Source organism: Diabrotica virgifera, chromosome 3 (genome assembly GCF_917563875.1).
Source record: "Diabrotica virgifera virgifera chromosome 3, PGI_DIABVI_V3a".
Lineage (NCBI taxonomy): Eukaryota > Metazoa > Arthropoda > Insecta > Coleoptera > Chrysomelidae > Diabrotica > Diabrotica virgifera.
The window spans coordinates 206,717,497-206,789,585 of record NC_065445.1 but is presented as its reverse complement, the minus strand read 5'-3'; positions in this window follow the sequence as shown (position 1 = coordinate 206,789,585).

Below are 72,089 nucleotides of genomic sequence, written 5' to 3'. Positions count from 1 at the left end.
TTTAAAAACTGCAATAAAATTAAGGAAAATAAACATGTTTAGAGTGTTTTTTTAAAGAAAATTTCTATTTTCTTTTGTGTTTTTCTTTGACAACGATGTTTTACAGCTCTATCTCTCCAATACTATGTAATTTGATACAAGAAGAATACAAAAGACAATGTTATTTGTAACCGAAATTCTTGTTATCCGAAACGGCCTCCCCCTCCCCAATTTTTTCCGTTAACGGAGGTTTTACTGTATTTTCAAATCAAGGTTTATGTAACTCAATTTCATAGTCTTTGATACATTTCCCTTGAGGCCACATAACTTATTAGAGTTAAATGAGAAAAACAAGCTATGGTACAAAGGCCTTATGGCCAAGTGCCAGAGACTAACGAGTCTTGTCTGAGTTAAGAAGAAGAAAGAAAAACATTTCCCAATTTTTGAATTTAATTTTTTTTTAATTTTCACAAGCTAAATAATTTTTAATTTTCTGTATGATGTTTTATAGATGTTTTTTCAATGTTACTTAAATAATTTTTTCCAATCTTCAACCAAGTTTTTTAACTTTACAAGAAATTTTTTCAATTAAGAAAGGACCCCGCAACACTCCTTATGGAAAAGTGGTCCCGGTCAAATTTGACGAAAGTTTGGTCAGTAATACTTCTCGATGTGTAGATTAAAAAAGTCCGTGGGACCTGGGTCTGAATAACTATAGTCCAGAATACGAAGCTTTTCACCTCGCAATTTTTACAGAATGAATCGATTTGGGGGACCGGGGAATGGATCAGGGGTGGAAATGTTTCATTATATTTTTACCGCAAAAGTTAATAAAGACGTTCATTCTAAGCAAAAATTGTTCTATACATTTTTTCGATTATTTCATTCATAGGAGATTCTGACCAATAGAAAGCTACAGAAATCTAAATTAAATTGATTATTTTTTGTTGATCTTAAATTTCAATCGTATAGTAAGATATTTGATCACGTGTTTAATTCTGTCCAATCAGATTAAAATTATACTGATTATTTCATTCATAGGAGATTCTGACCCATAGAAAGCTACAGAAATCTAAATTAAATCGATAATTTTTGATAATTCCCCGTCGTCAAGTATATTACATCAGATGCCCTTCGTTGCTACGAAAAAATACATTCAGTGACATTAATGACAATTAATGTTTTAAAAATTATAAAAGTGATGACTTTCAACCGTCAAATTAATATTTATAACAACTGTTTGTTTAATTGTACTAATTTGTACTTACATGAATATATTACAATAAAATGTTGGTTTTGAACAGTTTTATTCATGAAATAATCGCAACAAATTGCACTCGATCTCTAAAATTAATATAGAATATCTGCCCTCGTGACACTTTGACATAATTTCACTCGCCTTCGGCTCGTGAAATTAAAACTGCCAAAGTGTCACTCGGGAAAAATTCAATAATTTTAGAGCTCTTGTGCAATTACTACTGAGAATTATCTACTGTAGAAAATTACTGATAGAATATTTTTACGTATATTGTTTCTGTTGCCATTAAGGCAACCAGTTCCTAGTTTTGACAACTGTCACATTTAAGAAAATATCCATATTATCGTATTAAAAAATAATCTTACAAATATCACAGGACAGTAAGAATAAAGAAGAAAATCATGCTTCATTTTTAGTTAAATTTGTTGTCACTGGGCAATAGCCACTCGAGCCCTGCGGGCTCTCGTGTCTATTGCCAGACAAAAATTTTTCGAAAAACTGTCGCATTATTTTCAATTTATTCTCACTCTCTTGTGATATTATACCCGATAATTTTTGATAATTTCCCGTCGTCAAGTATATTACGTCAGATGCCCTTCGTTGCCACGAAAAAATACATTCAGTGACATTGAGAGGAAACATTAGCGATCAACAGGTAGCGAAAACGCGTTCCAAGATTGCGGCTGTAATTTTGAATATTTTTTCGAGATGTTTGGCACACGTATTCGTAATATAATAAAGAATTTCGGTACAGAGCCCAATTTGAAAAATATAATAATATGTGGAATTTACTCCGTAATTAAATACAATATTAAAAAAACGAGCCTGTACCGCCATTAAGAAGAACTAAAAAATACACTTTCTTCAAATAAACTTTTTTATCCGATGCCTAGATTTTGTGTCATTTTGGAACTACTAATGAAATAAAAAATTTTAGTAGTTCCAAAATGACACAAAATCTAGGCATCGGATAAAAAAGTTTATTTGAAGAAAGTGTATTTTTTTGTTCTTCTTAATGGCGGTACAGGCTCGTTTTTTTAATATTGTATTTAATTACAGACTAATTTCCACATATTAATATATTTTTCAAATTGGGCTCGGTACCGCCATTCTTTATTATATTACGAGACGTGTGCCAAATATCTCGAAAAAATAATTAAAATTACAGCCGCAATCTTGGAACGCGTTTTTGCTACCTGTTGATCGCTACTGTATCACCTTAATGATCATGGCCTGGAATCTTATATGGAAAAATTGGGGAATTTCCCCCACCACTTCCACACCGATCAGCTAAATAAAGAGAAATGACAGCCTATCTGGCTCACGAAGACTTTAGCCAATCATTTATGTTAACACCATACCTGAATGTCACAAATAAAATAATCAAACGAGGCTTCTTCTTCTCCTTATTTGAATGGCCTTAGCTGCCAAGGCTATCCGGCCAGAGAACGAGGCTTAACTCGGTAAAATATCACTTCTGTCAAAAGTAATGACAGTAGAGTTAGTGCAAATAATTTTCTGTTAGTTTACAGTTTTTATTGTATTATCTTTAACGATTTATTCTTAGTAATTTCAATTTAAGTTGGTTCCTTATCCTTCGTTTATAAAGTGTAGTTTTGTTTTAGTTACGAAAGAACTTTGGTGTTGTGTTAATAAAAAAACTAAACATGGTTTATTGTTGTGTACAAATCACAGAAAAGTTAGAAAAATGCATAGGTAAATAGTAATTAGTTTATAACTGTTTTATCTGAAACAACAAATAAATACACGTACCTATATTTAGAAAAACATTTTCCAACTTTTTTATATCCCTTTTCCTTACTAAATTAGACAGCAAAAATAATATATTTTGTAACTTAAGAATTCCGAATAATTTATAAGTATTACTTAGATATTATTTAAATAAAATACTTTAAAAAGCTTAGTAAGTTCTGGTATTTTATTTTAATAATATAGGTGAGATTATTTCTTGTAAAATAAGAAGATATTTTAATTAGTAACGAAATTGCCCGCAAGAGGGGCTAAACGGATAAAATTAGTGCTTGTCCATTTGAATTTCCCCCCCAAATGGTGATTAGTTAGTAAACACATCGAACGCAAATGGCGTAAGGAACCGAATTTTTACAGTGAGTTGCCTATCTATCCGGTAATACTATATTACTTATCTATGATTAATGATACTTAATATTTTAAAATTTATAAAAGTGATGACTTTCAACCGTCAATATTTATAACAACTGTGTGTTTAATTGTACTAATTTGTACTTACATAAATAAATTACAATAAAATTTTGGTTTTGAACAGTTTTATTCATGAAATAATCGCAACAAATTGCACTCGATCTCTAAAATTAATATAGAATTTTTGCCCTCGTGACACTTTGATATAATTAAATTAAAACTGTCAAAGTGACACTCGGGAAAAATTCAATAATTTTAGAGCTCTTGTGCAATTACTACTGATAATATTAATAGTTTTCGATTTATTCGTTATCGAGAGTGTTAGTTTTATATCTAAAAAATCAATGTTTTTCGATGGTATACTCATTTACGATTCACTCAATTTTTGCCGTAGAAAAATTTTTTTTCAAACCAAGTTCTTGGGAATCAAATAACCTACAATTTCATATTTAAACATTTTTTCGTATCTCTGATGCTACTATCTTACTATTCTGAAGAGAATGGCATTTTTTACCAAATTACAAAAATTCGTTATTCGATTTAAACTCCACTTTTTTAAAACTAATTAATTTAAGCCAGTCAAACTTCTAGAATATTCATAAATAAAAAGAATAAATAAGGCCAATGACTAAAAACCCCGGCAACTTACATTATTATGCTTCCAAATGGATATCTCCATTTTTTTTTCAAAAAAACATATTGCTTTTTTAACCGTAACTTTTTTAATTTTTTATCTTAGAGAGTTTGTCAAAAAATAATTTTGTAGGTTTTTATAAGATCAATAAGGATATTAATATTAAATTATTTTAAAATCCTTAGTCACAAAAACAGATGACACTGAAAGGGTTGGTAAAGGTGGTTTTTGCATGTTATTACAAGATTAAATCTTAATTAAATTTTAATTGTCAATAGCTCACTCAAATTTTGTCGTAAAAAAATTTTTTACAAACCGATTATTTGGGATTTAAATAAGCTACAATGTCGTAGTTAAATATTTTTTCGTATCTCTGATGATAATCTTTATATTCTGAACACAAAGGCATTTTTAACCAAACTACAAACACTCGTTATTCGCTTTTAACTCCATTTCTTTAAAAACTGATCGTTCTAAGCCGTTCAAACTTCTAGAACCTATTAATAATAATCCACAAGGAAGAATTTCCTGTAGCTGGTCTATACCATTAATTACAAGTAAAGTTTAATACAAAATTTTTGGCTTGGTAAAAGGTATAATAGACTACAGATATAGACTACAGATATACCGACTTAATTACAAATATATATGATAAGGCAACAACAACTGTCAAGCTAATGAAACAAACGGAGCTTATTAAAATAAACCGAGGAGTAAAAAAAGGAGATACCATCTCGTCCAAGCTATTCAACCAAGCGCTAGAAGATGTGTTCAAACAACTGCACTGGGATGGTTTGGGTATAAACATAAACGGGCAATATCTGAATCACTTACGATATGCTGATGATATTGTATTAATAGCAGAAAGAAGTGAAAAATTACAAAGAATGATGAAAGAACTAGATAGAGAATCGACAAAGATAGGACTGAAGATGAATTACAGTAAAACAAAAACCATGACCAATCAACAAGAAGAACTAGTAATTACAGTGGCACAAACAAGAATAGAACAAGTAAAAGAATATATATCTAGGACAAATCACTAGATTAAATAAAGAAAATCAGACCGAAGAAATAAAGAGAAGAATAAGGTTGGCCTGGGCATCATTCGGAAAACTGTCTTATATTCTAAAGAACAGAAAATACCCGCAATACCTAAAAACAAAAGTCTTCAATCAATGTATACTCCCTGTTTTAATATATGGCTCTCAGACATGGACGTTTACAAAGGAGAATATGGAAAAAATAGCAAAGACAGAAAGAGCCATGGAAAGACAAATGCTGAACATTAAATTATCAGACAGGAAAAGAAACGAATGGATCCGTAACAAAACAAAAGTGAAAGACGTCTCTACCCAAGTAGCAAAGCTTAAATGGAAGTTCGCCGGACACACCCTACGGCAGAAGGATGAAAGATGGACTAAGATGGTAATACATTGGAGACCATGGAACCACAAACGAAAAAGGGGAAGGCCACAGATGCGATGGTCAAATGACCTGAAGAAACACACTGGGTCAAAATGGATGCAAATTGCCCAAGATAGAGAGGCATGGAAGAAGGAAGAGGAGGTCTATCTCCAAGGATTGATGTTTAGGGCTGATTAGATAGATAGATAGAAAAGGTATAATAGTTTAAAAGCCCCTATAGGTAAAGGCACCATACCTCCGGATTTCGTCCGGACAGTCCGGATTTGAAAGCGATGTCCGGATTGGCGTCCGGATATGAGAAATGTCCGGATTTTTTTCTTTGCTAAAAAATGGAAAAACTTGGCCCAAACGGTGGGAAATTTCATTCTGCGCTAAATCAAATGGTTAAGGCTACAAGGCTACCTCTAAAGAGATGGAAGAGAGCTCTTTAACTATAGTCAGCGTTGTACCGAATTCTGCCAATGCGGATGAATTATTTGATGAGCGCTCGTCACTTCTCCAAGTTCTAAAAAGCTGAAACCTAAATGGACTTTCTACTTAAAGAAGAAACCCCAAGCACTCATGACAAATGGCAAGAAATATTTGAAGCATTTTCTGAAACAACGTTTCCTTTACGAATATTTTTAAAATAGTAGAATTCATCTTTTGTCTTCCTGGTACTTCTGCTCCTACTGAACGTATCTTTTCGATGATGAATTTTATATGGACGGCTGAAAGAGGAAGATTATCTCTGCCTGTTGTAAAGGAGCTTCTCAATTTTAAAGCAAATTCTGTAATGCCATGTTCCGAATTCCATGACAAAATAAAAAATGACAAGCCACTTTTGAGAAAAATTATGTCTTCTGAAAAGGACGAAAGAAGAACAGATGAAGAACATCCTATCCCTGGGCCCCGTACAGACTAAGCATTTCGCATATATGTGCAATGTAGAGGTAGGAACACAGTCAAATTAACATTTTACATTTTCTACAACCCCTTGGACTACCCTTGTCCGGATTTGGCCTTAATAAATTATGGTAACCCTACCTATAAGGCTACAAACATACAAACAAAACGTTTTCACTCTGTAACAAGAGCATCATCAGTGTTACAAGAACATGGTGAGCCAACCAAAAAATACAAAGGTCAAAGCCTTTCAAAAACAGACTAAAAGTCTTATATAGATGCCAACATAGCAAAATCCAAAGGATGGATAAAATTTCTATGGCAACGGCCCTAGGGCAACATATGACTCCCACACGTGGTGAGTGGGTCAATAGGTAACAGGAATTTTATCCATCCTTTGGATTTTGCTATGTTGGCATCTGTAGAAGACTTTTAGTCTGTTTTTGAAAGGCTTTGACCTTTGTACTTTTTGGTTAGCTCACCATGTTCTTGTAACACTGATGATGCTCTTGTTACAGAGCGAAAAAGTTTTGTTTGTATGTTTGTAGTATGTTTGTACTAATTCAACTTTCACCGGTAATTTTTAAATTTATTATTTAATTGTTATCGCTTAATATTTACAACGCAAAAGTAATTAAATTGTAATCGATTTTTTAAGATTTTGCTAATCATTTTGACGTTCTAATGATAAAATATGAATTTCTTACTTCGGATACTTTCGCAATTATCGTGTAGATGGCGCTAAGATTAATATATTAATTTATAATTACCTATTACGGAAAATTAAAAAAACTTAAATTCAGTATTTAAAACGTAAGTATATTTAAGGTAAAAATATATACCACAGCTTTGACCAACTAATATTTTTTATAATTAATGTTTTTAATTTTAATTTTAAATTAATCTCTTTGACATTTATGTCAAATTTCCGGTAAACGTTTACAGACTTGCCACTACTGGCGCTTGCGCATTTGTAAATATCCCCTCTACGTACGAGCTCACAGCTTATAGGGGCTTTTATATAAAAAAACCAGGGCATAAATAAAGAAGACCAAATCAGGTCAATGACTAATTTTAATTAGGGTGGTGATTAGGAGGTTGTTTCCGACCATTTTTGCTGAAAAAAAATAGGGACTGACATTCTTTCCATTATAAGTTAGAAAATTTTTTGAGTTAGAGACTTTTTTTTATTTCTGGAGATAGATATTTTTAATTACTTTAAATTAGTTTCCACAAGTTATCCTCAAAAAATGCATAGTTTTCCCGTCTATTGGCTTTGAAACTACAATATTTTTAGCATTTGACGAAGAAGAGCTAACATATAATAAAGTATAGCTCGATTACTGTTGGTCTTAAAGAAAATTGAAAAAATTGTTTTGTTTATTTTTTCAAAAGGTAGATTTTTGTTAAGTAAAGTTGTTTTGATAAAACTAAAACTTTTTGAGTTATTAGCAGAAAACATTAAAAACGTTGATTTTTTCGATGTAAGACTAACACATTCGATAGCGAATAAATCGAAAACTATTAATTTTTTCAAAAAAATGTATAGAACGTTTTTTGCTTATAATGAATGTTTTTGCCAACGTTTTCGGTTAAAATATAATAAAAAATTTCCACCCACGAGATGGGGTGGCAATCACCCCCATGGTAAACGCGCCTTTTGGCATCATATAGATTTTGATCCTTGGACTATCCACTACTTATTCTCAAATTTTCAAGCAAATCGATCCATTCTGCCTTCTGAAGTTATTGGATTCGAATGCTAGATTTACGTTAAGTGCACTAATTCACGGCCAAGTGAACGAAAATATTTATTATTGGAAGAAGCAGGAATATTATTCGCATGTTGCATATGAATTCGTGGTCAAAAATAGATGCATCGTATTATATCTTCAGAAAACCTCCGAAAAGTCATCAGAAAAATAAAGAAGTGCGATATACAATGTGCTTAAAGCGATATAAGAATTATCATGTTTTTTTTTCAATACCAGCAAAGCTGCAACTCCGCCTCTTTTTTATAAAACTACTGAATAGTGGTGGATCTAGGGGGGATGGTGTAATTCCACCTGTAACATGCTCCAGAATTAAAGAAAAAATTGTTCTTCATTTAACGAGAATGAACGAGATGGAGCCGTCAAAACACATTTATAACCAAAGACCGGATGGTGTGAGGAAAAGATGTAGGCCCAGAGTACGATTTAAGGATCAGGTGGAAGACGGTTACGGGTGGTAAGAGTACGGAATTGGAAAAAATGGGGAAGGGTAGGAAGGAATGGAAGCTGATTCTCGAACAGGCCGAGGTCCATCAGGAGCCCAATGAAATAAGATTTGTCATTTCGTCTCTTTACTTAAATGGTTAATGGTTAGATATAATACTCATATTATACTCATTTGCAATAGGCAATGAATACGTTACATCTTCAAAATTTACTAGTAGTCCATGTGGTGAGACCGCTCCCGTCTGGAAAAATTTCTGATTTGGTTTCTTTGTGGATTCCTATTAAAAAATGTCCCCTTTAAACAAATCTGAAGGGTACCAAGCGGAATTTTTGGGCAGAAATTGTTTAAACAATTTTTTTAAACAAATACAAAAGATCACGTTTTTTTGCTCCGGAACATATATTTTTAAGTTTCGTCGGTTATTCCGAACAAGAAAGGTATCTTTTAAATTTTCTCAAAAATTGATAGTTTTCGAGTTATGGGCGATTTAAAATCTGAAAATTGCGAAAATACGCATTTTCGAGGCTTAAAAACTCATATTCAAATTAGTATTTTTGAGGTTGCCAGATACTTAAATTGAAGTCTAAATATTCAGCTTTCAGATTCTGAAGAGTGATCGCGTCTAACTTTAATTTATAGCGTCGTTTTTTAAATGTTAATTATGCGTGTTTATTCGATTTTTTTGCCGGTGCGGCGCGCTCCATTTCAAAAATCTCCTATTTTCCTCCGAAAAATATTTTTTCTAGATTTTTTGGGACATTCTAAATAAAATAAGTTTCTTGACTTTTTTTAAAAAGTTAATAGTTTTAAAGTTATAAGCGATTAAATATCCGAAAATGCGTTTTTTTGTCATTTTTCGGATATTAAATGGCTTATAACTTAAAAACTATTAACTTTTGAGAAAAATGTCAAAAAACTTATTTTATTTAGAATGTCCCAAAGAATCTAGAAAAAATATTTTTCGGAGGAAAATTGAAGATTTTTGAAATGGAGCGCGCCGCACCGGCAAAAAAATCGGATAAACACGCATATTTAACAATTAAAAAACAACGGTACAAATTAAAGTTAGACGCGATCACTATTCAGAATCTTGAAGCTGAATGTTCAGACTTCAATCTAAGTATCTGGCAACCTCAAAAATATTAATTTAAATATGAGTTTTTAAGCGTCGAAAATGCGTATTTTTGCATTTTTCAGATTTTAAATCGCCTATAACTCCAAAACTGTCAATTTCTGAGAAAAATTACAAGATACCTTTCTTGTTTAGATTGACCCAAGAAATTTAAAAATATATGTTCCAGAGCAAAAAAATGATCTTTTGTATTTGTTAAATAAAATTGTTTAAACAATTTCTGCCCAAAAATTCCGCCCGGCACCCCTCAGATTTGTTTAAAGGGGACATTTTTGAATAGGAATCCACAAAGAAACCGAATCAGAAATTTTTTTCAGACGGGAGCGGTCTCACCACATAGACTATAGTGTAGTATAACTGTACGCAAATTTGTCGCTAGATTTGTGCATTGGTTTTTTTAAATAATGAAGACTTTCAATGTTTGACTCCAGTAACTAAAAAACAATTCCAGGAACTAATTACTTATTGTGATCCTTTTTGCGAAAACTGTAAAGACAGATATATTAATAAAAGGGATTTATTAATTTATTGATTTCTATGTAAGTTAGCACAAGGTTTGAGTGACAGTTTTCTCAGGGTTTGTTTGGTTATAATGGCAGACAATATATTCCCAAGCAATACCAAGGAATCAATTCATTCAGCAACATGTAACGGCTCTTTCTAATATTTTTTACAATCCGAATCCGAATAAACAAAAGGTAATTGCATTATTAAATACATCATATGCCTACTTACATAAAAGCAACTGTTTTCAAGTACTTCGACAATCTTATTCAATGCACAAAAGTAGATATGTTTAAAACAAACATTAGTTGTAGCACCTGATGACTATATTTTATCGATTTTTGGACCATACTTTTCCGATTCGTACAATAATCATGCAAACTTTCTTCAACATGAATTTAACAGAGATGGAAATTATTTAAGGGATTGGTTCCAAAATGGAGACATACTCCTGGTAGACAGAGCATATTGAGATTTAATACCATTTTTACAATTACTAAGTACCGAACATAAAATTCCAGCACTTTTGCCACGTGGACAAAAGCAAGTTTCTACTGAAAATCCTAATAATTCACGCATTATTATGAAAAAATCGATGGATAGACTTTACGATCTTTAAATACTTTACCAGTCCTATAAACATGCAACATGCAAAAAAACACAATGATTTTTACCGTATTGCGATAAGTATCACCCACCGATCCACATAGAAGGTGCTATAACTGAAGCTGCTCAACAATATTACAGAGGTTATTAATTCCCAATGTTTTACAAGCTAGAGTTGAGACTGATAATCTGATTAGAAAAAATTGTTAATGAAAAAGGCTTGATAATCATGATTTTGTCAACTTTTCTGTTTTCGACTTAGATTACCTAAAATACCTTACGATTGGTATATATCAAACTAAACTGGCACCGTCTTACATACAAGATAAAATAATTATAGACAATGACGAAGAGTTTCAAAATGATGAGAATATCGATGAACCGGTATTCATACGAGTTCGAATATTTTCTAGGTTTCGGCAAGCTACAAAACACCAAATATTCATTTCCTACACGGTTGATGAAGATAATGATGAAGATGAGCCTGGAGAATAACCGATTAGCAGGAATTACTGTACCTGTCAATCTGGTCCGAGAACTGTGGGTACTTTTGCTCATATAAACAGTGTGTTATGGTTTTTAGGCTTTGCAAGGCATCAACCAATGTTAAGTATCCTGATAGGTCTTTAGTTAACACGACATATGATGCATCTAACCGGAATCAGCAAAATCTTAAGGTACAGATAGACGAAGATGACTACTTAAGCCCGATTTTTCATAGACAATTGTATTTAGCGTTTGTTGATTACCAGGTATCTTGTTTTTTTCATATTAAAATCAAGTACATGTGCTATACTTTTCTTATATCTGATATGCGGGACAAGTTTAATGTCAGCTAATACATTTTTTGTTTCAACAATTTTTTCTTTGCTGGTATTGCATAACTGTGAAACATTCATGAAAATATGATAATTTTTATATCGCTCTCGCAGCACATTTCATATCGCATTTCTTTAGTTTTCTGAGGACTTTTCTGAGGTTTTCTGAAGACTAAAATAAAATGCATCTATTTTTGACCACGAATTCATATACAACACGCAAGTCTACATGAAGAAAATGAGTCTCTCTTTTTCTAATAATAAACATTTTCGTTCGCTTGACCGTGAATTCAGACCCAGGTCCCACGGAATTTTTAAATCTACACATCGAAAAGTATTATTGACCAAACTTTCGTTAAATTTGACCGGGACCACTTTTCCATAAGGACTGTTGCGGGGTCTTTTCGATTAAATATGAGATTAATCTTTATAGTGGTACTTTAAACTTTTTCGTAAGTTAAACTTCCTAACATTTAAAATTAGTTACATATTTATATAAAGTTACTTGTTACTTTATTATAGCATAGCTCTGAAGATTACTTTGTAAGCCGAAACCGCTTAGCTAGGAATTTAATTAAAACACTTTTACACACTTCAAAAATACTTGTATTTTCCTAATCATTCATTTATTACTTTATTTAGAGATTTTAGAAATTAGAGATGCAATTAATGCGAAATAATAATAAATAAGTAATTTATAATAACGTTAATACATAATATTAATATAATAACATAAATACGTTAAGAATTTGGCAACTGGAAATTCATATGACAACATTCGAAAACATAATATTTATTTTACGCAACACGGCATTCAAATAATATTATGTTAAATTAAACTTAATAGTTTTTTATATAAAGTCGTATTTATAACAAAGAGAATTAAGCAAAACAAAATAAGGTGGCAAATAAAATATTATTCGATTAACACATTGGGTTTGAAATAAGTATCATAATTTCTAGAATTATCTGCCCTCTTTTAGAAGTACACTACTGGGCTAAAAAAACTATTCTCATTCCATATTTTGCACGTTAGTTACAATAATTCCCTTATAAGAAAAATGCATGTCGCCAAGAAAAACAAGAAAAAATAATGGTCAATAATAATTGTTTAAATTATTTTTTTATTTCACAAGGAAATTAAATTCCTGTAGTTGGCTGTATACTAGGGTGGTGCGAAAAAAGTCAAGTTGATAATTCCATGTCGCTATAGTGCGGAAAAATTGGGATTGGTAATTACAAGAAACACAAAAAAAGAATTATTCAAATCGGACTTTATCTTCCGATCCCGCAACAGGCCTAAAGATTATGAAAAAAAATGAAATTTTACCTTTTCTCCAAAAATTTTTATTTATCCTTGGTGTACGTTTTATTTATTGCTGTAGTAAAATTCATTTACAGTTTGTATGGTAGAGTAATAAAAAAAGAGATTTACGCATTTAACGAATATCTTCCGATCCCGCAAGGTCAATCAAAATCTATAAAAAATTGAAATTTTTGATGATTTTGATGAATTAAAAAACATTTAGTTATCTCATTTTTCTGTTACATTGTGAAGCTCTTCGCTTGTTTAGATATTGTATGACAATATTTAAACAACCCAGAACTCACAACGAGGAGGTGGTTGCAGTTCTAGCTCCACACGCAACCCTCTCTCCAACGAACCAATGAGTGTGTGGTTTTTATCATTATTTCCATATGTACATTTCTTTTTCATCTGTTTGTGTCCAGTTCTTAAACATCAACTTTGTATTGTGATTTCTTGGTAAAATCTGGCAGCATGGACCTTGATTTAAATGTTTTCCTGATGAATCCATCTGTTGATTTGGGCCCACATACATTAGCATTAGACGATGCTTTCGTGGGAAACTTTGGACACCGCTCGTCAGCTTGCATGTGACAGGGATACTTTTGTACATTCCAGTCTGGCATGTCTCCCGTTGTAATGTAAGAAGTTATATCTTCATTTGAAACTCTTCGAATAACTGGTGGAGAAGATAGTTTTGTAACATTCCAGTTTATTGTTTCAGTGTAGTTCTGTTCTTGAAAATTTAAAGTAAGAGGGATGACATTTCTAATACTTTTGCCCTTGGCTTTAGCCTGCTCGGCTTTTAACACTCTCCTTGGCCCTAGCTCTCTAATGTGTTTCCTTTATCCCTACTACTTCAAATTTTGAAGCACAGGACTAAACTAAAATAATAGACTGGAATGTTGCAAAACAATCTTCTCCACCACTTCCTCGAAGAGTTTCAAATGAAGATATAACTTCTTGTATTACATCTGGCGACAGGTCAGACTGGAATGTACAAAACTATCCCTGCCACAAGCCAGCTGATGAGCGGTGTCTAAAGTTGGCCACGGAAGCATTGTCTAATGCTAATGTATGTAAGCCTCAATCAAGAGATGGATGCATCAGGACAACACTTAAATCAAGGTCCATGCTGCCAGATTTTACCAAGAAATCACAATGCAAATTTGGTGTTTGAGAGCTGGACACAAACAGATGAAAAAGAAATATACATATTATGTAAATAACGTAAAAAACACACACTCATTGGTTGGTTGGAGAGAAGGGTGCGTGTGGAGCTAGAAGTGCAACCACCCCCTCGTTTTGAGATCTGGGTTGTTTAAATATTGTCATACAATATCTAAACAAGCGAAGAGCTTCACAATGTAACAGAAATATGAGATAAATTAACGTTTTTTAATTTATCAAAATCATCAAAAATTTCAAATTTTTATAGATTTTGATTGACCTTGGGGGATCAGAAAATATCCGTTAAATGCGTAAAACATTTTTTTTTTAGTACTCAACCATTCAAAGTGTAAATAAATTTTACTATAGCATAAAATAAAACGTACTCGAAGGATAAATAAAAATTTTTGAAAAAAGGTATAATTTAATTTTTTTCATAATCTTTAGGCCCGTTGCGGACTCGGAAGATAAAGTCCGATTTGAATTATTCTTTTTTTGTTTTTCTTGTAATTACCAATCGCAACTTTTCCGCACTATAGCGATACGGAATTATCAACTTGACTTTTTTCGTACCACCCTACTGTATACCATTAAGGGAAAAGGCGCAAAATGTCGCCTGTCAAAAATTTCAATTTGTTTTAAATGTGTTCATTGTTTTCGAATCCCGATAAAACTATTTTTGAAAAATTTAAACACAGAATGAAAGATTGCATTATTACCGAGGGCCGAAAATTCCTTAGAATAACCAAAAAGTTCCTTTTGAATGAAATATTTGAAATTAAAAGTGACACTCAATTTTATCTTTTTTTTTTCAGCCCTGTAACTTATTAAAATAAACAATATAGAAATTGTCAGGGACTTTTGGCCCTCGGTAATATAGTGCAGTCACTGAAGGTGGATATGAGCTATTACCTCCGATTTCGTAAACCTCCATCGATTTGCATGAAAATTGGTGAGTGGTTAGAAGATATCTCAAGGAACAAAGGTGACACAGTGCCAACTTGCGCTTTTACCCTGGGGGTGGATGCCACCCCTCATCGGTGGTGAAAATTATTTTATTAAAAATAACCCCACAATTCGATAGAGGGACAAATTATAAGCAAAATTTGTTATATAAAGTTATTAAAATAAATCAATACTTTTTGAGGTATTAAAGATCAAAAATTTTAATTTTTCGTGAGAAAAATGCACGTTTTTAACCGATTTTTCATCAATAACTCAAAAACTATAAGTTTTTACAAAAAAGTTATCATTATCAAAATTGAGGCTAATAAAAAATAAAATAAACTGCTTTCTATAAAAGCCTTTCAATGTTAACTAAAAGTGAGTTATAGGTAATTGAATGTATATTTCTTTCGTCGAGTACCCAAATCTAAGTATTCAAGCTTAAATACCAGGAAAATGATGCATTTTATAACATAAACTTATTAAATATTTGTCAAAGTTCATAGAAATATCTATCAAATAATCCCTCGAACAAGTTGATAGCATTAAAATTTATACACCAAAAATGTTTCAAAATGTATCTTTTAAAAAATTTTCCAAAAAATGTTATTGTTTTTTGTAAACAACTCTCTTAATTTTTAAGACATCAGGTTAACCTAAAAACTAATTAAAATTAGATTCCAAAAGCTATGAAAAATGACAAAATTAGTCTTTTAAATATCTTAGTTTTTTTAAAATAAAAGGTTAAATGACCCCGGTTAAATGGTTCTCGCAGCAAAATTGAAATTTTAAACGTTTATACCTCGGTTATTTTTCACTCTACGGGAATAGCAAAATCAGTAGAGTATTTGGAACATAAAAACTAAAATTTAGTTGTATATCATTTTTTACGTATATGGAGTATTTTTGGAGTTATTATCAAAAGAAAAAGAAAAGTACGATAATTTTAAAAATTCTGATTTTTTTAAATTATATCTTTTTTCAAAATTATGCATTCTAAACTGGTCAAAATTGTTGAAATCATTAACTATGTTAACTTTAAGAAATTCTTGTGAGGATTACTACAAATTTTAATTTTTGTGGAAATGGCGTATGTGTCATTTTTCACTTTTTCCTAAAAAAATCGAAAGGGTTCTCTTATTTTCATCATAACTTGCTTAATTTTGATGCTATTAACTTCTACTTGAGCTCGTTTGATAGGTACTCCTAAGTAATTTGACAAGTGTTACACAAGTATATTCTATAAAATGAAGCGTTTTCCCGTTATGTAAGCTTGAATACTTAGATTTGAGTACTCGTCGAAAAAAATATACATTCCATTACCCATAGCTCACTTTGAAATAACATTAGTTTAGTTCTTTAAGTGGGAATGTATTAAATTTGTATTGTCTTTAATTTTGGTAATTATAGCTTTTTTACAAAAGCTTCTAATTTTTGAGTAATACGTGAAAAACAGCTTTAAAACATGCATTTATTTAAAGAAAAAATAAATTTTTGATATTTAATAACTCAAAAAGTATTCATTTATGTTAATAACTGTCTATAACAAATTTTGCTTAGAAGTTGCAACTCTATCGATTTCTGGTATTATTTTTAATAAAAAAATTTCATCCCCGAGAAGGGGTGGCATCCACCCCCAGGGTAAAAGCGCAAGTTAGCATCATGTCACATTTGTTTCTTGAAGTATCTTCTAACTACTCACCAATTTTCATGAAAATCGATGAAGGTTCAACGAAATCGTAGGTGAAAACCTTCAGTGGCTCCACTAATAACGCAATCTTTCATTCTGCGCTTAAATTTTATAAAAATACTTTCTCGGGATTCGTCGTGTTTTCTCGGGATGCGAAAAAAATGAATACATCTAAAACACATTGTACATTTTGACAGGCGACATTTTGTGCCTATGGTCAATAACAAAAAATAACTAAAATCATTTATAAAAGTTATATTTTATTTAAAATCACTTAAACGGCTACATCACAGAACTTTTTCTGATTTAACGATCATAATCAGTGCATTTTACCTTAAGTGTACAGTTTAGGAATTTAAACGTACTATAGTAGATAGAAATTTCCCTTTTTAAAATCTTGAGTTGTTAGGTGTTCCTTAATAGTATGATACAATTTGATCCAAAAGATGGCATAACCCAAACATCCAAAGTGAAAGTTATCCTCCAACACCAAATTATTCTATATGATCCACATAATGTTCAGAAAAAAGTCACACCATTTTGAGCGTCGGGTTTGGGGGGGAGGGGGGATAAATCGGTAAATGCGTAGTTTTTTAGGTTTTTCGTCAATATTTATAAAACTATGCGGTTTAGCATGAACAACCTTCTATACAAAAATGTTCTACATTAAATTTGAAATAAAAAAGGTCCTATGCATAATCCTTCTAAAATGAACGGTTCCAAAGTTACGGAGGTAGAATAATTATAGTATAATTGGTCCAAAAAAAGGCCTATCCCAAAGGCCAGACATCCAAAGTAAAAGTTTTCCTCCAACAACAAAATGTTCTATATGGTCCACATATAGTTCAGTAAAAAGTTACACCATTTTGAGAGCTCGGTTTGTGGGGAGATGGGGAGAAGTCGGTAAATTAGTAGTTTTTTAAGTTTTTCGTCAATATTTCTAAAACTATGCTTTAGCCTAAACAATAATTCTATCCATAATTGATGGATTCGACCGTTACTTGATGGAAGTTCATTTTATCTAACAGTAAAACACTGAAAACGTTTGTTTTCTATACTTCCACAAAATTTATTACAACTAAGCGGTTACAGCTGTTTCGGCACAGTGAAATTAGTGTATCCACCACCACAGAAAGAACCCAGTACCTTCTGCTCTCTCACATATACTGGCAAGATAACAACAAAAATAGCCAGATACATAAAAAAGAAAGGAATAACACCAGCTTTCAGAACTAACAACAACTTAAGCAAATATAACCTTTGACAAATGGATAGCAGAACACAAAACGGCTTTCAACAATAGAAAAACAGACACTTCTATATACGCACTTCACCTTCTAGATCATAATCATTCTTTTAATGAAGAGTTTGAAATTCTGCATATTCAAAATAAAGGCCTTAAGCTATCTTTTTTAGAATCTATGGAAATTAATAAATTGAAAAATACATATATAATTCTGAATGACCAAATCGAGACAAACAGCTCCCCACTCCTCAACCTCTTCAGTTAAAGACTTAAAAAGGCAAACACATTGTAAACTATATCACTTGAGAAAGGCACTCTGCCGAAACAGCTGTAGTCACATAGTTATAATAAATTTTGTGGAAGTATAGAAAACAAACGTTTTCAGTGTTTTATTGTTAAATATTCTATACAAAAATATTCTACATGAAATTTAAAACAAAAAAGGTCCTATCCATAATTGTTTTAAAATCAACGGTTTCAGAGTTACGGAGGGTGAAAAGTTGATGTTTTCAATACTTTTTATATTTTTTGGGAAATTGATAATGATTTTGGGTGGTGAGGTTGACGATTCTTCAAGGGATTGTCACTAACATACCTTCGGCCACTGAAATAGCAAATTTTATTTACAAAACACATTCCTGTTGAAGAAAATTTCTTTAATCAGTGATAATATTATAAATTGCCCAAAAAATAAAAAAAGTATCGAAAACCCCCACTTTTCACCCTCCATAACTCTGGAATCGTTGAATTTATTACAATTATGTATACGATTTTTTTGTTTTATATTTTATGTAGAACATTTTTCTATAGAACATTGTTTACGCGAAAGCATAGTTTTAGAAATATTGACGAAAAACTTAAAAAAACTACTAATTTACCGATTTCTCCCCCATCTCCCTTTCAAACCGGAAGCTCAAAATGGTGTAACTTTTTACTGAAGAATATGTGGACCATATAGAACAATTTGATGTTGGTGGAAAACTTTTACTTTGGATGTTTAGGTTAGGCCTTTTTTGGACCAATTATACTATACTACCTCCGTAACTTTGAAACCCTTCATTTTAGAAGGGTTATGCATAGGGCCTTTTTTTATTTCAAATTGAATGTAGAACATTTTTGTATAAAAGGTTGTTCATGCTAAACCGCATAGGTTTAGAAATATTTACGAAAAACATAAAAAACTACGAATTTACCTATTTTACCCCCTCTCCCCCCAAACCCGACGCTCAAAATGGTGTGACTTTTTTCTGAACATTATGTGGACCATATAGAAAAACTTGGTGTTGGAGGACACCAAGTTGTTCACTTTGGACGTCTAGGTTTGGGTCTAGTTATACCATACTATAAGGTGATTAAAACATTTCCTGGAGTTTTAATTTTAGAAAAGTTAGGAAACTCTTGTTGTTGATGCATTTAGCAATGAACCATAATATATCCAGCTTAAGAGTACATCTTCAAATGGCTATTCTTTAGTCGCTAAACACAGAGAGTCAAGTTGACCATACCGCCAATTTACAAAAATCACAAGAAAATGAATTCGCGAAGCGGGTTGTATACCTACCATTAATCAGAAAGTATTAAATATCAAAATCCTTAATTAGTATATTTTATTTAAATTCATAGGAGATTCTGAAAAATAGAAATAAAAATTCAGAGAAATTCTGAGAAAAAAGATTCTGAGAAATAAAAATTACAGCGATAATTTTTGATAATATCCCGTCGTCAAACATTACGTCAGATGCAAAAATGAACATTGAGTGACAATAATGACAATTCATATTTTACAACTTGTCACAGAGAACACCAAGAAACAGGTTTAGCAAATATTCAGGTGAAGATATCAATAAAATACTAGTTAAAATCATTTAACAATACAGTTTTATTCCTGAAATAATCTCAGCGAATTACACTCGATCTCTAAAATTATTATCGACTTGTTGCCTTCGTGACACTTCCATAATAATAATGTCGTGCCGACATAATTTCACTCCCCTTCGGGTCGTGAAATTAAAACTGTCAAAATGTCACTCGGAAAACAAATCGATAATTGGGCCTTGTTATGCAAAAAGCAACCAACCCACATTTTTGAGGAAAACAAGATAATGTCACATATCGATTTAAAAATGTGTATTCTACGTTGTGTAAAAAGCAACCAAGCCATTCTAAATATTAAACCATGAGAAATACTACTCCAAATTATTTCTGTTTAATAATAGTTCACTTAAGATTTCGCATAAGACAACCAACCCACTTGGATTGTTTGTGTGTATCACTGGACTGAACATATTATTACATTGCACTGTCGAAAAGTACCAGCCAAGTGGGTTGATATTGTTATGCCGATTACGGTTCCTGGAATGTTGCATCTTTTTGTTTTTACGTGTAGGTACTGACCAATATTAGTTCGTGCTTAAATATTGAAATATTTGTTGTGTTATATCTATTATATTATGAAGAAATCTTTGAATCTTTAATGCGAAAAAATGTTTAAATCAAGAACTGTTAAAATAATTAAAGCGGCTCGCGAAATTGCAGAAAATGGTAAGTTTTAGGATTAAAGCTATGTTTATCTTACTTTTGAAATATTATGGTTTGTTGTTTTGACTGATTATCGCATATTTTTTATTTGTATTGATATTATGTTTAATAGTAGAAATTCTACTGTATGGTATTACTGAGTTGACTGAAATTATTCGGTTTTATTCGTGGATTTTGTGGGTTGGTTGGATTTTGCAGATTGCATTTTATTAGATATATTTCCAACAGCAAAAAGAAACCAACCCTCAATATGGCTATTTTTTTTGTAAAAATTTATTAGGATAATTTTGATACTACTATGATAAAATTGCTCTAAAATTAAACTATTGATTAGTGAAGTTATCGTTTAAAAAAATACGACGGAAAATTAAATATTTAGAAAAACATAAAAAGTTCATTTTCTCTTAATTTACAAATTGAGGGTTGGTTGCTTTTTATTTAACATGGCCCAATTTTGGACCTCTCGTGCAATTACTACTGAAAATATCCAATGAAAAAGTCCCTTTAATAAACAAGATGTTTATTTAGAATGAGATATTTTAAATTAAAAATCACACTACATTTTCTATTTTTTTTTTCACCCCTGTAACTTACTAAAATACACATTTTCGAAGTTTTCAGAGACTTTCAGCCCTCGGTAATAACATTTCACTCTGCTTTTAGATTTTTCAGAAATAGGTACTCAGAAATTAGTTTTCTCAGGATTTGAAAAAATTGATGCATTTAAAAAGCACCGGAGCCGAAATTTTGTGCCTATTCCCACAAATATTTAAAAGGAACGTATTCATTCAGTTTAACCAAAATATTTCAATTTTTCAAAAATACTTATTAGTTTTCTCATGATTTGAAAAAATGGATGCATTTAAAAAGTTCTGGAGCCGAAATTTTGCGACTACCTCCTATAAATATTTAAAAGTATTGGATGCATGGATTAAATGAATGCATTTAAAACGCACTGGAGCCGAGATTTTGCGCCTACGCCCCATAAATATTTAAAAGTAACTTATTTATAATTCAGTTTAACCAAGATATTTTCTTCTGCAATTTATTATTATTTAGTTGGGAGTAAACTACCTTTTTACTTTGAAACTTAATTTGTTTGACGTTTCGATTGCCATTTTGGAAGTCGTTATCAAAATGCACATGTCTAAAAATAGAATGGCTGAAAGACTACGGTCGATGGCCTTTTGGTACATTGTATCAATAAAGTATGTCTCTCTCCCTAAAAATAGAATGTGTGTGTACTTTGTACGCACGTAAGAAGTTATACTTCTATTATATGATTTCTTAAAAATAAATATACTTTAAACAGTTTGTTTTAATTTTTTTTTAAACACCAAACTAATTTTGTGCTTACCGCTTTGAAAAAATAAAAAAAAAGTATAGGATTGCTCCGGATTCGAACTCAAGACTTCTCGATCTCTGGCCGAATGCTATACCAAATACGCTACGAGAACTGTGTCTGTATCAGTTCGGACGTACCTAATGACAATTCACGGTAACAAACAGACAAGGTGAAGTATAATAAATATACAATAAAATGTTTTAATATTACTCATCTTACTCATGAGGAAGACAAATCCAAAGACACAAAAATTATAATAAATATATTTACTAAAAACACTAATATATTCTTTTCACGCCTTTTCTTGCACTGATATATTTATATACTTCGTCTAATTTACTAACCGTTGCACGTCATCCGTGTCATAGCCTGTGACGTCGCATGATACCAACTAGTGATGTAACGAATGTCATTTTTTGAACATTAGCGAATACGAATGCGAATGCGAATATCTGCTACCGATATTCGCGAATGCGGATGCGAATGCGAATATTAAGTTTTTTTAAATTTTGTTTATATTTTTATAATACTTTCTAAAGTTCTAATGAGAAGTTAATTGATATTTAGTTTAAATCAATCTAAATCTTAAGCTTTATTACATACTATTTATTTATTTTGCTCAACATGCCATGTAGGCCATGGGCGTGAAATACTCCATTACATTCTTTTTAATATATACAATATTAATTTGTCTATTAAAAATACAATATATTTATAAATATATACATATATAGCTCTCATTTTACAGTTTATGGCACATTCTTGTTTTACAATTTCTCTTGCGCTCTTCTTACCACTTCTCACCATTATCTTCTGTCTAAAACCTTGTTTCTCCCGTTATCTATTTTTAATTCACGTAAATCTGCTTGGACGCTGTCAAACCATCTTTTATGGGGTCTTCCTTTCCTTTTTTCCCGACTGGTTTCCTGTTCAATATTATCCTGGTCATTCTGAGATTCTCCAATCTTTTCACATGTCTCAGCCATCTTATTCTACGCGCCTTTATTATTGCCGTGATTTTTGGTTCCGTATACAGCTCTTTCAACTCTTTATTTGCCCTTCTTCTCCATCCCATTTGTGCCTTTATGCCTCCGTAAATTGATCGGAGAATTTTCCTCTACCATCTTTCTATTCTTTCTTAATCTGCCTTTCATATACAATCATATACAACCGTAGCTCTAATCACTGTCTTGTAAATTCTTTCTTTTGTTTTTTTTGAAACAAACTTAGACTTCATTAGGGATCTTAGCATTCCGTATTTCTGGTTGCCTTTTGTAATTCTGGATTCTATTTCTTTATCTTCATGTCCATTTTCCTTTACTTTCACACCAAGGTAGGTAAACTCTTCCACTCTGTCAAAACTGTGTATGTAATCTTCCTCCCCTTGTATTTTTATAAACTCTTCTTTGTCCTGCTGTGTATCCCCCATTTTCTTTTCATTTATCTTTAGGCCAAACCTATTTGCTTCCGTTTCTATCTTTTTCACAATTCTTTTCAATCCTTTCTTTGATTTTGCTAATATTGTTAGATCATCTAAAAGCTATACATTGATGTTCATTTTTAAACATGGTTTCTTCAATTTTTATGCTGCAATTCCTCATTATTACTTCAAGAACAAGATTGAATAACGTGGTTGACATGGGGTCACCTTGCCTGAGTCCTTGTTTGAGTTCGAAGTCCTCTGAGACGTCTTTCCACACTACTTCATTTTCGTTTTTGTCAACGTCATTTCAATCAAGCTAATCAATTTTTTGGGAATTTTTAATTCTTTCAGAACACGGTACATTTCTTTTCTATATATACGATCATGATTTACATAACCCTTAACTACAGACATCCGGTATTTTTTACCGGCGGGCATTCCCAAAATGTGGATTTCGTGGTAACCTCACAACTTACAAGTTCATGTGTCTCTGTACCTCTCGGGCAGTTTGTATAACAATGCTAGTCAAAGCGTGTATTGTGTATTGTCAATATTTTCTTTTCTGGTACACATCAAAAATCTTAACCGGTAAAAATTACCGGATGTCTGTGTTAAGGGAGTATTTTTATATGAGTACTATATTTGTAAATCTGAAATGTTTACATTATTTTTTTGTGCTTTTGGGGAAAAAGTAAAGAAATGGACTGTGGAAGACATCCTGGACCTTCAATGAAGGTTAAATTTGAAGATAAAAATTTTGAGGCCACTTTGCAAAAATGGAATTGCCATTTAATTTTATTACAATTTTACCCCTTGCAGATTTTTTTCATGGATGTAAAAAATTTTCGTGGATGCTATTTTATATTTCCTTTGTGATTCTATGTTACGTTTATTTGTTAAAACAAAGTTTAAATTTTTGTCCATAGCATTTATGGCCGTTTGTTTCAATAGACCAAAAATGTTACCAAAATTCTGGTTTAATAGATTATTCTTCAAAAATCTTGTATTATATTATTAAAATCACTCATTTTACCATTGTTCCCATATCTAGAGACTCCATAAAACACATAATGCAAAACGTTTTTGTTTTTTATTATTAACTTTATATTTTGACTCTATTTTATAATGACCGGTAAAAAATACCGGGAGTCTGTAGTTACGTGATAATATTGGGATGTCTGTAATAACAAATAATAAAATAACGTGAAGGCTGATAATGTGATTATACGAGGTTAAGTTACCTTTTCTTAATAAAAAAAGATAAGATATGAATAGATTTTGATTTTATTAACCTAATATTATCCTCAAATTATTTTTTTCCTGATGTTCATATTCGCAAAACATTCGCACAAATCTCGCAAATACGAATGCGAATGCGAATATGCAAAAATATGCGAATATTCGCGAATGCGAATAGGAATATTCGTTACATCACTAATACCAACACGAAAGGTTTGGCAGTAGGTGTGTTCTTTTTTAAAATAATTTTGCCGAGTACACTTTAATTACAGCCACTAGACATATGTTATTATAATTCGCGTATAAATAATATTTGAAGATTTCTATTATTGTTAACCTAAAGAAATACACAATAAAATGTTTCATTTAATTACACTGTAAACACAGACTGTAACTGTAATCGAATGAAGGTGACATTTAGAATAAATTGGTAACATTTATTTGCCAGTTGCGGTGATCACACTTCATATTTGATTATATTCTTTACTATAAGTATCTGTTCTATTATATTTACTCTTTTTATTATTTACGTTACTATAAAAAGATCCTCTACTATAAAAATATAAATTTCACCTAATTTTGTCACGACTTGGAATAATCGAGTTATCTGACAACTTTTTTATTGTTATTGTAGACATATACAAAGAAACCTATCTAGTCCAGGGCGGATCTGTTTTGAGATGGACGTTGAGAGGTGACTCAAATTTTTTTGCAGAAATTGCTTGAAAATTAATCAGACAATAATATTTGAGCTATCCTCCCTCTCAAAAAGGTCCGGAACATTGTTTAAATAATCAAAATGTCAAAAATTGAAGGAAAAATTCGATTTTTGTCTTGGTTTTTTGATTATAACTTTAAAAGTATTCATTTTCGAGAAAAGTTGTACTAACATAAAAGTTGCATAATTAAATTTCCTATAATATAGAATTGGTCAAAAATTTAAAAAATAGTCATCCTAGTTGCAAAATAGCAATAATTGCGAAAAAAAACTATACAAAACAAGTATTCGCATTTTACGGTTTTCAACCATTTATGCTACACTTAAGACCTTCGCATTTCACCCAGAAAAACTTTATGATACAGTAAAAGAATACTATAAATTTCATTAAGATCGGTTTAATAGATTTTGAAAAAAAAATTTGAAATTCAGCTTTTGCAAAAAAAAATTCATTTTTTCAAAATGTTACAGGATTGAAAATAAAGTAGATAGCAAGTTGAATTTTTTTTTGCTTATAGAAGTGTACTATACCTTTTATTTGCAATTTACAAAATTAAAACCGTTTAATTACCACGACGTCAGGAAATTTTTTAAATAAACATTAGTTTTTGGTGCTACGCGCATGACAGCGGTGTTCGATTCACACAAGTTGGTCCACCAAAATGTTTTCCAATATTTATCTAATATATTATTTTCCTACTCTATATTTTGTTGTATTTTAATATTTTAATTCCACAAAAATCAAACTAATTTTATTATCGTTTGTGAAATATTGTTTAAACAATTGCATATTATGTTTAAAAATAATAAACTTTTATTCTCTTAGTTAAAATATATGAACAAAGAAAGTTTTTGCTAATTAAAGTATTATTTCAAAGGATAGAGTATGTGTTTTTATTTTGCAATAAACAAATTTATTTATTTATATCGAATTATAATAAAAATTAAAATGTACCAATCATTATCAAAGGTCATTGAAATGTCTAATCAGAGCAAACTATCCGCTGTCCTGCGCGTAGCACCAATATTTAATGTTTATTTAAAAAATTACTGACGCCGTGGTCTTAATCGATTTAAATTATGCAAAATTGCAAATGAAAGGCACAGTAAACTTCTATACGCAAAAAAATTCAACTTGCTATCTGCTTTATTTTCAGTCCTGTAATATTTTGAAAAAATGAATTTTTTTTGCGAAAGCTGGATTGCAAAATTTGTTTTGCAAAATCTATGAAACCGATCTTAACTAAATTTACAATATTGTTTTAGTGTATCATAGTGTTTTTCTGGGTGAAATATGAAGGTCCTAAGTGTAGCATAAATGGTTGAAAAACGTAAAATGCGAATACTTGTTTTTGTATGGTTTTTTCGCAATTATTGCTATTTTGCAACAAGGCTGACTATTATTTAAATTTTAACCAACTCTATAATGTAGGAAATTTAATTACGCAACTTTTATGTTTGTACAACTTTTCTCGAAAATGAATACTTTTAAAGTTATAATCAAAAAACGAAGAAAAAAATCGAATTTTTCCTTCATTTTTTGACATTTTGATTATTTAAACAATGTTCCGGACCTTTTTGAGAGGGAGGATAACTCAAATATTATTATTTGATTAATTTTCAAGCAATTTCTGCAAAAAAATTTGAGTCACCTCTCAACGTCCAAATGTACTAATATTTTTACAGATGCGCCCTGGTCTAATCAGCTTCTCCCAAGAGTTCGGAGCCGTTTTTTAATAATTAAACAATGCAATGCAAAAACGCTTGCACTGCAAATCTTAAATGATTATAACTTAATTGGTGTTCCCTATTTCTTAAGTTTTTATTTATTTACATTGAATATTAATTTGTTTTGTTGTATAATCCACGTTTACAATAATTATGTGATCTATTTGATTTAAAATGGATTCAGGATTTTTTTATACTTTGGCAACTATGTCAACTTAGATCTCTGGCGTAGATAATGACGTGCAACGGTAAGTAAATTAGACGGACTGTACATAACTTGAAAGATTTAGCAAATAAACGCCATACTGTCTGTGTGCGCATGCGCGCAGAATTATGAAATTTTACTCTCAATCGCGCTTAAAGAAATATAACTTCAAAAATTTTTCATAGACATATAAATATTATAGGTACTTTTTAACTTAGATGACTTTAAAATGATATTGCCAATATTTATGAGTTACATTACTGGGATGACTTTCCTGGAAGAGAGTTCATTTGATTGTTAACTAAGAATATCCGTCAGAACAATCATAGCATGTGATTTGTCTTCAAAAATACATCCACACGCAATGACGACAGTAAAATTCTCGCATTAGTGTCCCTCGTGATAGTAAATCACGAGGAAGGAACCAAGAAAAAACCTCATGATACTATCCCGACATGGTAAGTATTTGTAGTCTAAGAGCTAGAGGCGAGAAATCATCGTCATAAGTAATATGGAGTTTGGCATGTGAAATGTGTCTATTGTATGTTGATAATTATGACCCCTTTCAGGCTGACACCTCAGGGATACAGGGAGTAGCAATAAGGGATGAAAGGGGAAAGTTAACGGAGTCATTAAAGGTTTTCACCTCCTATTTTGTTAAACCTCCATCGATTTACATGAAAATTGGTGAGTAGTTAGAGCATACCTCAAGAAATAAAACTGATATGGTGCCAACGTGCGCTTTTACCCTGGGGTGGATGCCACCCCTTCTCAGAGGTGAAAACTATTTTATTAAAAATAACCCCACTAATCGATAGAGGGACCAATTTTAAGCAAAATTTATTACCCCTAATTATTAAAATAAATCAATACTTTTTGAGTTATTAAAGATCAAAGATTTGAATTTTTCGTGAAATAAATGCATGATGTAAAGCGGTTTTTCGTAAATAATTCAAAAACTGTAAGTTTTATCAAAATAGTTATGATTACCAAAATTGAAGATAATAAAAAATAAAAGAGATTTCTTATTCGAAAAACCTTTTTATAAAATATATTTACTGAACACTTGTCAAAGTACTTAGAAATATGTATCAAATGAGCTCCCGGAAAAGTTGATACCATTAAACATTATGCTACAAACATTTTTCAAAGTTTAGGCTCCAAAAATTTGGAGCTTAATTATTATATTATTTATATAAGTTTTTAAAATTGTTTTAAAACATTTATATAAAATATAGCAAAAATGTGTTTGAATATTATGTCAAATGTGCCCATTATTGGACACCCTCAGTTTCTGTACATATTCAGTTTATACAGGGGCGGTTCTAGACCAAAAAAAGTGGGGGGCAAGGGAACACAACCGGTGAATAAACAAGATAACGTGCCTTTTTAACGAAAATTATAGTACAAACGAAAACAAACGCAAAACTGTGCACCGACCATCGCACAATAAGCTTAATGGGACACACACTAAAAGTATTTCTTAAAGTGATACATACAAGAATTCACAAAAAACTAGACGCTGACATCAGTGATACTCAGTTCGGGTTTCGAAACGGGCTTGGAACAAGGGAAGCACTATTTGCACTTAATATCATGTGCCAAAGATGCCTGGATGTTAACCAGGATATATATATGTGCTTTATTGACTACAACAAGGCGTTCGATAAAGTTCGCCACGAACACCTGATGAGACTGTTGGTAGAGAAAAACTTGGATAAAAGGGACCTCAGAATTATTTTCAATATTTACTATAACCAGAAGGCGAATATAAGAGTAGAACGGGAAACAACCGAGGAACTCGAGATCAAAAAAGGCGTAAGGCAGGGATGCATACTTTCACCAACCTTGTTTAACTTATATTCAGAAGATATTATAAACAGAGCCGTTGCTGACCAAGATATAGGAGTTAAAACAAATGGCACTTTAATAAACAATTTGAGATACGCTGATGACACAGTATTAATAGCAGAAACCCCGGAGGATCTCCAAACACTGATAAACAGAATAGTAGAGTGCAGCGAAAAGTTCGGTTTATCACTTAACATCAAAAAAACAAAAATAATGATGGTGTCGAAATCTCCACAAAATTTTTCTGACATAACCGTACATGATCAAAGAATTGAGCGTGTTAGAAAATATAATTACCTGGGAACTGTGATTAATGAAAACAACGACAACTCTGAAGAAATCAAGATCAGAATAGAAAAAGCTAGAGCTACTTTTACCAAAATGAAAACAGTTTTATGCGGAAGAGAGCTAAGTTTAAATCTTAAAATTCGCCTGATGAGATGTTACGTGCTGTCAGTTCTTTTCTATGGAATGGAAGCTTGGACACTGAAAAAGATCGATACAAGGAAAATAGAAGCATTCGAGATGTGGATGTACCGCAGGATACTGAGAATATCGTGGACAGAGAGAGTGACAAACATGGAAGTGTTGCGAAGGATGCAGAAAGAAAAAGAACTTGCGCTTACTATTAAAAAGCGCAAACTGCAATACTTGGGACATATAATGAGGGGACAAAAGTACCAGCTACTACAATTAATTATTCAGGGAAAAATAATGGGTAAAAGATCCATTGGCAGAAGAAAACATTCATGGTTGAAGAATTTAAGAGATTGGTACAAGTGCAGCAGCTGCCAATTATTTAGATCTACGGTATCAAAAATACGCATAGCCTTGATGATAGCCAAACTTCGGAACGAGGACGGCACCTGAAGAAGAAGATAGTACAAAAGTACTGTAAAAACTGTAGGGGGGGCAGCTGCCCCCCTGCCCCTGGCTAGAACCGCCACTAAGTTTATATCGATAGAAAAAATTCAATTAAATATAGAAATAATATAAAAATAAAATTTTAGTAACATACATATGATTTCAAAAATATATTACTTCATATAAACTGTAAAAGAATTGAAATATCAAATAAATAAATATTACTTATTAATTTTAATGTAAGTAATGTTAAATGGCAGGTTACAAATTTTTGGTGCTGTCTACCCAATGATTTATGTATTATGTATATTATTTTGTATAATATACAGTGTGTCTACTTAAGTTGGACACATATATTACGGGACACTTTTTTATTTTTAATTTTACGAAATAAAGTTATAATTCATAAAAAGTTCTGCATCGTCTAAAACCTACGATTCAATCATCAGATAGCAAATTTTATCTATATTATAGGAGGTATTTTAAAAAATATGAATTTCGCTCAAGATTAAAGTACCTTTTTTTCATACTGTTGTAAATTATTGTTACTACGAAAAATTGTTTGGAATTAAAAACTGTGTTCTAATATATGCAATAGTTGTTATTATTATAATTAAATAATTAATAATTATTATAATAATGTAACTATTATCTACATTCTTCTAATAAAAAGAAAATATTTAATTTTTTTCTCAAATTAGAGATACCTACCAATCATCATTTTCATTTATAACTCTTTTATTATTAATTTTACGAACAAAAATTATTCTTCATAAAAAGATCTGCACGGTCTAAAATCCAAGATGCAATCATAAACATAAGATTATATAAAATTGTATCGATTTTAGTCGATGTGTAAAAAATGTGAATTTCGCTCAAGAAATTCGCTCAGTAAAGTGCCTTTATAGCTCACAATATTTAAATAGTAGGATATAATTGCACATTAAACATATTTTTAATTCTAAACAACTTTTCATAATAGCAATTTTCCATATTAGGAATTTAAATACATAAAAAACAAAGTGTTCTTTATAATAATGCTCGCATTTTTAACTTGTTATATTTAAAATGGAATAAAACGAACTTGATAATAAATTATAATCCTAACTTCATTCCCGAAATTCCTTTAAAAATTATTCTGTTACAGTCGAACCCGCTTATTAGAATAGCCTTCGTGCCAAGCAAAAATATTCCTATAACCGGGATATTCTAATAACCGATCAGTGGTGGCTAGCAGAAATATATGTACCGAATATACGTCGTAATAGTACAACACACTTTGTAGAGGTACATACTGTATGTACATGTACATAGTATGTATTTACATGTACATACATACGTTATGTACATATATTATGTATATGGTTCTATTTCTTTTTATGTCAATAATACAGTACCTAGTGTAACTATTACTTATTTTATTAAAACACCAAACTACATTATCTGTGCATGCATACCTACACAAATAAGTATGAAATGTATGCAATATGTAGATATACGTATACATATATATTTTCTTATTAACATATATCCAACAGACTTACTTTTTTTCTGGAAAAATAATCGGTAATCTGAGACTATTTGTTTTGTTACATAAGATATTAGCGTTGATTGAAATATTAATATGGGTCCAATACCTCAATCAACGATATTAGTCACTTGTTGCTCTAAAATTATAATAAATAAAAAATTGACATTGGTTTTACCCTCCAGAAAATTTCAGCGGTTATTATATTACAAAGGGTTATTTATGACTTCCAACTGTTAAAAATCTAGACAGACAACGACGTGGCGGTGAGTGAGCAATAAGAATGTTTACACAATTGAAAAATTAGGTACCTACTTTACGATCGGTAAATGTTTGGCGGAAGGTAGAATTGGTACCCATAATAAAGTAAGTAATAAAATATTATCGACAGGTCCTATAAAACCAGAAAACATAAAAATTCGTGGGAAATTGTACCTAAAAAGTTTTTGGTAACTTAGGATTATTAGATAAAGCGGGATTCTTTTACTAAAACGTATCACTATAAACGGTTAAATTTATTAAGGAGTAAATGGAAATGTTCCGGGATCTCAAAATTTTATTCCTTAAACCGGGATATTCCTATAAGCGGTACTCTAATAAGCGGGTTCGACTGTAACAAATTTCTCTTATTTCCATCACCACTTGCTTAGCTTTGATGTTATAAACTTCATCTGGAGCTCACTTGATAGGTATTCTTGAGTACTTTGACAAGTGTTCAGTAAATATATTTTATAAAATGCACCGTTTTTCCGTTATTTGAGCTTGAATACTTAGATTTGGGTACTAGCCGAAAAAAATATATATTCCACCACCTATAACTCACTTTTTATTAATTCTCAAAGGTTTTTCGGATAATAAATCTCGTTTATTTTTTATTATCTTCAATTTTGGCAATCATAACTATTTTGATAAAACTTACAGTTTTTGAACTATTCACGAAAAACCGCTTTACATCATGCATTTATATCACAAAAAATTCAAATCTTTGATCTTTAATAACTCAAAAAGTATTGATTTATTTTAATAATTAGAAGTAACAAATTTTGCTTAAAATTTGTCCCTCTATCGATTAATGGGGTTATTTTTAATAAAATAGTTTTCACCCCCAAGAAGGGGTGGCGTCCACCCCAGGGTAAAAGCGCACGTTGGCACCATATCAGTTTTGTTTCTTGAGTTATGCTCCAACTACTCACCAATTTTCATGCAAATGGATCGAGGTTTAACAAAATAGAAGGTGAAAACATTTAATGACTGCACCAACTTTCCCCTTTCATCCCTTATTGCTACTTCCTGTATCCACTGAGGTGTCAGCCTGAAAGGGGTCATAGTTATCAATATACAATAGACACATTTCACATGCCAAATTCCATATTACTTATGACGATGATTTCTCGCCTCTAGCTCTCCGTCTATTGGTATTACATTTAGTTTACTCCTAAAATTAGTACCAAAAAGAAATTTCAAATAAACTTAATTTCAAAGTGAAATTGTAGCATATTCTCAACAAAAATAGTAAATTGTAATATCCAGTAGGTATCTAGTTTTAGTAGGTACATAAAATAAAGAATTAAGTTTGCATCAAAGTGCTGGTCTTAAAAAATGTTGTACGTCAACGCAACCGGAAATTACTGTTTTTCAGGTCTCCCCAATCTGCTTTCCTAGACCTGAAAAACACCACTTTCCTGTCTCTTAACGTAAATTGCTATTTCCTAATATTTACTGGCACCCTCAAATTATACAAAGGGGAACAATTTTCGCTGAAGTGAATAAACAAAAAATACATTGTAGTTTAAAATATCGTTAGTTTATCTTAAAATAATATATTGCATATACAGAGTTTTAATTATGAATCGCCTCAATTATCTCGGAAAAACTTTATAGATCTTGATGTGTAAGGGTCTTGTGTAATAGTAATTTTTTTTATATTTTGGTGTGTAAAGGTATTTAGGTCTTGGTCCCGCGTATGAAAAAAAAGTTGATTAATAGCAAGCTGAAAATTTTTTAATAGCTTAAGGGTGTCTAGTCGGATAAACTTTGATATATGGGAAAACTGGAACAGGGGCAGTTTTAATTGTGGAACAGGTTAAAAATTTGGAACGGTCAGACCACGAAAACGGCACATTTATTTTGTACGTCAGAACAGACTTAAACTCTCCGAACAGAGATTAAACTCTCATGCAAAAATCAGACTGCTATTTATCACCTGTCATAATTCCTGTCATTTGACATATTCTACATGTTCCACTCATTAAAACGCCCATTTGGTGATAAATAGTAGTCTGATTTTTGCATGAGAGTTTAATCTCTGTTCGGAGAGTTTAAGTCTGTTCTGTCGGACAAAATACATGTGCCGTTTTCGTGATCTGACCGTTCCAAATTTTTAACCTGTTCCACAATTAAAACTTCCCTTGTTCCAGTGTTCCCACATATCAAAGTTTGTCCGACTAGACACCCTTAAGCTATTAACAAATTTTCAGCTTGCTATTAATCAACTTTTTTTTCTTACGCGGGGTCCAGACCTATTTGTAATGCAGCCGATATTGCGGTGGTATTTATATCTTTGTCAGACCCACCGTTTTTCTGGAAATCTAATCAAGGTTACACTTTCTTGTTTCAAATAGATCACCCTGTATATTTTTTGCCTTTTAAAGTCCTTAAGAAATATACTATTTTTTTATGTTATATTCTGTATATCTAAATTCCAGAATTTTTATCTTATTGCTACATTTATATTACCTTCGCCGAGGAATTTCGGAGGTTAATTTTGATGGCCTGTTCGTGTTTATCGACCGCAAAAAACCATGAGTAATCTATTTGAATCAATTTATACCGGAAACCTTTAAAACTCTAGAAGATGACGTCCCTTGCAGTGACCTTGGGCACCAGGTGATCCAGGAGTCGGTTCTGATGGCGTATTCGTGTTCAGTGACCCCAAAAAGCCCCCGAATAATAAAATTTGGTCCTTAGTATACTGATTTTGACAGGATTGTGCATTTTTGGATGCATTTTATGCACTTTAAAGTGCAATTAAGCATTTCCACCCATTTATATAGTAGACTTTTTTCCTGACGTCATCCTGAACATAATGCAAAAAACTGTAAGTCTCTAGGTGCTTTACTTAAAAATCGATTTATTTTGTGCCAAATGCCTTCCTCTATATTCATGAGAGGAATTGTTATGCTAGATGTAATTTATCATAAAAATTTCATAAAGTAATCTATCTATTCAGATTATTTTTAACATAATAAACGCACAAAGAAAAAATATTGGACGTAACATGTTCGTAGGATGCCAGGTATCGTCTTTGGCTCGTCCTGAAAACTTCCTACTCAATCCGTAAACTAAATATGTATACTAAAAAATTCACTCACCCTAGTTACTTTCCGTATCAAAAGGATTTTGAGCTTTGGTGGAACTCTTTCCCTGTTATCGAGCCCTAGGTGACTTGGTATGCAGGAGTATCTCTCAAAAACTTTCGTACACATCTAGCCGTGAGAGTAGTACCTACAGCTTTCGGCATTATCTTATAAAGATGTTCATTCAGACCTAATATGCGAAGCAATAAAGCACTAAAATCGGCCTTACGTCCGAAAAAAAAGACGACAAGACGGATCGTAATAGTTCTTTTTGCATTCGATTCGTAAATGCGCCAGAAAACTTTGTGACACCGAGCCATGATATAATATTGAAAAACTGCATACAAAAAATGCATTCTTAAAGTGCATTTCAAACGGACAATAAAAAAAATTCAGAACTCATCAATTATCGACGGAAATGAGTTCAATTTTGTTACACTGGGGTTTTTGGGGTCACTGAAAACGAATATGACTTCGTAAGTGATCTTCGGAGTACCTGGTGGCCAGAGTACCTACTGTTTACCTCGTCATTAAAATTCATTAAAAAATTAATTAAAAATCATTACTTGGGGGGTTTTTAGAGTCACTAACGATGAATTTGACATTGGAAGTGGTCTACGGAGTATCTGGTGCCCAGGGTACCTACCATTTACCCCGTCTTGTGAAGTTTTCGGCAAAAAATTTATTAAAAAATTAGTCAAAAATCATTACTCGGGGTTTTTGTGTCGTTGACGACGAATATGACATCGGAAGTGATCTACGGAATACCTGGTATCCAGGGTACCTACTGTTTACCTCGTTTTCTGGAGTTTTCGGCACATTCATTAAAAAATTAGTCAAAATTCATTACTCGGGGGTTTTTGGGGTCTCTGACGACAAATATGACATCGGAAGTAATCTTCAGACTACCTGATGCCCAGGGTACCTACTATTTACCTCGTATTCCGAAGTTTTCGGCAAATTCATTAAAAAAATTGTCAAAAATCATTAGTCACGAGATAAGCAGTAGGTACCCTGGGCGCCAGGTACTCCGGAGAACACATCCGATGTCATATTCGTCGTCAGCGACCCCAAAAACCCCCTAAATAATGATTTTTGACTAATGTTTTAATGAATTTTTAACGTTACAAACGTCACATCTCTGCTATTTTATTTCTAAACAATTATTTTTACTCTATCTTCTTTATTAATTCATTACTAATAATCTTCATCTATTTGTTTTACCTTTTTCCCGTTAAAAATTGGTTGGCGCCCTCTTTCGTTATCATTCTTGTTCTATCTCAGCATTCACATTCTTATTTAATCGTTCTGTGGTTCATGACAGTGACTTCGCACTGTCGTTTCTCGTTTCAAATTTTAAGCCCCCACTCTCGTAGTCTGTCAATGTCAAGTGAAACCCTTCCTCTTTGTCAAAATGAAGAATATTTTTTTTCATTAAATTTTAAAATCTACTTAAGGCAATGTCTGGCCTCATAGCCACATTTTCAAACAGACGTTCTTATATTTGGGGTAAGTGTTAATCATAATTGTACACATTTTTCTAAGCCCATATCCGTAATCTCTTCTATGTTCCTATCTAACCTTACTTTGTATTTTTTTCGTACCGCATGGTAAAATTATTTATATTATCTCTTATTTTCTTACGTATGTAGTAATCTACAACTATTTAACTACTAATACACATTATTACTCTTAATTTTGTCTAACCTTGCCTTTCTGCAACATTTCTGGATTATTTCTTGTAATGGCAAGGATATCTTTCATTTTTTCTTGGTGTCTCATATACTTGTATGTATTCTAGTTTTCTGGACAAATATTAAGCTACACACCGAACAACCCTTCACCTAGTGGGAGACTCCCCGAAACTGGAGCCCCTAATAGTCACCTAGAAACCAACCAACAACTTTAGGCCTGGTGGCCAGAACATCCACGTCGCCAGAGCCCGTTGTAGAACCAACAGCAAGATACCAAGAACCTGCAGACAGATACCAAGTGCCATCGATAAGTACAATATCTGATCTGTAAAGTTTCGGCAAGGTCTTGTATATTATTCTTTAATACATTAATTATTATGTCTTTATAAGAAATAAACATGATTAGTTAACTATTGTATATATAAATGAAATGAAGAGGCTCAAAATTTATATTCTGGGGATGAGTGAAATAAGATGGCCAGGTAAGTGCGAGAAGGAGGATGCAACAATATTTTTTTCAGGCAGCAGAGATGAAGGTGTCAACCACAGGCATGGAGTAGCGGTTCTAGTAAATAATAAAATCACAAAATATATAAAAAATTTTATTCCATATTCAGAACGCTGCATGTTGATCCAGATAAGTGCGCACCCTCTAGACATTAATATAATTCAGGTGTGTGCTCCCACATCTGAAAGTAATGATGAAGAAATTGAGTTTTACCAACAATTAGACGACATCATAAAAAACCTAAAGAAACAAGATATAACCATGGTAATGGGAGATTTTAACTCCCAAATAGGAAAAGGCGAAGTCAGTGACGTAGTTGGCAAGTATGGGTTGGGAACAAGAAATGAACGAGGTGATCGAGTAATACAGTTTTGCCAGGAGAAAAACTTAATTATCACTAATACTTGGTTTAAGTTACCATTAAGGACTAAGGATATTGTACACTTGGAGGTTACTGGAGGACAAGTCTGGGTACATCGTTAGAAATTAAATAGACCTCATAACAATTTAACAAACGATTCCGTAACGCAATAATATCAGCCAAAACATATCGTGGAGCTGATATAAAGCCTGATCATAATACTCTTGTAGCCCAATTATGAGTCAGACTGAAAACCTTAATCCAGAAACAGAATAACAAAATATTAGATATGGATCAACTTAGAAATCCCGAGATAAAAGTCAAGCTTACAAATAGCATTAATAGTAATGGGGCTTTAACAACCAATACTGATCATATTGAAAGAGACTGGATCAACTTAAGGGACGCTATAGGCAGTGGTGTCATGGTGTGGGAACGCGTGGGAACGCCGTTCCCGCACTGGTTAACAAAAGTTAAAAATAATAGAAAATTTAGGTTTTGTAAACAAAAATTAGCAGTGCGTTCCGGCACTGCGTTCCCGCACTGCTAATTTTGCCATGACACCACTGGCTATAGGCAACGGTGCGAAAAAAGTAATTGGTGACTACGAGCGGAAGAAGAAGAACGAATGGATGATAGATGAAATATTACACCTCATGGACAGAAGGAGGGAAAATAAGAATAATTCCGAACAATATAAAGAACTGGATATAACTGTCAGCAGAAAGATAAAAGAATCCAAAGAGAAATGGTTACAAGAAAAATGTCAAGAGATAGAAGAGCTAGAACGAAGACACGATAGTTTTAACATGCATAAAAAAATCAAGGAGTTTACTTATGCTTACAAGAAAAAACAGTTTGGTAAGTTAATAGACGAGAAGAACAAACTTATTGTAGATAAAGAAGAACAGTTACAGACTTGGACAATTTACATAAAAGATTTGTTTACGGAGTATCGTCATATTTCTACGAACACTCTTGATCTGAATGAACCAAGAATATTTAAAAGTTAGGTGTTTAAAGCTATAGATCATTCGAAAGATGGGAAAGCAACAGGATGCGATAAAATACCAGTCGAATTTTTAAAAGTTTTTAAGGAGAACAACATGAATGTAGTATTGGAACTGTTTAATAAGGATATACGATACTGGTCAAATTCCATCGGACTGGCTGAAATCTACATTTGTGCCCCTTCCCAAGAAATCCAATTCTAAAACGTGTAGCAAATATCGCCTTATAAGTTTAATGAGTCACACCCTCAAAGTATTCTTGCGTATTCTCCATTCCAGAATACGAGCAAAATTAGAACACAGCATAAGTAAAACACAGTTCGGTTATAGATGCGGTTTTGGAACTCGAGAGCCCCTATTTGCAATACAAGTCTTGATTCAAAAATGACTGGATAACAGAAAGATGTTTACGCCTGTTTTATCGACTATGAGAAAGCATTCGATACTATCAAACATAACAAATTCATAGAACTATTACATCTTTCAGGACTTGACACTAAAGACATCCAGATTATAAAAAATATATTTTGGAATCAAACAGCCCACATAAAGAATGGACATATGGTGAGTGAAAACATAACCATTTCCAGAGGGGTTAGACAGGGATGTATTCTTTTGCCACTGCTTTTCAACCTGTACGCGGAACAAATATTTCTAGAGGCACTGGAAGAGTACAATGAGGGCATCAAGATTAATGGCGTACCAATAAGTAATTTTCGATATGCAGATGATACTGTTATACTCGCCGATAACATCTAAGATTTACAGATGATGCTAAATAGAGTAAATACAACTGTCAACCGATTTGGACTGAAGATCAATAGAAAGGAAACTAAATTTATTGTGATCAGTAAAAAGAACATTCAACATATCGACCTGAATATGGAAGCCGAAAGTATTGAAAGAGTACACCGATTTAAATATCTGGGATATACAGTAAATGATAAGTGGGACCCAGACGTAGAGATTAGGATCCGAATTGAAATAGCAAGATCCAAATTCATAAAAATGAGGAAGCTCTTAAGCAACCGCAACCTAAGCGTTAACCTCCGATGGCGCGCCACGAAATGCTACGTACTCTCTACGCTACTTTACGGAGTAGAAGGGTGGACGTTAACAACAGCAACTATACAGAAGTTAGCGGCTCTGGAAATGTGGCTGTATCGACGCATACTGAGAATACCTTGGAGAGACAGAGTGACCAACACAGAGGTATTGAGACGAATGGGTAAAGAGGTGGAATTGTTAACAACTGTTAAAAGGAGCAAAGCGTCATACCTGGGCCATGTGTTCCGTAATGATAAGTACAGTCTGCTACAGCTTATCGTGGAAGGCAAGATTGAAGGTAGAAGAGGTTTGGGCAGAAAGAAGAAATCCTGGCTGAGAACTTGAGAGAATGGTTTCAAATACCAGAAGCTGCGAACATAATACATGCGGCAAAAAACAGAGAAACCTATCGTTTAATGGTCGCCAGCCGTCGGTAGAAGACGGCACATAAAGAAGAAGTTAAATATTATTGTTTTATTTGCTCCATTCTGGATTTTCATTGTTCATGTTTTTGATTAGGACAAGGTGGACTCAGAACTTGGGAGATTGAGCTAGCCTAGGGTAGGCGATAGCTATCATAGTTGATTGAAATAATATTCTCGAATATTATTTCAATTATCTGGGGTAAAGGGCACTCAATGAGGGTATTGGGCTCCGAATTCCATCCTAAGTAAGTAGGGAATAGCTCAAGAAACAAAGTCTACCCTATGCCGATGCGCGCTTTTATCTTGGGGGTGGTTCCCACCCCTTCTCGGGGGTGAAAAATGTTTTGGTTAAAATAGCCACGGAAGAGGCTAGAGGACCTAATTTTAAGCAAAAACTGTTCTATAATTATTTTTTGAAAACTCGCTACTTTTTGAGTTATTCGTGGTTGGAAATTGGACATTTTCATTGAAAATTTTTTGCTCAACTAGAAATCCAATGAAATCAATTAATTTGTGGTCATCTGATTGAATACAACCAATAAAACCAACATTATACTGAAAACAGATCCCATGGGCTGTTTTCACTCAATCATGTAGCTATGGATACCTACATTTCGTTTCATTTCGATTTTGACATTTCAAATATTCAATATTTCAACATGTCACGATTTGGTTGTAATACTGATGAGAATATTAATGAAATTATCGAATCAAATATACCAAAGAATACTGTTTACAGTAAAAAATTTTCTATCCGAATAACCCTCGAACATTGATAAATGCTCAAAAATTTTTTAACAAAGCTTGTTGCTTACAGGCAACAGACCTCCGCCTACGGCGTCGGTCTGTTTCCAAGCAACAAGCTTTCGAAATCTGTTATAAAATTTTTTCGAACAATTATCAATGTCCTTGGGTTATTACTACTGAAAACTGACACCTTTTCTGACAGATTTTTGCGAATACCTTAACAACTATGCATCTAACAAAAAAACTAAATAAAATATTTCTGTAGGTTATAAAAAACAAAGAGATTCGTTCTTTCATAAATCTTCTAGTTAAAATACAAAGAGGAATAAGGTAGGTAAGAAGAGTTTGTTTTTTTTGCTGCAGGCTCAAATCGGTGTATTCAACTTGAAATAACAGAAACTGTCGATTTTAGGTGTATAATGATACTAATAAGTTTTGTAGTGCTTGAAAAGACCTATAAAACGAGCAATACTAAACGTCGATTACATTCAAACTAAGCGAGATGTTCTGCAAAAATTTGATGACTAATGCATTTTAAGAAGCCCTTAACTGGTGACCATGCGTCTCACAGACTCCGCACGTTTATTAACGCGTCTGCGTTTCTCGCCACAAATACGTAGCAACCTGTAATTCGGTGTACCTTCCTAGCTTTTAGAGTATATTCGAATGTGTTAATGAGGGGTACCTCGCTTGTCCCGTTTTCGAAATATTTACGTCGCGGAGTCTACTAGACGCAAGGTCACCATTAGTGTTATTTTAATATGGATAGTTTTCGTAAAGCTGTAAGCCAGCTGTAAGAGTATTAGACGATGATTTTGAAGAAGTATGCACAAAATGGTATAATGAGGCGAACAGTGACATTTCTGATGATGATGTGGAAGAAGAATATTATATAGAAAGTGATGAAATTTGTATAAATTGTACCGGGGTAGAATAGATTTTTAACGTTTTTCTGTGATTTGCAGGTTCTGTGCAGAATTGCAATTATGTTGTTTTTAACAATTTTTTATATAAAATGTACCTATTGTTAAACATACAGACATATATTATATTTGTTTGTATATGTTTAACTTTTTTTGGAATATGACTTTAAAAATGTTGTGTTATAAAACATGTTACCATTTTTTCTGTTTTTTTTTATAAGTCCTACAGCTTGATTTTTTTCTTTTTGGCTAAATACAAATGACATTACAATATTGTTTTGTTATTAATAACTGTTTTATTGCATTTTTTAAGTGCCAGCTTGACATAAACAGCTTTTTTTAGCCAGGAGTCTGTTAGACTCATGGTCACCATTTATGTAATTAAAAATAGGGTCACCAGTTAAGGGTTAAGAAGAAATGAGAAGTATATTTAACCTCTCATCCATCAGAATTTAAATACATCGTTTTCTGCAATACTTTTTATTATAGTGTTATTTCTATGTTCAAAACTTGGACTGGATTAAAATGAATGGTTTTTGAAAAAAAAAATAAGATCAAATTACAGAGCGCAATTTAAATTTTCTTAAAAATCTTTTTTTCCTTCATGTAACTCGAGAAAGATAAGAGATACGAAAAAAAGATACCACATTAAAATGTAGAGCTTTTTCAGATAAAAATTTCTTTTTTATTTTTCATTACTGTATCTCTTATCATTTTCAAGTTACATGGAGAAGAATGAAGATTTTTAAGAAAATTTAAAAATGCTCTCTATAATTTGATATTTTTTTTTAAAACCATTCATTTTAAACCCGTCCAACTTTTTGAACATAGAAATAACACTATAATAAAAAGTATTGAGGAAGAAAAACGATGCATTTACATTTTGGTGGATGGGGATTAAAATTATTTCTCATTTTTTCTTAAAATACATTAGTTATCAATTTTTTTGCAGCATATCTCGCTTAGTCTTAATATAGCCTTTAATATAGTTCGTTTTAAAGGTCTTTTCAAGCACTACGAAAGGTGTAAGTAGCATTATACACCTAAAATCTACCATTTCTCTGTTATTTCAAGTTGAATACACCAATTTGATAATGTACCAAAAAAAAACTATTTTCACCTACCATATCTCTTTTCGTGTTATAACTAGAAGATTTCTGAAGACAAGTGTCTCTTTGTTTTTTATAGCCTACAAAAATGATTAATATAGTTTTTTTAGTTAGTTGCATAGTTTTTAAGGTATTCGCAAAAAACCGTTCGAAAAGGTATTATGTTCTAATGAAAATGGTTAATTTTTAACCACGAATAATATCTCAAAAAGTATTGAGTTTTCAAAAAAAATTATAGAACAGTTTTTGCTTAAAAGCAGGTTCTCTATCGAATTCTGTGGTAATTTTAACCAAAAAATTGTCCACCCCTAAGAAGGGGTGGGAACCACCCCCAAGATAAAAGCACACATGGGCATAGGGTAGACTTGTAGGACGAATAGGGTAGACGAATTAGGAGATAAGTAGAGGCCAGGCCCAAAATTTCATTAAAATCCATGCAGTAGGATAGAATTCGGAGGTAATATCCTATTCTTGCTCCCATTGACTGGCGTAGTAGTTTATCGCCTCAAATTTACCGAAAACTCCCGAAGACGTACCCTGGGAACCAGGTATTCCTGAGATAACCTCCGATGTCATATTCGTCGTTAGCGACCCCAAAAAACCCCCGAGTAAGAATTTTTGACTAGTTTTTAATAATTTTTTTGCTGAAGATTACACAAGAATAGGTAAACAGTAGGTACCCTGGGCACCAGATACCTACTCCGTAGATCACTTTCGATATCATATTCGTCGTTACTGACCCTAAAATCCCCCCAAGTAATGATTTTGACTAATTTTTTAATGAATTTTAATGACGAGGTGGGGATGGCGGTTTTTGACAAAACACCGGTTTTCGGTTATACCGTTTTTTTTTCTTACGGTTTAACCTGGCGGTAATAACCGGCCAAAAAAACCGCTTTTTCCAAAAACTGGTTTTCGGTCTTTTTAACCAATAGGTTACAATGTTACATTTACAATGCACTTTATATTTAATTTACCATTTAAAAATATAATCATCTAAAATACCCACCAATTTTCCTCTCCTCCCAAACCCCATTTAATACTTCCTGTATGGGTGTATCGTTTGGAAAACGTAGGGAAATCCTTGGAGATTCTTACTCGTAATCGGTAATTCGATATTCGTAGTCCGAACAATATTTTTGGTAATCAGATAAAGTCATTCACCCACTTTCAATGTTAAGAGTCAAGTGTAAAAAATAGAGGATGTTTGCGTCTACTTCAACCAGATCACTTCTTATGTAAATATTACGATTACAAATACCTTTTCAACGAAATATTATAATAAAATTTAATTATTTTTTCTGGCTGATGTGAGTCTGCACTTTAGGTTTGCTTCTGTATTTATAAAATAAAATTTGAATTATGGTTTTGTTTGGAATAATTACTTGAGAATAATAATTATGATTGGGATCCAAAATAATACCTAACCTAATCCTAATCACCGTAAAAACCTAATAACCGGTTTTTACTTTAAAAAGAAAAAACCGGTTATAACCTGGACAAAAAAAACACCGGTAAAACCGGTTATTGCGGAGTAAAAAAACCGGTAGGTTTTTCCCATCCCTATGACGAGGTAAACAGTAGGTACCCTTGGCACCAGGTACTCTGAAGATCACTTATGACATCATATTCGTTTTCAGCGACCCCAAAAACCCCAGAGTAACAAAATTGAACTCATTTCCGACAATAATGGACGAGTTCTGAATTTTTTTTATTGTCTGTTTGAGATGCACTCTAAGAATGCATTTTTTGTATGCAGTTTTTCAATATTATATTATGGCTTGGGGTCACACAATTTCCTGGCGCTTTCACGAATCGAATGCAAAAAGAATTATTAAGTCTTGAGGTTTTTTTTCGGAGGTTCAGTGCTTTATTATTGCTTCGACTACAGAGTTTTTTAAAAAGGTTCTTCCGAATGACTCCACTACAATAAGTTGTAGTGGGTTCCTTTACATTCTCTATTGTATTAGTATTGGAATTTCTAGATTTCTGTACTTTGCGATCTGTTTAGTATATTTAGTACATAGATTACTTTTATTAGGTATCGCCAATTAAATTAATGTTGTTTGTCTCGGTAATTTATTTAGGCGAGTGCATATAGATTTTTACTTCGGAAAAAATCAAACAAGATAGAACTTTCTGTAATTTCATTAAGAAATGTTTAATAAACAACATATCAAAAAGTTCTACTCAAGAAGTGGGTGCTTCATTTTTTATTAAACAAATGAACTGCGAAAATAGATGTTTTTTTAAATAACTCCGAAAATATAAATTTTTGAAAAAAAAAAACTGACCTGGCCATTGAAAAATTCAGAAAATTTAAAAAAAAAACCTTATATAAAGATTTTTCTAAAATTAAATCTGTAGCTTCTACAATTTTTTATTTATAACGCTAAAGTCACCCTTCTCACAAACATTGGCGCACTGTAAACTAGCGTTCGGTGAAGTGCACGATTGAGTTATTTTTGTAATTCTTTAACTAATCGATCAAATGAAATTTTACAAATTGAGCATGAAAGAAGAATAATTAAGCTATCTATAGTTATAATAAAAAGAAACAAAATGTATGGGCATAAGTACGGTGTGGGCTGGAAGTGAGACTTACATGAATTTTGTTTAAAAATGATTTAAAAATGTGTAACTAATACAATTTTTTTTATAAAACTCTCAATTTTACACAACTTAACTTTCAATAATCTTACTAAACGATGTTTCATTAAAAAAAAATCTCAAAAATTTAATTCAAATGATACGACACGTCTCAAAAAATTTATTTTTTAAAAATTTCATAGTTTTACAGAATTAACACCCATTTAACCCATTTAGCGCCAAAGGTGCAAAAACGCACCATTTTTTGTAGAATTTTTTTTTGACAATTCGTTAATTTTTTTTAAATCTTTGTATTTTTTAAGCATTCAAAAGATATAAGTGTAACTAAATTTAATTTTGTTTAATTTCCAAACTCATGCTTTCATCACAAAAATATTTTCTAAATGTCCGACATTTTCAATCCTTCGACACAACTTTATTTTTACTCTAGTAATTTTATTGGCATAACACTTTTGTGGTCAAATAAATTAAAACATTATTTTTTTAACCTATTTGTACACTAATTGTTATAAAAATACAAAAAAAAATTTTTCTGAGTCATAAAATCTCGTGTTTGAAAATAATGGTTCGATAACGAACCATTGGCGGAAGTCGACATATAATCCTGTCTGTTCAGGAATAAGTTCAAGGTGATGATGCACAGGCAGTAATTTGTTGGGATATTTCTTTATTATGTGTAAAAACACGTATCCACTATGCTTGCGCTCCGAGCTCCTGCAATTGCTCCACATAGTGCACTCGGCACTCCAATCTGTGGCACTTATATGTAAGGGAGCATACCGTATCGATTGGAGCAGTTGCAGGGAGCGCGGAACGCATAAAGTTCGTAAACATAGTGGATGGTTGGCGTTCCCGGACCCTGCAAAAGTGCGTGCTTCGCCTCGGCGGTCCAATAGGTGGCGGTTTATATGTAGAGGAGCGCATGCCGTATCGATGGGAGCAGCTGGAGGGAGCGCGGAGCTCAAGAGGTTTGTAAACATAGTGAATGGCAGGCACTCCCGGACCGTGCAACAGTGCGCGCTCCGTCTCGGCGTTCCAATTGGTGTCGGTTTATATGTAGAGGAGCGCATACCGTATCGATTGGAGCAGTTGCAGGGAGCGCGGAGTGCAAGAGCTTCGTGAACATAGTGGATGGTTGGCGCTCCCAGACCGTGCAACAGTGCGCCAACGACCGTGCGGCAGTGCCTCTGTGGTCCAATATTACGAACGTAGTGGGTACGTACCTTTAGAAAGACGGGTATTCTGGTATTCAGTTTTGTTATAATCTAGGGTGTTGGAGGAGGGGGAGGGGGCTACATAAGGGAGGTTGTGTAGTGTTGTAGACAATATGTCGATTTGTCGAATTTATACAACTGGCACAATGCAAGATACAGGATTGGAAAGTGTAAACTGGAAATATCTAAAATAATTTCTAAAAAAGATAGAGGGCCGTTCGACTTCGTTTTTGAGAAAGAAGCTGAAGAAGGTGTAGGCAATGTTCTAACCATACTATTTTTGTCTATCAAAAATTCCAGGACCATTTACACTCTAAATGTTTGGAGACTTTTCACAAAGATTAAAATTGTATTTCAATTTTTTTTATCTCATTTCCGCCAAAGGTTTGAAAACGAACCATTTTGTTGTTGTGACACCTGCCATTATCCGAGTGTAAAACACTTTTTTTACGAATGTTTAAGTTTATTTTACTCTAGTTAATCAAATATATTACATATTCTTACAGTATTTCTTTGCTTGGCGGTTAATGGGTTAAGACGGTACTACTAAATTTTCAACAAATCTATTAGAGATTTTTAGGTGTTTTTTTAAAGATCCTTATGTACACTTTAAAATGCACTAAATTATTTTACTTTAGAAATAAAATAAACTATTTCTTTTTGAGAAATTTAAGAAAGATAACAAAAATGTAATACAAAAACCGAAAATTAACAGCTAAAAAAATGTTTATACAAAGTGATCAAAACTTTTTTCTATAAAACTTATCCAAAATACATTTAATAATAAGCTTCAACAATAATAAATGTTCAACAAAAAAAATTTTCTTCAGCTCTTATACAGTATGTCTGCGTAACTTGGAACTTATTGATAACTTTTTTATTATCAGTCTTACGAAAATAGTTATACTTTATAAAACACTCTGCATGGTATAAGATGCAACCATCAAATATAAAATTTTATTATTTTTATACGAAGTATGTCAAAAAATATGAATTTTACTCAAGAGTAAAGTACCTTTATATTATTTCACAATATCGAAAATTGTTATAAAGAAAAGTGGTTTGGAATTAAAAAATATGTTTCAGTGTTCTACTACACCCTTCTAATTAAAATATTGTGAATAATAAAGGCACTTAACTCTTAAGAAAAATTAATATTTTTTACATACCTCGTATAAAACTGAAATAGTTAGATATCTGGCGGTTATATCAGAGATTTGGATCAGATAGAGCATTTTATGAAGAATAACTTTTTTTCGTAAAATTGATAATAAAATATTTACAATAATTGTAATAAAATGATGATGGGTATCCGTAATTTGAGAAAAAATTGAAATTTTTTTTTATTAGAATAATTTTATTGTATATTAAAACATAGTTTTTAATTTCAAACAACTTTTCATAATAGCATTTTTTGATATTCTGGAATAAAATGGTACTTTACTCTTTAAAGAAATTCACATTTTTGACATAACTCGTATAAAATTAGCATAACCAAAAACAACATAGAAACATATTTGATCAAAAGTAAAATGATGAATTCAACGATATTTTTTAAATTATTTATACAAAAAAATTGTTATTGTTTAAACAATTACTAAACAATTAGCGGCCAAATCTGCGAGTAGAACTTTTTACTTTAACATGTATATAAACTAACAAAAAAAGTTTTAGAAAAATATGAGCTTGTTTGAACTATTCCGAAACAATGCATGTTTTCGTTCTAATTGACTAGTATGAGATCTGGTCTATTATGTGTCACTCTTTGATCTATGAGTATAGTGCGATCCCTGTATATCTTGTAGTTGTCATTCTCAAGCATGCTCTCAAAAACGTATTGATAATGTGGAAGATGGCTGATTTGAAGTCTCAGTTTGATAGCTATCTCTTGACAAAGGATATTTCCAACTGAGTCATGCCGTTACTTGTATTCGGTTGCAGCAATTTCCTGGCAGCCCCCGGTAAGATGTTGGATAATTTTTTGTCTTTGACATACATATCGATATTTGTTTCTTTGACATAATCTTAGCTGACCTCATTAAGATGTCCGTGCAGAGGTTTACCCATCCAGGTGCTCATTGTTTCGTCCTTAGTAAGGTGATATAGGCACATTTATGGCTTCCTCGATTTGATCGGTATTGTGTCATCTACTGCGTAAACAGCGCAATGGAGATTACGTTTTTTTATCTAATTACTTTCTTGTCTAATTGCTCACCGATACCCATAAGTCCTGTTCCTCCTAAATACCGTAATAATGTTGTTATGTTTAGTTGCGCGTAGATTTTTGTAAAGTTAGAGTGAAGAAAAAAAACGTTGATTTAAAATTTTTTAAAATACTTTTACAAAAAAACCCAAACAAGTTTAGATTTTATTTTTTATTTTACTTGTTTTTGTACATTTTTCAATAAAACTTTACCAGGAACTTGATATTATCTATCTAAAACTACTTTAAAAATTTGGACCTTATATCATCTAAGAGTCCAGAGATATTTGACATCAAACGTTAAAAAACCTAGTATTCGGGAAATCGCAAAAACGTAATACACTCTAATAGGCTATTAAAAACTGGTACCAGTGGCGTAACCAGGGGAGTTTTGGAGGTTATAACCCCCAGAGACCCTCCAGTAGTTGTACCCCACTTAGGATCATCTGGTTACGCCGTTGATCGGTACACGTTAAAGGTCAAAAAACAAATAATTTTGTACATAACTATGGATTTTTTCTACTATAATGTGTTATAATATCGTTGGCAAGAGAAGATTTCAGAGAATAATTTTCAATCATAATCCAAAAAAATTTAAAAAATTCAATTTTCGGACTTTGGCTGCCCTTAACTCGGCATCCGACTGGTGGGGTGTGGTACACCCCAACATTGCTGAAGCGCCTGAGACAAGGAAATTTTGCATGTAGTGGCCACAGCAGCGGCTAGATAGCTTTCTATTGTATATTCATTTATGCGATGACACATAGTTTTTAGTCGTCTCTTTGTCATAGTTTCAGCAAGTACATTTGGATTGAAAGTGGTCATGCCCCACGTCTCTGATTTTGTACTTTCTGCAGAATTGTCTTTATTTTGTTTTACTCCTATAAATAAGTAAGTATAGGTAAGTGAATAATACTTATTACAGATTTTAAATAATTTTTTTATTAGTCTGAGTTAAAATTAATTACGATAGAGAATAAACACGTCATCGGATCTTATGGGATGAAGCAGACAGTGACAAATGTATTCACAAGAGTAATTCGGAAGTAAGTGAAGAGATAGACAATGCTAGTGTAAATAGTGACTATCCGGACCAGCTTTAAGATATTGACGTTCCAGACATCACAGAAAACTAAACGTAAAGAAATTTTTTGAGAATCTTTAACTTTTTTAAATTGCTGGGGTTTGTCACACCCATCTGTCTGTTAGTGGCAAAAAAGTTCACCTGTTGTATGCCGGGTTAAAAAATTTTTCTCTTAAGGTGTGAACGAAGCAGCAGTTTTACCCTCCGTATATATTCAGTAGTTATGCTAGTGTCTATTTGCTTATGGTTAATTTTCCACGCTTGCTTTACTTCGAGATGTATATTACTGTTTTTGGCGCATTTATTGGTGCATTATTTTACTAATAATTATTACCACCTGAATATTACGCGTCGTTGGTTTTAATTTTATTTAATTTAATTTAAGTTTTAATTTAATTTAGTCCTCTCTCAAAGTGTTTCCTGATGAAACAGAATAAAATAAAATAGAAATATGCTTTATTGTCATGAAAAATTTAACAATTTTATAGACAAAGCTTACAAGAATCATAAATAAAAAAAAATAACAAATACAATTTACTAAAATTGTATAAATCGTCAATATAAATAAAATATAATAAAGTGAAACAAAAAACAGTAACAATCTATTGCAAAATTAAAAAAAAATTGCGAATTGCGTAATCTACCAAGAAATTTAATGTCAAGCTGCTGCATATGACACTCAAATATAGATTAAGATTCTACTTATACATAAGAATACTGTAATTTCTTAGTTATTGGCTAAGAAACTCTGCTATTGAATAATAATATGGTCTTTCAGATAAATAGGCTTTTGTCATTTTACAGAACTTGGGGAAATATGTTGCAGATTTAAGTTGTAGAGGAAGATGGTTGTATAGATTTTTTGCAGAATAGAATATATATTTCTTTACTAACTCACTGGAACATTGTCAAAATAACTGTCAAAGTTGATGTTGACATTTTGATCTGCTCCTGTAAAAGATAAAAGTTTTGGTGTTTTTTGGAAGATAAAGTAGTGGTTAATAATTAATTTAGTGTTTATAAACAAAAACATTTCAGTATATAGTGGTTTAAAACTTATTTCCCCCTAAATGGGGGATAAAAGTGAGTAAGGGACGTCTCTTTTGACGCGAGTGACTGCGGATAATGGTAATATTATTAGTAAAATGGAATTGAATATGCAAGATTATGGACAAAATGCGAGACCGAAAATTAAACAATTCAATTTGCTTTCAGATAAGTATAATCTTGATAATATTTGGGTGTACATTGAAAGGATTGGTGATGATCTTAATTTTGGAAAATTACGTGCAATGACGATTGAGCATCTTATTTTTTAAAAATTAAAATTAACGAATATTCGAGAAATTAAAAGTATAGGTAGGAACCGTGTAAAAGTTTTGCTTACTTCTCGGTTAGAGGCAAATAACCTCGGCAAATAACAGCTCACTTAAAGAACAAAATTTGAAAGCATATGTTCCTAGTCACTTACTAGAAATAAAAGGTGTGGTGAAAGACATTGACACTAGATATGATGTGAAATATCTCATGGATAACATCGAAACTCCTTCTAATGTTTTGAGTATATATAGGACTAAGCGTAGGGTACAAAAAGAAGATAAAATTGAATATGTGGACAAAAAAACTATAATTATAACTTTTGAAGGCAATATTTTACCGAATTATGTTGCCTTTAATAGAGTATATTTTTCTGTTGAACAGTTTTTTGGCCGAGTTGTTCAATGTTATAAGTGTTTAAAATTTGGGCATGTTTCAGGGCAATGCCGAAGTACACAGGAACTATGTATACAGTGCGGTGAAATTAAAAATAAAGACCATCATTGCGAAAAAAGTATGTTTTGTATACATTGCAAAAATAACGAACATGTGACAATATCAAAAAAATGTCCATTTTATGAAAAACAAAAGAAAATTAAGAATATTATGATAGAACAAAAAACTACTTTTGTGGAAGCTAGATTAATATGTGAAAACTCCTTTTCAGCACTCATCAGTCCCAACTCTTTCTCTTGTTTAAATAATAATGAAAAAGAATTTCCATCCCTACCAATTAATAATAATGATAAAAATCTTGGTCCGACTCGGCCAACTGTAGAAATTAATAGATCTCAATTTTTGACTCAATCAAACTTTAATATAAATAATTCAAATGAACACTCAGGAAAGAAAAGAAAAGCAAATTCACCTATTTTAGAATCAACATCTCATAAACCGATGTTCCCCTTCACTTTTGGACCGTCTCAACTTTTGCCAACTAATTCTTATACACCGAATAATAATATCGAAAATAAAACTGAACTAGCTAGATCTGTAGCATCATTTATAATAAACTTTTTAAAAAATATTCATACAGTAGAAGACATAAAAACCTTAGACAACAAAATAATTATTAAAGAAGTAGAACAGTTCATAATTAATTCATAATGCCAATACAACATAATTTAAAAATAAGTCAGTGGAATTCCAGATCTGCTATATCAAACAAAGGTAGTTTAATGCATCATTTAAATAATAAAAGTATAGACATCCTCCTAATTAGTGAAACATGGTTCAAAGAAGATATTAGTTATCATTTTAAAAATTATAATTTGGTTAGAAAAGACAGAAATGATGGCTTCGGTGGTGTAGCTATTCTCATCTACAATTCAATTACTTTTAGTGAATTAAATTTAAACTCTAATTTTAATACGGAAATAGAAGTTTGTGGTGTAACAATTAAATATAAAACAAAGGATCTGAATATTTTATCTATATATAGACCACCTAAAAGTAAAAGTTCAGTAAATGATTGGACAAACATCTTCTCGCAAGTTAATAATTCAGCAATTATAGGAGGAGATTTTAATGCTCACCATACTATTTGGGGATCTAGTTACAATGACACAGTTGGAACACAGCTTATTAATACTGCAGATGATCTCAACCTTATCGTAATAAATAATGGTGAGCCTACTGTTCTTACTCGACCAGATCAAAATAGTTCAGCAATTGATGTAACTTTTGTTACTCCTGACATAGCTAATAAAATCCACTGGTACATACATTCTGACACACTAGGCTCTAATAATTTTATTATCAATATGGAAATATTAGATAGTACTACAACTGAAGAGTGTATACCCAGAAGTAAGTGGAACATTAGAAAAGCCAATTGGACTCTATACACAACATCAGTTGAAAATTTTTTTAATAGTGTTTACGAAATGGACAGTACATCTGATAAATATAGCTTTCTAATAGATAGTATGAATCATGCTGCGCACATTTCAATCCCGCAATATAAAACTTTTAAAAATAAAATTCGTTGTTCCCCACCTTGGTGGAATACAGAATGTGATACAATTATTAAAGAAAGGCAAGAAGCACTGACAGAATATAAAAAAAATGCTAATTTTAATAATTATATAAAGTGTCAAGCTAGCATGGCTAAAACTAAGAAGAATCTAAAATTGATAGCTAAAAAGAGTTGGAAAGATTTTGTGTCTTCTCTAAACAAAAATACTCCAACTACAACGTTGTGGAAGCAAGCCAGAAAACTAAATAGAAAATCAATTCCAAATGCATACAATTTGGATAACACCTTAGAGGATGAAATCTTTGATAAAATTGCTCCGCCATCTGTTAAACCACCTAATACTCATAATTATATTCCAGATAAGCAAAGCCATTTTTTACTAGAACCTTTTAATATTACAGAACTAGAATATGTTCTAAAAAATCGAAATAACACGAGTCCAGGTTTTGATAATATTAAATATCCAATGATTCATCATCTCCCTAAAATTGCCAAACTTCTAATGTTAGATATTTTTAATTGTGTAATCAGCAATAAATCAGTTATTGATCAATTTCACGATGTAATTGTTTTACCAATATTAAAACCAGGTAAAAACTCAAATTTGGCTCAGTCATATAGACCGATTTCTCTTATGTCCTGTATGCTGAAAACTCTAGAACGAATGATAAAACACAGGTTGGAATGGTGGGTAGAAAAAATAAACTTCTTCCAGATTTTCAGTTTGGTTATAAAAAAGGATATGGTACTTTAGACACACTTTCTACACTAGTAACAGATATTCAAAACACATTTTCCAACAACACCTATTTACCTACTATATGCTTAGACATTGAAAGTGCATATGACAATGTCAGTCTTGACATATTAAGGGAAACATTGATAAAACATTTTCATATACCGCCTCAGTTGGCTGAAGCCCTTTATAATTTTTATTCCTGCAGAAAGATATATCTAAGAACTAATAATAATAAACTGATAGGCCCTAGATATAATAATTTAGGACTACCACGGGGATCAGTATTGAGTCCCCTTTTGTTTAATATGTATACTGCGGATTTGCAAAAAGTCTCTACTGACATTTTTTAATTTCAAATAATACAATATGCTGATGATTTTCTCCTGTATTCACAGGCCAAAACTTATGATAACTCGGTTCAAACCTTAGGACGAATTCAATGTTGTGTTAATTTATGGTTCAATCAAAACGGATTCGAAATAGCTCAAAATAAATCTACTGTCTGTATTTTCACTCGACATAATATCCCAAAAATAGAGAATTTAAAACTTAATGGCTACGACTACGCATTTGCTTCTTCCATTAAGTATTTGGGAATGATTTTGGATCGTAAATTGACTTGGAAATTACATATTGACTTTATGATAAATCGATGTAATAAGGGTCTAAATTTTCTTAAATCAGTTTTAAGGATTTGGTGGGGAGTTGATGTTGAAACTTCCTTGCTTTTCTATCGATCATATATTAGATCTATAATTGATTATGGTAGTATTCTATATGGCTCAGCTTCTAAACATATTTTAAACAAAGTAGACGTTGTACAGGACTTAGGACTCCGTATCTGTTTGGGAGCTATGAAATCAACTCCAAATAAAGCTTTACATGTAGAAGCTTTAGAAATTCCATTCAATTATAGAAGGAAATATCTCAGCCAGAAATTTTTAATGAAAATTCGTTACCTAAATATCGGTCTTTACCAAAATATTAACAAGCTGAATGTAGCGGATTTAACTAATAAATACTGGAAGCTAAAGAACTCTCCTCCACTTTGCGAGGCTTTTCGAGATCTGTTAAATTTTGACTGTGATTTTAACATGATTGATAGTTTTGGACTTGAAGATTTTCATTCTTTTTTACATACAGTTAAATTAGTAAAACCAAGTTACCATGAAAACAGTAATATTAGCTCTAACATCTTAAGAACATTCTTAGATAATTGGCCAGATTCTATAAATATATATACAGATGCATCTAAGACGTTAGTTGGCACTGGATGTGCCTTTTTCATACCTGCTACTAAAACAGAAAAATTATTTAAGTTAGGCCATGATTTTTCTATCTTCAGTGCTGAAGCCATAGCAATTTATGAGGCCCTGCAATATTTTAAAGAATCAGAAGATATATCTGCAACAATTATTTCCGATTCACTCTCTGTTCTTCTTGCTATTCAAACTATAGATTTTCCCAATAACAATTCAAATATTTATATCCTACTAATTAAGAAAATACTTTTCGAAATTGATAAAAATAAAAAAAGAGTGAACTTTTTATGGGTTAAGGCTCATATAGGACTAACGCATAATGAATATGTTGATAGTTTGGCTAAAAAAGCTATTGAATATGGTACTTCACATAATCGTAAGTTTTGCATATCTGACTTAGTTAACACTATTAAGCATCGAGTTAAAAATCAGTGGAGTCAATCATGGCGAGATCTTTGTAAACAATCCAAATCTCAGTATTCACTGATTCAACCTTCTGTTCCAAATATATATTGGTTTAAAAATTATGTAGTACCTCGAAGATATATAACAACATTAATTAGAATGAAGTTTGGACATGCATGTTTCCCTCTACCTCTAGCAAGAATTAAAGTTTTTGATTCAAATCTTTGTACAGGATGTCAGAATGTTGGTGACTTAAATAATACTTTCTTTGAGTGCGCAAAATATATTCCATGCACATATAATTTAATCCAAGATTTAATAAAATGTAATGTTTTTCCACCTTTCAATGTATCCTATCTATTGTCTCTGAACAGCAAGAACATATATGATTGTTTAATGAAATTTATCTGTGAAACTAAAATTAACCTCTAAACTTATTAATCCTGATAATTTGGTATATTATGTACATATGAAAAAAGAAAAAGAAGAAGATACATAATGGAAAATGTGGTGAGCAACTTGGACAGTCCATAGCGGCCAGCTTTTGAACTGAGTAGAGAGCTGTAGAAGAGTTTGCTATGGAACTCTAAGGACCTCATTGCCTTCCTTATGTATGAACAGAAAACAAAAAAAGTTGTGACTGGCTAAATGACACCCAAGTCTATGCCATAAAAAAAAAACTCACTGGAAGGGATCGGTAAATTGATGTCAAAAGTAGAATTTCTGGTAGAATAGTCATGTCTAGGTCTTGCTTGAAAGAAGGTAGTGTTAGAATACTGTCATCTTTGAAGTATTATCTTATTGCTCTTTTTTGTAATTTAAAAATAACATCGGATCGGGCAACTGTACCAGAACCCCAAAAAGGAAGACCAATTCGAAGATGGGACTCGAACAAAAAAAAAATATGTTATTATGGAAGAATCTAATTCATTTCCTTAAAAACAGATCTTACCGCAAAGCAAGCTGAGGATAGTTTCTTGCTTAACACATCGATATGCAGAGACCATTTAAAGTTGCTATCTAAAAACTACCAAGAAACTTTACAGAATCAACGATACTGATCTGGCTGTTATGAAGAGTTAAGGGTTGAAGAGCTCCTCTATAGGATAATGCTACTATTTTATCTACGTTAAAAGAGAGTAAATTAGAATCGGACCAGGATTTTATTGTGAGTAGATCAGAAGTTATAGTAGCATGAAGAGTTGCGATATTTGAGTTGCTCCACGTGATACTGGTATCGCCAGCAAAAATAAAAACTTTTCCATCGATTTTTAAGCTAGTGATGTCATTAATAAAGATAAGGAAAAGTAAAGAACCTAATACTGAACCTTGTGGTATCCCACATACAACATTTTTGAAACTAGAGTCTGTATCATTTGCTCTAACCAGTTGTTTTCTATTATCCAAATAAGATTGAAACCAGTTCGAAGAAATACCTCGATTTCCATAGAAATCTATATTTTTTTTAATCAAAATGTCGTGATTTATACAATCAAAAGCTTTGGCATAATCACAAAAAACAGTGTCAGTGTGTAGATTATTGTTTATTGCTTGATAAAACTCATGTCGTACGTAGACGTTTGACGTAGACGTCAAAAACATGTGTAGTACTAAAGTGAGAGACTCAAGTTGAATAGAAATGCAACCATCTATATTTATTTTAATAAAATAATCTGCTTAATTTTTCAAAAAATTTGTATTTGGAAAACAATTTCCCAGATGGAAATAGAAACGTAAATCAAATACTTGTAATTATATTTCTGGTTAATCCCCAGAAGATGCACTAATTGGGACTAATAATAATATTTATAATAATTTTTGCACATTTGTACACATTAGTAAATATTAAAAATTGATAACTTTTATAACTGCGTATCAGTTCATGCATTTGAAACATGCAATAGCACTTCAGTTCAACATATAAGTAATGTGCGAATCCACATCTACTCTGCTCTAGAAGAGAAGATAAGACAAGGTAAATCAAGATATAATACTTAAATTTTAATAAATTTCAACAATTTAAATATTTGGTAGTAATTATTGTGAATGACAAAAATAACAGAAGTGAAGAAGTGACGAAGCGAATACTAGCAGGCAACAAAATATACTGGAGATATTGTAAGCTAATAAAAGACAAGAACTTATTCAGAAATACAAAACTAAACAAATACAAAGGTAAAATTAGACCAGTAGTTACATACGCAGCTGAGACAATGTGCATCACAGATAAAGATAAAGAAAAATTAAGAATATTCAGAAGGAAAATCCCGAGAAGAATTATGGATCCTATAAGAATGGAGAACCACGAACTAAGAGACATAATGAAGGGAGAAGATATAGTTAGATTTATTAAAGCACAGAGTCTAAGATTGCTAGCACACATAGAGAGAATGAAAAATAACCCACTGATTAAGAGGGCCATCAGATGGAAACCAGAAACTGAAAGACCAAGGGGAAGGCCCAGAGAGATATGGTAGGACCAGGTCATGGAGGATATCAAAATCCTAAAAGTGAGAAACTGGAGCGATCTATGCACATATCAAAATGAGTAGAAGAAAACTGTAATGGAAGCAAGTGATACAACAATCTTTAAGAATACACAAGAAGAATGCAAAGTGATTCACTATAATAAGCGAACCAGAGAGAACGAAGAGCGGCAAACATTCCATCTGGAACTAAAAGCCTTAATGATGATTTCTAAATTGGAAATATTATTATCCATATATTCGGAGTATTTTTGCCAATTTGCATTTTTAATTCTCCACTAATAAATCATTTTATTGGTGTAGTATTTTCCTATTAATTGTTGCCTGGATGGTACGTGTCGTTGGTTTAATTCAGTCCTCTCACAAAGTCTTCCTGGCGAGAAGTATGCGTTGAAACACGTGAAGGATGGTGAGAGATTCAAATTGAATCGAAATGCTACCACGCATAATTATTTTTGTCAAACAATTAGCTAATTTTTAAAAATTTCTATTTATAATCTAAGAGCTAGTGACTCCGACTAACGGTCGTCCTGTAAGGCTAGAAATTTTTATAGTGATAATTCATAGCACACCAAGGCTAAAAACCATGACCTGGCAGGCATCAGCTGTGCACGTGTATCTACCAGGTGAATCGAAAAGTGCATAGTTTAGGGGAAGAATAAACTTTCTCCTGTAAAGTTTAAATTTAAGTATGTGTTTGAGTAAGTCATTTAGAAGAAATGTGTACAATTACAGGCGATTCTGAAGAGCACAAGATCTTGTCAGGCGAGGGGAAAATTAGGGGTTTTTCCTAAAATTATTTTTTTGCATCAAAAAAGTTTTTTTTATTTTTTTTAATCATTCCAAACAGAAAAGGTCTCTAGCGATTTTTCTCTTAGGTTAATAGTTTTTGTTATATAAGCGATTAAAAATTTTGAAAATTGCGAAATCGGCCATTTTTAACCCTAAATCGGACATTTAACTAAAAATTTCAATGTTGCTAAGGTAGGTAGATATTCTTTAAACAATTATTGACGAAATCCCTATTAGTTTTTTGCAATACAATATCGAAAACCCGTTTGTTTTTTAATTTCTAATCAAGCGGGCGCGACAGTGTAGTATAAGTGAGGACGTTTGAGTTTGCATAAATTTATTATCTCGAGAAAGGGCAAATTTGAAGAGAAATCGTCAGACAGGTCGATTTTTATTCTTAGATTAGGACTTTTTGGCATATATATATATATATATATATATATATATATATATATATATATATATATATATAATACTAGTGACGTCATCCATCTGGGAGTGATGACGTAATCGATGATTTTTTTAAATAAGGCTAGGGGTTGTGTGACAGCTCATTTGAAAGGTTATTTAATTCTCTGAGTAAAATAAACATTAACATAATTATTTATACAGGGTGTATGGTATGGTAAAAATGGCTGATTTCGCAATTTTCAAAATTTTTAATCGCTTATACCGGGTGTCCACTTATATTTTCCCCATTTTAACTGCCTATAACTTCTAAACGGCTAAAGATAGAAATATGCGGTTTTCGCTGAAATGTTTTATTTTAGCAAAGGTTTTGTCTGAATGGATTGAATTTTTTATATCGCTTTCAAATACGAAAAAAAATGGCGGATTTTTGAAAAAAACGTTGTTGACTTTTTTTTAATAGAACATCCAGTATATTTTTCTGTAAGTTGAAAGAAAGGTCATTCACCTATCCAGCGATATAAAGTTTTTCAAAATCGGTTGTCAAATCACTGAGTAATTAATTTTTAAAATGAGAGGTGCAACGTGGATATCACATACCTAAATAACATAATGTAGCAAATTGATATTATGTTATGTGATTTTCACATTGCATCTCAATTTAAAAATTAATTTCTCAGTCATTTGACAACAGATTTTAAACAATTTTATATCGCTGGTTAGGTAAATGACCGTTTTTTCAAGTTTTTAGGTAAACGTCTATTTTATGTATCGCTTTTAAATAAAAAATGGCGGAGTTTTGAAAAAAAACGTGGTTGACTTTTTTTTATTTAAACACCCCGTATATTATTTGTAACTTAAGAAAACGGTCATTTACCTATCCAGCGATATAAAAAATTTTAAAATCGGTTGTGAAATGACAGAAATTAATTTTTAAAATGAGAGATGGCATGTAGACCAGGGCGCAGTGACTCAAATTTTTTTACAGAAATTGCTTGAAAATAACTCAAATAATAATATTTGAGTTATCCTCCCACTCAAAAAGGTCCGGAACATTGTTTAAATAATCAAAATGTCAAAAAATTAAGGAAAAATTCGATTTTTTTCTTCGTTTTTTGATTATAACTTTACAAGTATTCATTTTCGAGAAAAGTTGTACTAGCATAAAAGTTGGATAATTAAATTTTCTACAATATAGAATTGGTTAAAAATTTTAGTAATAGTCACCCTTGTTGCAAAATATCAATAATTGCGAAAGAACAATAAAAAAAAGTATTCGCATTTTACGTTTTTTTAACCATTTATGCTACACTTAGGACCTTCATATTTTACCCAGAAAAACTTTATGGTATATTAAAAAGATACTGTAAATTCCATTAGGATAGGTTCAACAGATTTTGCAAAATAAATTTTTCAATCCAGCTTTCGCAAAAAAGTTCATTTTTTCAAAAGGTTGCAGGACTGAAAATAAAGCAGATAGCAAGTTGAAATTTTATTTTGCATATAGAAGAGTACTGTACTCTCATTTGCAATTATCAAAATTAAAATCGATTAACTGTCACGGCGCGTCAGGAATTTTTTAAATAAACATTAATTATTGATGCTACGCGCATGACAGCGGATAGTTTGCTCTGACTGGACATTCCAATGACCTTTGATAATGATTGATACATTTTAATTTTTAGTACATTTCAATATAAATAAATAAATTTGTTTATTGCAAAATAAAAACCCATACTCTATCGTTTGAAATACCACTCTTTTTAGCAAAAACTTTCTTTGTTCATATATTTTAACTTAGAGAATAAAACTTTATTATTTTTAAACATAGGCAATTGCTTGAACAATATTTCAAAACAATAATTAAATTAGTTTGATTTTTGTGGAATTAAAATATTAAAATACAACAAAATATAGAGTAAGAAAATAATATATTAGATAAAGATTGGAAGAAATTTTGTTGGAAATCAAATTGTGTGCATCGAACACCGCTGTCCTGCGCGTAGCACCAAAAATTAATGTTAATTGAAAAAAACTCCTGACACCGTGGTAGTTAATCGATCTTTATTTTGCAAATTGCAAATGAAAGGTACAGTACTCGTCTATATGCAAAAAAAAATTCAACTAGCTATCTGCTTTATTTTCAGTCCTGCAACATTTTAAAAAATGAATTTTTTTGCGAAAACTGGATTGAAACATTTATTTTGCAAAACTATTGACCGATCTTAATGAAATGTACAGTATTGTTTTAATATATCATAAAGTTTTCTGGGTAAAATATGAAGGTCCTAAGTGTAGCATAAATGGTTGAAAAACGTAAAAGGCGAATACTTGTTTTTTATTGTTTTTTTGGCAATTATTGCTATTTTGCAACAAAGGTGACTATTTTTTAAATTTTTGCTCAATTCTATATTGTAGGAAATTTAATTATGCAACTTTTATGGCAGCACAACTTTTCTTGGAAATGAATACTTTTAAAGTTATAATCAAAAAACGAAGAAAAAAGTCGAATTTTTCCTTCATATTTTGACATTTTGATTATTTAAACAATGTTACGGACCTTTTTGAGTGGGAGGATAACTCAAATATTATTATTAGAGTTATTTTCAAGAAATTTCTGCAAAAAAATTTGAGTCACATCTCAACGTCCTTCTCAAAACAGATGCGTCCTGGACTAATGTGGAAATCACTTAACATAATATCATTTTGCTTAGTTATGTTATTTAGGTATGTGATATCCACGCTGCACCTCTCATTTTAAAAATTAATTACTCAGTGATATGACAACCGATTTTGAAAAACTTGATATTGCTGGATAGGTAAGTGACCATTCTTTCAATTTAAAGAAAAATATACTGGGTGTTCCATTAACCCTGGAAGATCACACCTATTTTTTTTTACTTAAACTGCACACATGGGTGTCAGATACCCAATGATTTTTTGTGAAGAATTAAAAAAAAAGTAAATATTTTATGATTTCCAGAGACTCTCTAATCACTATTGAATACATACGAATAATTAAATCAACAATTTTATTTTCTCTCTCTTAATTGTAGTAACACAAAAGAACAAAATATTAAAAATACCTAAAAATAATTTAAAAACATTTTCTAAAAAACCGGAAACATAATTCAAAATATTTTAATTTAATTTAACAACAAAATGGTTTTTCTAACTAAAATATAACACCTTTTGATTATAGAACTCATATTCATTCTTAGCCAGGTATTTCAGTTTCACCCATTTTAGTAACTACATTCATAAGACAGTGTGGCTCTATGCTCCATGCATTATGCTTTATAGCATTCCGAGCATGCACGTTTTGCTTTTCCATCTTTGCCTTTGCAGAAATAACACCTAGTTTTCTTTACTAAATTTGTGGGATGTTGTGTTGTTAGGTCATTAACTTGAACGCACACTTGATCGCAAACCTCACACATGGTTGCTACGTACCCTAGCCTGTATTCAATAAATTCTCGTGATTGGAAATATTGCTCAAATGAGACCGCAACTACACACCCGTCCTTGGCAGACTAGAGACTGAATTTACATAAAGCAGCATTACCATTGAAATGCAGCTGCGCAAGCTACATGCAGTTAAGTGTCGCGATGGGTATCTCACACCCAAGTGTGAGCTTCCAGGGTTAAAAAAAGTCAACAACGTTTTTTTCAAAAATCTGTAATTTTTTTTTCGTATTTTAAAGCGATATAAAAAATGCAATCCATTCATACAAAACTTTTACTAAAATAAAATTTTAGCGAAAACAGCGAAAACCGCATATTTCTATCTTGAGCCGTTTAGAAGTTATAGGCAGTTAAAATGGGGGAAAATATAAGTGGACACCCGGTATAACAAAAACCATTTACCTAAGAGAAAAATCACTAGAGACCTTTTCTGTTTGGATTGATTTAAAAAACCTAAAAAACTTTTTTCGATGCAAAAAAAATAATTTTAGGAAAAACCCCTAATCTTTCCTTTCGCCTGGCAAGGTCTTGTGCTCTTCAGAATCGCCTGTCATTGTACACATTTCTTCTAAATGACTTACTCAAACACATACTTAAATTTAAACTTTACAGGAGAAAGTTTATTTTTCCCCTAAACTATGCACTTTTCGATTCACCTGGTAGATACACGTGCACGGCTGATGCCTGCCAGGTCATGGTTTTTAGCCTTGGTGTGCTATGAATTATCACTATACAAATTTCTAGCCTTACAGGATGACCGTTAGTCGGAGGGTTCACTAGCTCTTAGACTATTAGTGCAGTCCGTGAGGGTATTTGGCTTCAAATTCCATCCTACTGCGTCAATTTACTTGATATTCTCACTGTAGTAGGGAACAGCTCAAGAAATAAAGTATATCCTATATCCTATGGCACTTGGGTGAGTAGTCCCCACTCCTTCTCCGAGGTGGAAAATTTTTTGGTCAAAATAACCACGGAAGTGGCTAGAGAACCCAATTCTAAGCAAAAACTGTACTGTCATTTTTTTTGAAAACTCAATACATTTTCAGTTATTCGTGGTCGAAAATTTGCCATTTTCATTGACAAATATTACCTTTGAAGACAGTTTTTTGAGAATACTATTACAAAATTTAACTTGTCTATGATCTTTTAGGCACTAGTGTTTAATTTTAGTTGACTTTATTTATTTTTAATAACTTACATCTAAACAAATGAAAAACACTGAAGTTATATCCTTTATGTTACAAACTACTGTAATAGAACATCATAAATCATAAAATAGGTTACTTGATAAACAACTCGGGTTTGTTAGGCCGGGAGCTGAAAACAGTATGTGACATCATTATGCCACAATACTTTAAAAATTATGGATCAAACGGAAAAAAACTATTTTAAACCTTTTTGTAGCTTATGAAAAATCAAAGACATTCAGTTCTTCATAATTGTTCTAGTTATAATAACAAAAAGAGATATGGTAGGTGAAAAAAGATTTTTTTGTGCATGCTCAAATCGGTGTATTCAACTTATAACAGAGAAATGGTAAAATTTAATGGTATAATGGTACAAATATTTTTTGTGGTGCTGGAAAATACCTTTAAAACGAGCACTGTTAAATGTCAATTACGTTTAAACTAAGCAAGAGTTTGTGCAAAAAAATTGATGACTAATGTATTTAAGAAAAAAATTAAAAGTATATTTAATCCCTCATTCACCATAATTGAAATGCATCGTTTTCTTTCTACAATGCCTTCTACTATAATATTATTTCTATGTTCAAAAGGTTGGACGGGTTTAAAATGAATAGATTTTGAAAAAAATAAGATCAGATTATAGAGCGTATTTTTATAGCGTATATTAAGCCTAAATTTTATTAAAAATATTTCTTTCTTCTCAATGTAGCTCGAAAATGATAAGAGAATCGAAAAAAGAGACAGTACAAAAGCGTAGGGTTTTTTATATAACAATTTTGTTTCATTTTTGTATCTCTTTATCGTTTTCGAGCTATATGGAGAAAAAGGAAGATTTTTAAGAAAATTTAAAAGATGCGCTCTATAATTTGATCTTATTTTCTTCAAAAACCATGCATTTTAAACCCGTACAAATTTTTTTAAACATAGAAATAACACTATAATAAAAGACAAGTATTGTAGAAGTAAAATGATGCATCTTAGTCTCGTAGATGAGGGGTAAAATAATACCCTTCGCGTTTTATACTAAATTAATTGGTCATCAATTTTTTTGCACCATATCTCGCTTAGTTTGGATGCAACCGATATTTAACAGTGCTCGTTTTAAAGACCTTTTCATGCACTACAAAAGATACTTGTAGCCCTATTATACCTTTAAAATCGATATTGTTTTAAGTTATAATCGCTACTTTAAGTCCAACATACCGATTCGAGCATGCATACCAAAAAAAAAATCTTTTCACTTACCATATCCCTTTTTGTATTATAACTAGAAGATTTTTGAAGAAACGAATCTCTTTAATTTTTTATAACTAATAAAAATGTTTTATATAGTTTTTTTCATTAGATTCATAATTTTTAAGGAATCCGGAAAAACCATTCGAAGAGGTAACATTTTTCAATGAAAATGACAAATTTTCAACCGCGAATAACTCAAATGGTACTGAGTTCTCAAAAAAATATATACAACAGTTTTTTCTCAGAATTAGGTTTTCTAGAGAAGGAGTGGGAACCACCCCCCAAGATAAAAGCGGCATAGCATATAGGGTAGACTTTAAATTAGGAGATAAGTAGAGGCTATTCCCAAAATTTCATTAATAATGCAATAGGACAGAATTCGGAGGTAATACCCTGTGTTTCCTCTCCTTGACTGGCGTAGTTTGGAAGACTATTTCATTCATAGGAGATTCCGACCAATAGAAAGCTACAGAAATAAAAATTACAGCGATTTTCTTTTATAAGTTTAAGTTTCAATCGTGTAGTAAGATTTGTCATCACGTGTTTAATTCTTTCCAATCAGAATATTATTACAGTGGTAATTTTCTACTGTACAAAATTACAATGAAATTTTTTTAAGTAGATTGTTTCTGTTTAATTGCAACCAGTTTCCTAGTTTTGACAACTGTCATATTTAAGAAAATATCCATAATAAACTTTTAGTTCTGCATCTAATGTCAAATTGTCACGAGGAGAACAAAAACCGGCAAATTTAAGCGCTCAAGTTTACTTCGATAAGATTATTTCATGAATAAGACTGTATTTATAAATAAGTTTAGCTAATATTTTATTAATATCTTCGTCTAAATATTTGCTAAACTGTGCTGTCCACTTTGACAAGTTGAAAAATTTGTGTCACATTAATTGGGATCAATGTCACTGAATGTTTTTATACAAAGACCTGAATTTTGTATGTATTATAAAATAACCTTACGAATATCACACGACACTAAGAATAAATAAGAAAATAATGCCCCAATTTTTCTCAAACATTGTTGCCATTGGGCACGAGAGCTCCTCGAGTGGCTATTGCCAGACAACAAGTTTTTGAAAAATTGTCGCATTACTGCCAATTTATTCTCACTCTCTTGTGATATTAATGCCGATATTTTTTGATAATATCCGGTCGTCAAGCATTACGTAAGATGCCCTTCGTGGCACTTTGAAATAATTTCACTCCCCTTCGGGTCGTGAAATTAAAACTGTCAAAGTGTCACTCTGGAAACAAATCGATAATTTGGAGCTATCGTGCAATAATTACTACTACTCTGGGCTAATTAGCAAAATACAAGGAAAAGTTATTTACCAGCAATTTTATTGCTGGAATCGAATCTTATTATTATTGTATGTATTAATAATATAGGTATGCAAAGTCGGCAGATAGTGTGCTACTTTTTTTATAAACAAAATGGCGCCCGAAAATCTTGTTTTTTTTTAATTTTTGCTCTATAACTCCAAAGATTTTAACTTTACACCAAAAACACCCAAATAAAAATTGACCGAAATTAAATTCTGCTCAGAGACGTGTTTTTCCCGATTCAGTTCGAAGAAAACTTTCCCCGGAAAAAGCGGGATTTTCCAACAAAATCTTTAATATTCAACTAAAATTTTAGATAAGTAATTGTTAATCAATATTTAAATAACTTGGTAATGTAAAAGCCACTTTCATATAGATTATAATTCCAGAAGCACATGGAAATTGAATAAACAGTTTAGCAACAATTGAATTGTTAATTAAAAATTTACGGTCGCTATAATAACGACAATGATTATTATACATAAGAATAACTATGATTTTCTCATAAAAAGACACTATACCTATCTAATGTACTTTACAGAATTGAAATTGGACTATTTAAGCGGCCTGAGGAATATTTTAAAATTATAAACAATTTTTTGGTTTATAAGCAAATATAATATCTCGGGAAATATTAAACTAAATTAAATTGCGAAAACGGTATTCGAAAGACAGCGGCAGGACGCTTATTTTAAATGAAATAACGTTTAATTATGACAAGTGGTTCCTGAGATACCACCAGTCAAAGTTGACCGGAATTTACGGCAAAGATATAAACAATAGGATCATAATTTTTAAACCATCACCTTTTTATTTTTGTCTTTTTTCTCCACACCAATTTTCATTACTTTAAAATACTCATAACATATATTATTATAATAAAAACTATCGATAATACGTGTGAAAATTGCCAAAAATAGCAAAATTTCAATCAAAAATTAGGTTGGAAAAAATGTAACCCTCAAAGTTCAAAATATACTAGTCCATTACGGTATACTAGTCCATTCTTTCACGGTTTTTGCTCTAAATTTTAAAGAACCGCTTGGATTGACATGAAATTTGGCATACGCATAGGTTACATGTCAAAGAAAAAAAGCGATATTGTGCCGATGTGTGCTTTTGCCCTGGGGGTGAAAAAGTATTCGTCCAAAGTAAGTCCGGAAATGGATAAACTGACTAATTTTAAGTAACTTTTGTTCTATAGAGCTCTTACGCCAAGTCAACACTTTTTGAGTTATTTGCAAGTGAATATGTTCATTTTTCAACAAAATATGTTCATTTTTAGACGGTTTTTCGCAAATAACTCGAAAAGTAAGTATTTTGTCGAAAAAAACTTTCTTAACAAAAATATAGCCTGTAAAAAATTTAAAAAAATGGTGTACGCGTTAAGTCTGTGGACCTCGTAAAACCAGAGTTATAGCCAATGAAAAATAGATTCATATTTACCAAATTTCAAATAGAATACTTCGAAGTGAAATATCTAAAAAATTAAGCACTTTTTGGGGAAAACCTGTTATAAGTTTTTTAAAGTGTTTAAAAGTATATTTATTTCTGTTTTTATAAAAAGTTTTTAACGTTAAATTTAAGCAAGTTATGCTCAAAATAAAGTTGGTCGCTTTTGATTTGGCAAAAAAAACCACCACCTAATTAGCAACTTAAATGAAATTAATCGTTACCGCTCCACAAATTATTTTACTTGTGTTGTGTTTATATGATATGTAAGTTTTATCGATTCAAAGTGCTTATTTTGAAAAAAAATTTGGTTTTAAAGTAAAATTTTTAAAAATTTTAATTTTAAAAATATGCTTCTTTTTCAAAATAATTTAAGAATTGTTAGAGATACCAAAAATCTCGAAAAACAAAAAAGTCAGCATTGCTTTTCTGAATATCATGTATTTTTTTGTTTTTCTGTTAGACAAAAATTGATTGAGATTTGGTGTTTCTAAATTTGCATACATTCGTGATGAGTGACTTGTTCAACCCCTTCTAACTACAGCCCTTTCAAAAATAAGGACTTTGAACCGATGAAGCTTACAGATCATATAAACAATACATACACGGGTCAATAAACTTGTGAAGTCGTAACGATTAAGTTCATTTGAGATACTAATTAGGGGGTGATTTTCCCGATTATTTTACCAAAAAAAAAGGCACTCACTTTATTTTGAGAGTAACTTGTTGACTTTTGATGCTAGAAATTTTTTTTTATAAAACAAAAATGAAGCTTTTTTTAAACACTTTAAATAAGTTGTAATGAGTTTCCCAGAAATGTGCTACATTTTTGGTTATTTCAAATTACATTTGGAATTTGTCGAACATGAACCTACTTTTCATTAGCTATAACTCTGCTTCTACTAGGTATAGAAACGTGATATATACACCATTTTTTAAAATTTATTACAGGCTATTTTTTTGCTACAAATGTTTTTTCGACAAAATACGTACTATTTGAGTTATTTGCAAAAAACCGTCTAAGAGTGTGGTTATTTTGTTGAAAAAATGAACATATTCACTGGCAAATAACTCGAAAAGTATTGACTTAGTGAAAAAACTCTATAGAACAAGAGTTACTTAAAATTAGTCAGTTTAACAATTTCCGGACTTACTTTGGACGAATACTTTTTCACCCCCAAGAGGGGGTGAAAAGCACCCCCGGGGCAAAAGCACATATCGGCACAATATCACTTTTTTTCTTTGACTTGTTAGCTATGTGTATGCCAAATTTCATGTCAATCCAAGCGGTTCTTTAAAATTTAGAGGTTTTGCAATATTTTACCGTTAAAGAACGGACTATACGTTAAAAAAATGCATTTTCTCGGCTTCTCATGGAGCAATTTCCTTCATTCTTTTTTTTTGTTCCCTAATAACTCGAGTAGAGCCATCGAACTAACGCATTATTAAATGTCAAACTTGCTTTGGTTTTGTTATAATAGATTAAGTTATTTATAAGAAAAGAAAACTACATATTTTTTTCCGTTGTAGGCTTTTTTTAGATAAACTTACTGCAAGTGTACCTTTTAAAGTTAAAAACATAAATATTCTCATTTGAAAGCTGTACAATTATTTAAACAATGTTTATTTAAACAAATTAAAATTTTGTGTTATAATAAATAAATTAATTTATTATAACCAAACAAAAGCAAGTTTGACATTTAATAATGCGTTAGTTCGAAGGCTCTACTCGAATTACTTGGGAACAAAAAAAGAATGAAGGAAATTGCTCCATGAGAAGCCGAGAAAATGCATTTTTTTAACGTATACCGATTTTGAACTTTGAGGGTTACATTTTCTCCAACCTAATTTTTGATTGGAATTTTGCTATTTTTGGCAATTTTCACACGTATTATTGATAGTTTTTATTATAATAATATATGTTATGAGTATTTTAAGGATATGAAAATTGGTGGAACCATTGCATTTACGCCGCCAATTTCTCAGTGATAAATTTACAACTCGAATTCTGTCCAAAAAATGTAATTACCTTCAAGATCTACATGAGCTATCAGTTTTAGACCTCACTCATAGGTATTGGAGAACTAAAAAATCTATACCTTTGGTAGAAAGTTATTTAAGTACGGTAAAGTACAGTGAAGTTATCTATAAAAGCCAAATTCTGCCTTACTACAGTGCAATGACAAAAACATTATTTTCTAACAAGGTTAAAACATGTTATTTAAACTCACATTTACCGCCAAATATGTTTGATATACTTATTAGAGAAAAATGGTTAAATTTTCAGTACATATTTACCGTTGGGTCAAAAGACGCAAATGGAACGGGCTGTGCAGTATTCCACGAAAATAAAAATTACCATCATCAATATAGCCTACCTATTGAATGCTCAATATACACAGCAGAAATGATAGCAGTAATGTTTGCTGTTCAGTATGTACTACTGCATCCAACTAGCAATTATGTTATATTTACTGACAGTAAAAGCGTGGTGGAAAGATTGAGTAACATTCAAACAGTCAAACACATAAACCACATTGAATTGAATATTCTTAAAACTCTGTTTGAAATTATACAATTAGGAGTAAATGTACCAATTGCTTGGATTAAGGGTCATTCGGGAATAAAAGGCAATGAAATAGTTGACAATTTTGCTAAATCAGCTTATGTAATCGGAGAAAAAATAAACAAAAATTTAATTCCAGCTTCAGATATTGATATTTTAGCAAAAAAAACTTAAAAATAATTGGCAATTGCATTACAGAGAATGTAATACTGGCTCAAATTTTGCTCATTGTAACCCTAGGATATTCTCAAAAAGATGGTTTTACACAGAATATAACAGACATTTTATAAAGACCATTAATCGGTTGAGAGCCAATCATGCTCTTACGCCATCTTACATGCATAGAATCGGCTTGGCAGATACTTCCAATTGTACTTGTGGCAAAATCGGAGATCTAACACATGTCGTATTAGAATGTCATTTAAACATAAATAACATAAGCGACCTTTATAAGGAATGCCCGGTTGCACCAACAGATCTTAAGCTTAAGTCGAGAGTATCATAAGAATTAATATAATATAATTATAATACATTACAATAAGAATACCATAATATACTAATAGATATAATTGATAATAAGGTAAGAATCTAAAATTATGGTGCAACGTAAGTGATACTCAAGGAGGCCCTATCTATAAGTAGATCTTAGCTAAGGTGGAGCTTAAGATCTGTTGGTGCAACCAGGCATTAAAGATTTAAAATGTTTTTCCTAATAAACCTAAATACTTTAATATTTACAAATGATATGGAAATTCTTCATCTCATTTATAAACATGTTAAATTATGTAAATACAAGTTGTAAACGTAATATGTAATAAATAGGCATAATTTGTTAATGTGGTTTGAAAAAATAAAAAAAAATAATACTAAAAAAAACACAAAATAAAATAATAACAAAAAAAAATAATAAACAAAAAAAAACAAAAAAAAAGGAACAAAAATAAAAAGAATAGAAAAAAAAAGAAGTAAAAAAAGTGTTTCGCACAAATTAAAATATATATAAAAAAACACAGCAAAATAATAAAAAAAAAGCTACACAATGTACCAATGTATCTATAAATATAAAATTGTAGAATGTACTAATGCTATAAGAAATTTATGACTATGAATCTGCAATCAATCAGAAACAAGTCTGGCTAGTTGGCTCTGCCAAAGCCATTTTTCAAAAAAAAAAAAAAAAAAATGAAAATTGGTGTGGAGAAAGAGGACAAAAATAAAAAGGTGATGGTTTGAAAGTTATGATCCTGTTGTATATATCTTTGCCGTAAATTCCGGTCAACTTTGACCAGTTGTATCTCAGGAACTACTCATCATAATTAAACGTTTTTTCTTTTAAAAGAAGCGTTCTGCCGCTGCTTTTCGAATACCGTTTTTATAATTTAATTTAGTTTAATATTTCCCGAGATATTCTATTTGTTTATAAGCCAAAAAATTCTTTATAATTTTAAAATATTCCCGAGGCCGCTTAAATAGTCCAATTTCAATTCTGTAAAGTGCATTAGATAGGTATAGTGTCTTTTTATGAAAAAATTATAGCTATTCTTATGCATCGTAATTATTGTCATTATTATAGTGACCGTAAATTTTTAATTAAAAATTCAATTGTTGCTAAACTGTTCGTTCAATTTCCATCAGCTTCTGGAATTATAATTTGTACGAAAAGGGCTTTTACATTACCAAGTTATTTAATTATTGATCAACAATTACTTATCTACAAGTTTTGTTGAA